The sequence below is a fragment of the Thamnophis elegans genome, chromosome 1 (genome assembly GCF_009769535.1).
Source record: "Thamnophis elegans isolate rThaEle1 chromosome 1, rThaEle1.pri, whole genome shotgun sequence".
Lineage (NCBI taxonomy): Eukaryota > Metazoa > Chordata > Lepidosauria > Squamata > Colubridae > Thamnophis > Thamnophis elegans.
The window spans coordinates 140,304,763-140,376,851 of NC_045541.1; the positions used below are offsets into that span (position 1 = coordinate 140,304,763).

General features: G+C 42.2%; 1 long non-coding RNA gene across 1 annotated transcript; it reads right to left on the reverse strand.

Annotated features, from left to right (window-relative positions):
- Nucleotides 1–4,520: 4,520 nt before the first annotated feature.
- LOC116503179 lies at nucleotides 4,521–21,205 on the reverse strand. Its single transcript, XR_004254667.1, has 3 exons — nucleotides 21,048–21,205; nucleotides 20,539–20,677; nucleotides 4,521–4,577 (listed from the first exon to the last, which is right to left on the reverse strand). It is a non-coding gene; the product is annotated as an uncharacterized LOC116503179 (long non-coding RNA).
- Between the last annotated feature and the right edge of the window lie 50,884 nt (nucleotides 21,206–72,089).

Consider the following 72,089-nt stretch of genomic DNA (forward strand, 5'->3'; position numbering starts at 1 on the left):
GTAATAATAATAAAAAAGAATAATTCAAGTGGGAAACTCACGTGATATACTACATGTTAGGCTAAATGGAGCCCAGTGAAAAATAACTTATTTTGGGGGAAATCCTAAGTTTTGCATTATATCCATAGGTCAAGCAAACTGCAATGCTTCCTTTTTCGCTGAATGACTACACCTCAATTCACGGATAGTTTGGGAATCACTTTGAGAGGAGGAAGCGAGAGGAATAGAACTAAGTATTGCATCGAATCCTTGAACAGGAATGTTGTTTTACTATTAATTTTTATTTCAGATTCCATTTTATATCATGTATCTTTTTCTCTTAGGCATCCTCATACTGTATGGCAATGAACCACTATATTAATCTGTAGAGACATAATTTTAAAAATTTATATTTTGAATCTTTGCCCTTTGTTTCAAATTCCTGGATGTATCAAGCACATATGTAACAGTAGTTGATGGATTTTTGAAGCAATAGCAATAACACTTAGACTTATATACTATTTCACAATGCTTTTTACATCCCCCGCTAAGTGGTTTTGAGGGTCAGCATATTGCCTCCAACAATCTGGATCCTCATTTTACGGACCCTCGGAAGGATGGAAGGCTGAGTCAACCTTGAGCCTGGTGATAATCGAATTCCTGGCAATCAGCAGAATTAGCAGGCAACACTACATTGTAACCACTGCACCCCCATGGCTCTTTTTCTTTCTTTTTTGCTATATATACTTTGTTTTCTTTGAAATTATCTCTGAATAACTTCTTAAAATTTAAAAATGTTCCTGCTTAATTTATTAACTTTGCAGGGAGGGGGAGATATCAGTGTAATATATAGTTTAATTTATATTTTATCAGCCTCATAATTAGGAAATTTCTTCCTACAGTAAAATACAGAATGCATTCATAATTTTGTTTTAAAATTTATTTGTTTTAATCTTGTTGTTCTTAACTTTGTTTAGTTACTTTTTTTTGCAATGTATTAACATAAATGACAATGCTTGCAATAACTGCTAGATTTGGCTTCTTTTAATCAAGAAATAACTGGTACTTAATAAATACAGAGATAGAATAGGTATATATTTAATAACTCTTTTCTATGACATTTTAATTAGGTTATTGTATACAGTTGAATGACCTTTTCTGAACATTAGTCTACACTTTGGCAAAAATAAATGCATACATAACTGGCTTCCTCACTCAAAAACTAGAAAGTTCATGGCAACAGCAGCTAGAATAATGTCATATTTAGAAATAAAAGAATATTCTTTTTGTTATCTAACAAGAAAAAAACTTTAACAAAACCCTTCAATTTTTGTGGGCCAAATTAAACCAAAATAGCCACATACTAGAACATTGTGGCATAATTGACAATTATGATTCGTTGCTTTCATAGGATGCTTCACTGGCAACTGACGTTTTTGATTCTACTTTGTTTCTGGGTTTCTTCCTTTTAAAAAAATTTGTTATCTGGATTTCATACATGTGCAGAAGAAAAGCTATAAAGAGAATGCCTCCTATTGAGACAGCTACAACTGTACTGATGAGAATACTGTCCTGGAAAAGCCAGTGGTGAATCATCAACATAAATCTGCAATAAAAAGATATCTTGGTAAACTGAAAGTTCACACTGCTTTAAAAGTTGTATCTTGAGATAGATAACTTAAGTTTACATTAGTAAATGTACCTTTGAAGGCAAGTCTAGCATTGCAAGTTTAAATACGGATTTGAAAATTTATTACAATAAAGAAGCAGAAAGAGCAGCTAAATGTTTATTTAGGACTATTCAATGTTTTAAAATACAGTACAGATACCGTAATCCTTGGTTTATGACCAATTAGTGACAGTTCGATATTCTGATGGGCCTACCTGGGTAGTGGTGGTACTTATGACCTGAATTAGAAGATCCTGTAGTTGTATCCCCTGTGGTCACCTGACCACACTCTATGGCAATTTGCAATGTTCTGTGGTCACATGAACACATTTTGTAACCTTTTTATAAAAGGTCATGTAACCACTCATTTATACCCAGCAGAAGTTATGATAGTGATGGACAGTTCCATTACAGTTGTAACCTGAGCTTATATGTATATTATAAGAACTGAATAAATGGATTGATGAATATCAATAAATCAGTCAATCAGTGTCAAAGTCTTGTAACATTATATGTGTATTACTTAATGGTATATTTGCTTAACTTGCTTAAATTCTAGAAAGAGACAAGTAGGGGCTCAGACTTGTGGGACATCCATTATAGTTCTCAATGTAACTATTGCAACCTCCAAGGTCCCTTCCAACTCTGTTCTTCTGTAGTCTGTGTATTTCTGTTACAACAATCTTTGAAGCAAGAAAGGTTCCACTTGCTACAAGGAAAGGAATAGAGAGTCTTCCTGTGCTCACGCTCTTTTGCTATGTTGGGGGCTATGAAGACTGGATGCAGTGTTTGCATTCTATCAATATTCATTTGTAGAAATGTTATCACTCAGAAATTGTTGTGGGGAAACTTCAGACAATATCACTTAAATTTGTTGAAGATGGGATTGTTGTTGATTATATCTGTACTAAGTTACTGTATACAAATAATTTTGCCAATGTAATTATTCTATGTATTTGAGATTTGTTTCATATTCTTCTATATTTCAATACTGTGAAAAATATACCTGAAATTCATCAAATAAATTGCAATAGGAGACTCCAGGAATAGTGGATACTCTGAAATGGAAAAGTTCCGATCCCTGTTAAAAAGAAACATTAATTTTTATTAGTGCCTAATAATATTTCTTTTGCTACAAATACATTTCTACATTGCTTAATCTGCTAAAATTAATGTTATTTTGAAGGTCATCATGAAGGGTATGAATTTAAATGTCTATGTGATTTTCAGTCATCCAAGTCATGGTTGTCCCAAAGGTGCTTTTCCAAAAGGCAAATGGACTTTCTTGGTTTTTTTCCTTTGAAAACCCATTCTCCATCATTCTAAGAGAATTGAAGAAGCTTCTTGGATGAGAAGCAAAACATTTTCAAGGAAAAAAAAACCCAAGAAAGTTCAACTGCCTTTGAATGAATGGTTTTCTCTATTACTATTTTAGGTTATTTGCAAAAGTGGAATTTGCTGCCCTAAATAACTTGATTGGTTTAAATAGGTGTCTTTATTTGGACAGATGGATAGGGATTTAAATTAAGCTACGTTTATCATCTATTGTCTGTCCAGCTAGGCAGGAGTGAAATGTTACCCGTTCAGGACGGTTCACAGAACTGGTAGTAAAAAAAAATACTTTAAAAAGTAAAAAAAAAAGAAATTCCAACGATTGCACGTCGCACAGCTGATCTTTGGAACTTTTTTTTTCTTTTTAAGCATTTTTTTTACTACAGGTTCTCCAGAAATGCAGGGGTGGGGGTGGGTGTCTGCGTTTGCTCCCAGCAGGCTTCCTTGAAGCCTGCTAAGCCAAAAATGGCAGGGAGGTGCTGAGAAAGAAGAAAGAAAGAAAGAAAGGGAAAGAAGAAGGGAGGAAGAAAGAAAAAGAAAGAGAGAGAGGGAGGGAGGGAAAAAGGAGCTGAAAGAAGGACTACAAACCTGGCACTAAACGCAGCTTCAGAGGATAATCCAGGCCTGGAAGGGACCACCCTGCTCCGCAGAACATTGTTAAAGTGAGTTTCTGTCTTTTGATCCTCCAGTTACAAGACTACATAACCACGCCCACCCAGTCACACATCCCAACACGCCACAAGCCACACCCACAGAACCGTTAGTAAGAAAAATTAGATTTCACCACCGATCTAGCCAATTTTGGCTTTCTCTGAATATTCATGAATATGAATATCATGGTGCAGTTTTTTCTTTGCATTGGGAAACAGCTAAAATTAGAGAACAATCTGAAAATATTCGTCCTGAATTATTTAATGCAATGTGTATACTAATTAATTGTAGCTTATTCAACAAATCATAGATAACAAAATCATGCAATTTTAACAAATCTGATTATCCAATTTAAGATATACCAGTAGGGTAGTAATTAACATTAGGATGGAAAAATTCTCCCTTTGGTGTGAAAACAAAGATTTCTCTCTAGAGTTAAGATTGCCAATTGTTTGATTGGTCGTTTGACCAAAATCATGACCAAGGAAGAAAGCTTTAACCTATCTGTGTCTTGTGATGCCAATGGCATTCACATTTCTCCCAGACGTGTCAGTATTAAAGGCTCTTTTCAACCTGCTTGACTTGCTGGATTTTCTTTGTGTCAGGCAGATCTTTGAGATCCATGGAGGGAGGGGGGTTTACAAATGTAGTTTCTATTTGGGCTGCAAAAACCTGGATGGTAGCTACTTGACATGTACCACCTCACTGCTCTCTAATGATCATTCAGAATTTTGAAGCCAAGGTATGGTATTCCTAAAACAGGGTAGGATTCAAAATATGGTGTGCCAGATTGTTGCAACACTTTTGGCCTTTCTATTCAAAATACGTATTTTATCAGAAGCTTACAGTTATTGATATAGTTAGTCCATCTGGATTATACAACTTGCTTTGATCTTCTTCTCCAAGTATGTCCTTAGTTTCATCAAACTTAACGTTTCATTGGTACCTGAAAAAATATTTAAAATATTTTTTGAGTTATAGTTCTACACATTGTCTGACTATACATTCCAGTAATAAATTAATCTTACATAATGGGTGATTAGCCAATGCTTTGAATAAAGTTATCCTTTAGTAAAAACTAAAAAGTTAGATTAGAAATCAGAAATGGAGATCTATCAGTAGCAGATTTTTTGTTATGATGATAAGTTATGATGAAAGGGCAAACTTAAAACTTGGTAAAGCAAAGTATCATCAAAACTCTTTATCATGAGTTTTGGGCAGAAACTTCAAGAATAGTGAAAATGAAACGACCATTGGTCTTACCTGAAGGGTCCTTTTCTGCACACTGTGAGAGAGTCCAAGCTGTGGGTTATTTCAGTCTGGTTGCCCTGAAACTGAGGAAAGACTTTTCCTTGGCCACGCCTCCAGGCGTGCCTAATCCCCAGAAATTTGAGACACTTTGGCCATGGAGATGCAGCTGAAGACGACCGTAGAATGGAACCGTGTTGACGCGACGATCCGTAACCCCGGACAGACCAGGGTGGGTTGGACTCTCTCGCAGTGTGCAGAAAAAGGACCCTTCAGGTAAGACCAATGGTCGTTTCATGCACACTGCTTAGAGAGTCCAAGCTGTGGGACATACCCAAGTTAATGTCCATCTGGGCAGGCAGAATCAGAGTCACGGGTTACGACAGAAGTAGTCACTGCCTGCAGCACCCGTCTGCCAAAGGCCGCCTCAGCTGAAGCAAACGTGTCTAACTTATAGTGTCTGATGAACGAGATGGTGTAGACCACGCGGCTGCCCTGCAGATCTCCTCTATCGGCGCCTGCGTAGCCCAAGCTGCAGAAGTCGCCGCACTGCGTGTCGAGTGAGCCGTAATTTGGATAGGAAACCGCTCTTGACTGTAGTTCGTACGCAGATGCAATACAGGCTCTGAGCCATCTGCCAATCGTGGATGAAGAGACTTTCTTCCCTAGCGATCTGGGCTGAAAAGATATAAAGAGAGCCTCGGACTTTCCGGAAATCGGAGGTGCGATGGACGTAGATTTTTAGTGCTCGTCGCACATCAAGCTTGTGCCACTTGCGCTCGCTCGGATGCGAAGGATGCGGGCAAAAGTTCGGCAACACAACCTCCTGCGCCCTGTGGTACCAGGAATTGACCTTGGTGAGAAGGTCGGATCAAGCCGCAAAACGACCCTGTCGGAATGTACAACGAATAAGTCCTGGCGCATAGACAGAGCCGCCAGCTCTGAGATCCAACGGGCAGAGGTGATGGCGATGAGAAAAGAAGTCTTTAGTGAAAGGTGCTTGAGAGAGGCTGTCTGGAGAGGCTCAAACGGTGGACCCATGAGAGCCTGTAGCACCACAGAAAGTTGCCATGGTCGGATAACGGTGGACCGTGGGAGGCCGGATGTTAGAGGCACCCTTGAGAAAGCAGCGCACTCTGGGAACCTTGTTGAGAGGAAGAGAAGGGTCTCCAGACCAAACGGTAGACAAGGCCACCACCTGGCAACGAAGCGTGGCCGGAGCAAGATCCCTCTCAAGGCCCCCTGCAGAAAATCCAGCACCCTTGCCACTGGAGCAGTGACGGGGTCAAGACCTGAGTCTTCACACCAATGGGCGAAGGTAGCCCGAGTGGAGTCGTAAATCTGAGTCATTGACGGACGCCGAGCCGCTTGAATGGTTGGATGACGTCATCTGACAGACCTTCAGCCCTTAGCAGGTCCCCATCAAGTGCCAAACGGCCAGCTGCAGCCATTGGGGCTCCGGATGGACAATGGCCCCTTGGCTGAGGGAGACCTGATCCGGGGGAATCCGCCACGGCGGGGACACCGACAGGCTTACCAGTCGGCGAACCACGACCTCCGGGGCCAGTGGGCGCCACGAGTAGAACTTCCGCCCCATCTTCTATGATCTTGATTAGAAGACGGGGAAGGAGTGGAAGAGGAGGAAACACACAGAGGAGGCCGCAAGGCCATCTGCAGCGAAGAGCATCCTTTCCTTCTGCTCCCGAACACTTGAAACGGGAGAAAAAGCGCGGAAGGTGCGTGTTGGCTTTTGTCGCAAACAGGTCTATCATCGGTAGGCCGAACCGGCGAGAAAGTTGTTGAAACAGAGCAGGATCCAGCCGCCATTCCGCGGAGTCTATGGTGGTCCTGCTCAGCCAGTCCGCCTGGGTGTTGTCCACGCCGGAGATGTGGTCAGAGCAGATCGATTCCAGGTGCCGCTCCGCACATAGTCCCAAGGCCTCCGCCTCTGCCATCAGCCTTTTTGACCTGGTGCCGCCCTGGCGGTTGATGTGCGCCTTCGTGGCGACGTTGTCCGTCATCAATAGGACATGTTGGTGGCGTATGTGACAGTGGAAATGATGGAGGGCCAACCTCGCAGCTCCAGAAGTTTGATGCTGCAACGCGATTCCGCTGGGGACCACCTGCCTTGGACCACGAGATGATCCATGTGCGCTCCCCAACCTGCAAGACTGACATCGGTGGTGATAACCAGCCGGTCAGGCCCCTTGAACAGGTGTCCCTTGGTCAGAGCTGGAGAAGTCCATCACCGGAGGGACCTCTTGACTGACTGAGGTACTGGAATCAGTCTTGGTGAGTTGCTCCTGTTGGCCCTCTGATGAGGAAGAAGCAGCCACTGCAGGGCTCTGAGTGGAGACAAGCCCAAGGGACGATCGACAGACAGGAGATCATCTTCCCCAGTAGTTGTGAAAGGAGGACAATCGGAACCTGCCTTGCTTGCTGTACAGAGAGGGCCTCCAACCTGTCTTGGGAGGGGAACACCCTGCAGGAGATGGTGTCTATCACCGCCCCCAAGTGATTGATCTTGGTGGTTGGGGTAAGGTGACTTTTTTCGAGATTTAGGGAGAACCCGTGATGCCTGAAGGTCCTCATGGTTATCTGGAGATCCTGCAAGGCCTGCCGCCTAGACGACGACTGAATAATGATGTCGTCTAGTTAGCATTGGAGCCTTATGGACCTGCGGCGGAGGTGGGCCGCCACTACCGCCAGAACCTTGGTAAAGGTCCTGGGGGCTGAGGACAGGCCGAATGGAAGGGCCCTATACTGGAAGTGGTGTCCTGCATAAAAGAAGCGCATGAACTTCCAATGTCGGGGGTGAATTGGGATGTGTAGGTAAGCCTCCGCAGATCTATGGAGGTGAGGAGGTCTCCCTGGTGGATCCCGCCAAAATGGCTGGAGGGACTGCATCTTGAACCTCCGATAGGCAACGTGCCTGTTGAGGTTCTTGAGGTCCAAGATGGCCCTCCACCCCCCTGAGTTCTTGGGGACCAAGAAGAGAATAGAGTATAACCCTCTCCCCTCCTGGACGGAGGCACCTGCTCGATGGCATTGATCTCCAGGAGGTGGAGGACCTCCTGGTTCATCTGCTCCCTTTTGGTGGGACATGAGGGAGTGAGGCACCTGATAAAGATCTGGGAGGAGAGGATAGGAATTCTAGGGATAGACCCTCCCTGACCACTTGTAAGACCCAGGCATCGTGAGCCGTCTGGGCCCAGTGGGAGGCGAACAGCTGCAGGTCGACCCCCGATTGGAGATGAGCTTGGGGAGTCACTTGGACTTCCGGAAGGGCCTGTTGGAGGCGCCTCCTCAATTGAACTTACGAAGCCAACTGTTGCCTACCGCGGTCTTGAAAGGAAGACCTGTCCTGAGCCCTCTCCCCTGCTGCCCAGAGTTTCTGTTAGAGGGGTAGAAGGAGGAAGACATGGAGGGCTCTGAGGGCCGAAAGGACTGCCCTCGCATAAGGGGTGGACTTGCGTCCTGTTTCTTGGATGTTGAGGGAAGGATCTTTCTTTCATCCTTTGATTCGATCAGGAAAGAATCCAAGACCTCACCAAATAATTTGGACCCCTGAAGGGGGCAGAAGCCAATTTCCATTTATGCTTCTGGTCCGCCTGCCAATGTCGGAGCCAGAGCAATCTGTGGGAGGTGACATTCGCGGCTAGGGCCCTAGAAGCGATTTAGTGGCATTAAGGGCCACATCCGCGGCGTACTGGGACGCCGCAATGAGCTTGGTCACGTCCTGATGAAGACGGGTATCCCCTGGGGGAATCTTATTTATGATGTCGCGTGACCAGATTACAGACGCTCTACTAAAAAAGGAGGCGGAAGAAGAGGCCCTGATGGCCCAGGTCACCGCCAGGTGAGCCTTGTGACAGACTTTCTCAGCCTTTCTGTCCTCCGCCTTGAGGCCTTCAGACAGGTTCCGCAGGTAGGGAGGCGTTCGAAATAAGGGCCGTAATGGGGGGATCCACTGCTGGGAGAGCCAGGAGGTCTTCCAGGACAGGCTCCATTGTGTACATTTTCTTGTCTACCCTGCTAGGTGAGGACAAGGTGGCTGGCTGACCTCACTGATGCTAGATAAGGTCTAGAAACAACCCGGGAACGGGAACCAACTCTTGTTGGGAAGTTGGAGCGTCGAACATGACCTCATTCGGATTTACTGGGGCCGAATCAAGTCTGAGTGGTAGTGGGCTTTGGTTTGATGCCCACCATAGTGGTGGTCTTCACCTTGTGTAGGACCGACTTAAACAAGGTGGGCTTGAGCAGGCCGGAATAAGAGGTGGTATCCGGGAGATGTCCTCATCCTCAGACAGACCCTGCTCTATGGGATCCGCTGCCTCCAAGGCCAAGGCCTTGCTCACACGGAGGATTCCAGGGATGGATGGCGCACCCGCTTGGCCAGGGGAGGACCGCCCTGAGCCTTGGGAATCGAAGGAGCCACCTGCCTATCCCGTGCCCGCATGGCATCAGCTATGCCCTTGGCTATGGCACGTTCCACTATCGCCTGCATCTTAGGAGACAGCTCGGGATCCTGGTCCGAGTCACCATCAGTGCCCAAAGACTCCTCCCCTGGGAAGGAGAATCCTCTGGGGGAACAGCTTCCTGGGCTGGTTCTTGTTCAGGGAACCAAGAATTGGCAGGTGAGGGAGGTTCAGAAAAGAGCCGGTCAAGGGACAGATTCTGAGAGTCAACCTCTTCTGCCATAATGGCTGTCAAATCCCTTCTGGGATGTGGAGGACAAAGGAATCCCCTGAGGGAGTCTCCTTAGCCGCTCTGCGACGGGCTTTTTCAAATTGCTTGTCAAGCGCCCTTTGGCGCCTGGCAGCGTCCCTAGACTCAGCAGCAGATGGGTTCTGAGGGGAGGGTCTGGGAGGGAGCCCTGTCCTCACTAGCCCCCCCCCCAAGATATAGAAGGAACCTGATCCAGTCACTGGGAGGGTCCCGTCGTCTACTGGACAGAGGTCCCGATTTCTCCATGCCTAGGTTGCACGAGCAAGCAAGCACGGGCCCGAATGAGAGAGAGCTGCAGTAGATGAAGGATAAGAGAGAAAAGTCAGTAAACAGCCATATACAAATATAAAGTATAATGTAAAAAAGAGCGAAGAGCAGAAAGGTGCCTGAGTTGGAGGTTTATTAACATCAGGCGTATAGTCAGTGATAGACAAGCCTGGCAGGGATGAGGGGAGGGTTGGGCCTTGGGAAGGTCAGGATTACTGTAGGCCTCCCAGGCTGGGCGAAGGTCTTTGATTAGGCCAAGGACACCAGCTCCGCTCGCCCAGGAATGGCGAAAAATAAGTAGACAGAGGAGAGGCAAAGGCCAGAGGGCCGAAACCCTTGCTGGCCTACTGCCCCTCAGCAATCCTGCTGTAGTGTGGATGCGCGGCCTGCAGCTGGGCCTAAACGGCAAATTCGCACCTAAAATGGCCGCTGCGCCATGAGGGAATAGTAAGGGCCATGCGGCGATCGCCACATGCGCCTCCGCGGCAGTTCTTATAAGCGAGGGGCTTGAAAAAAATGAAGAACTCGCAAGAAAACAATAAAAAGGGAACCCGAGGGTTAATCAGGCTCCTGGAGCCTTCCTGCCGTCGCTCGTGCCGTTTTAAAAAGCACAGCAAGCCTCCGAGATCGGCCTGAGGAGATCGACAAAGGGGGCCCTTCCCCCAGCCAAACACTTACCTCCTGCCTCCTGGAGGCTTGTATACAGCAATTAGTGAAAGAACGACAAAGATTTGAGTATTTGAGTATTTATTAATACTTATAGGCCGCCCTTTTCCCTGAGGGGACTCAGGGCGGCTTACATAAAATGAGGGGGGGGGGTATACAGACAATAGACACAAACAATACATAGAAGTAAAATAGTAAGCAGCATTCATTCATCATTCAGGTGGGGACAGTTATCTTTGTCCCCAGGCCTGACGGGCTAGCCAGGTCTTAAGGTCTGTGCGAAGGTCGGGACGGTGTGAGGGTACGAATCTCCAACGGGGAGATCGTTCCAAAGGGTCGGAGCTACTACTGAAAAGGCTCTCCTCCGTGTAGTTGCCAGTCGGCACTGACTGGCAGATGGAACTCGGAGGAGGCCTAATCTATGCGATCTAATTGGTCGCAGGGAGGTAATTGGCAGAGGCGGTCTCTCAAGTATGCAGATCCACTACCATGGAGGGCTTTATGAGTGACAAGTAGCACCTTGAAGTGCACCCGGAGATCAACAGGTAGCCAGCGCAGCTCGCGGAGGATAGGTTGTTATGTGGGCGAACCGAGGTGCACCCACAATCACTCGCGCGGCCGCGGTCTGGACGAGCTGAAGTCGCCGGATGCTCTTCAAGGGCAGCCCCATGTAGAGCACATTGCAGTATTCCAGCCTAGAGGTCACAAGGGCCCGAGTGACAGTTGTGAGGGCCTCCCGGTTCAGGTAGGGTCGCAACTGGCGCACCAGGCGAACCTGGGCAAATGCCCCCCTGGTCACAGCCGTCAAATGGTGGTCGAAAGTCAGCTGTGAATCCAGGAGGACTCCCAAGTTGCGAACCCTCTCTGAGGGTATAAAATTTGACCCCCCAGCCTGAGCGATGGAACACTGGTCGAATCATTGGGAGGAAAACACAACAGCCACTCGTTCTTCTCCGGGTTGAGTACAAGCTTGTTAGCCCTCATCCAGTCCATAACGGCCTCAAGACCCCGGCTCATCACGTCCACCGCTTCATTGAGTTGGCACGGGGCGGACAGATACAACTGAGTATCGTCCGCGTATTGATGGTATCTTATCCCGTGCCTCCAAATGATCTCGCCCAGCGGTTTCATGTAGATGTTGAATAGTAGGGGGGATAAGACCGAACCCTGCAGCACCCCATATGTTATGGGCCTAGGGGTCGATCTCTGCCCCCCCACTAACACCGACTGCGACCTGTCCAAGAGGTAGGAGGAGACCACTGTAAAACAGTGCCTCCCACCCCCACCTCCCGCAGTCGTCGCAAAGGATACCATGGTCGATGGTATTGAAAGCCGCCGAGAGGTCAATAGGGAACCAGGATGGAGGGATGGCCTCTGTCTCTGGCTCTCCAGAGATCATCGGTCAATGCGACCAAAGCAGTTTCTGTGCTGTAGCCGGGCCTGAAGCCCGACTGGAAGGGGTCCGAGATAACTTGCTTCCTCCAAGGACCGTTTGAAGCTGGAAGGCCACCACCTTCTCGACAACCTTCCCAACAAAAGGGAGGTTGGAGACGGACGATAGTTGTTAAGGGCAGCTGGATCCAAAGATGGCTTCTTCAGGAGGGGTCTCACCACCGCCGCTTTAAGTGCGGCGGGGAAGTGCCCCTCCCGAAGAGAGGCAGTAACAACCGCTTGGATCCAGCCTCATGTCACCTCACTGCTGTTGGCAACCAGCCATGAGGGACACGGGTCCAGTACACAGGTGGAGGCACTCACAGCTCTCATGGCCTTGTCCACATCCCCAGGGGCAACATCCTGAAACTCAACCCAGAGGTGGTCTACCAATTCATCCTCTTGTGCCTCAGCTGGAACTGCAGGGATGGAGTCCAAATCCGACCGAAACCAAGCAATTTTGTACGCTAAGAATTGGCATAATCCTCAGCTCTACCCTGCAAGGGTTCCCCCGTATCCCTCCTATTTAGGAGGGAGCGGGTTATCCTAAACAGGGCGGCTGGGCGGGACTCAGTGGACGCAACCAAGGTGGCAATATGAGATCTTTTTGCTGCCCTAAGTGCCCTGATGTACTCCTTGGTGCTGGTTGTTAGGATTGCTCGGTTCGATTCGGATTTATCGGACCTCCATAGGTGCTCTAGGCGTCTCCTCCAGCGCTTCATCTCCCGGAGCTCCTCGGTGAACCAAGGAGGCCTCCGGGATCCGCCGCCTCGGAGGGGCCATAGTGGCGCAATCCGGTCAAGGGTCTCCGATGCTGCCGAGTGCCAGGCAGCAACCAGAGTCTCCACCGGACTGTGGGCGAGAGTATCAGGAATAACCCCAAGCTCCGTCTGGAACCTCAGAGGCTCCATAAGTCGCCTGGGGCGGAACCACTTGGTCGGTTCCTCCTCCCTACAGTGGGGGTTTGGTCTCCGAAAGTCGAGCCTCAGTAGGCAGCGGTCTGACCACGACAGGGGTATGATCTCATTACCCCTCAGACCAAGATCACAAATCCACTGCTCCGAGAGAAATACGAGGTCGAGCATGTGACCCGCTGAGTGGGTTGGGCCCCGGATTACCTGGGTCAAGCCCATGGCCATCATGGAAGCCATGAACTCCTGCGCCCCATCAGAGTGTCACCGAGCGAAGGCAAAATTGAAGTCCCCCAAGACCATAAGTCTAGGGAACTCAATTGCTAGCTCGGCTACCGACTCGAGGAGCGAGGGGAGGGCTGCTGCAACGCTGTGGGAGGCTGGTACTTAACAGCAAACCCACTTGACCCTTGAGGTCCAACTTTACCAGCAGAGACTCACACCCGACAAGCTCCGGGAGCAGGGATCCTACGAGGTGCTAACCGACTCCCTGACAACGATAGCCACACCCCCACCCCTTCTCTGGGCTCTCGGCTGGTGCAGCACCTGAAAATCCTTCTGGGCACATCTCTACGAGGGGGACTCCTCCCTCCGGGCCCAGCCAGTTTCAGTAATACATGCCAGGTCTGCCCTCTCGTCTAAAATTAGTCCCGGACAAGGGGAGCCTTGTGAACCACAGACCTGGCATTAGGCGACAGCAGCCTGAGACCAGGGTCCTGATTACTTGCGCCATCTGGCCTCGGAGTGGGACTCATAGGGCCAGAAGGAGGGATCTCTGTAACGTGCGAACCCTCCTTCCCCGGTAATGGCCAGCCTAAAGTCCCCGCCATATCTGCCCCTCCCTGTTACAATGTTAAGATAAAGGCAAGAATGCCTAAGGGGAAGATTACTCAGCTGGAAAAGTCAGAAGTAAAAAGAGAGTCCAAGCAAAGCACTATTTCAGCTGAAGCTCCCAAACAGCTTCCAACGGGCCAAACTGAGGAAAATTTCTGGGGATTAGGCATGCCTGGAGGCGTGGCCAAAGAAAAGTCTTTCCTCAGTTTCAGGGCAACCAGACTGAACGAACCCACAGCTTGGACTCTCTAAGCAGTGTGCAGGAAAATGAAAGTAGATAGATCTGGAAAACAATATTTTTCATTTTAAGTTATTGTAGGTTTGGCATTGAAGAGAGCATTAAATTGTTGGAAGAATGTCCTTGTGGGTTCAGTTCCAAGTGGGGGAAAAGACACTGGAACATGGAGGCTGCTTGGAAAGATGGTTTAATGGTGGACAGGATCACATACATGGCTTGAGCTCCTGAACAGAAAAGGGAGACCACATGCTTCCAGATGTTGGGTGAAGAAGAGGTGGGAAAAGGGCTTTGTTGGGAGTTCCGGGTTTTTAATACTCTGGCCCAGTGGTGGGTTTCAAATTTTTTTAGAACCTCTTCTGTAGGTATAGGAGAGGCTTGGCGGTCATGTGCCAGGTTGGGAGTGGATTGGCAGTCATGTGACTGGGTGGGCGTGGCCAACTTGCAAAATGTGGTGAAACTCACTTAACAATACTCTTGCTGGGTGGCAGAGCCTGGATGCCGTGACGACACGACGTGCAATCTCAAAGGTCTGAGATCGCACTCGATACTTTTATTGCTGGGGGGGTTCCGACGGACCTAAATCATCCTGAAGAGATGGTGAACAGGAAGATTGCATCTTGCTGATCTCAGGGATATCGCAAAATCTCCGAGAAAAGCAGGTCTAAAGTCTTCTGCTGGCAGTAAAAATTCCAGTCTTTCAAGGCTGACAAAGTCAGGACAATGTGGAGGAGAAGTGTTAAGCTGGTAAGAAACTTTTATTTTTTTAAAAAAAACAGACTGCCTAAAAAATCTTAAAACTAACTTAAATCAAAGAATAGAAGAATTTAGCGGTGATTTTGATCTTTCTAATGGTTCTGGACAGTGGTTACCTTACTTTTTAAATGTTATTTACATGGATTGATTCTAAGTAAACCTTTTCAAATGGATGGATTACTCTAACATTTCTTCTGACTCTCAGTAAGCTACAATCGACTGTTTACATCTCAACACTTTTATTGCTTGGCTGTTCTGGCTTAAGATCTGATAAGATTGTACAGCTGTTCCTTTGTAGTTTGCTTTCACTTGCGAGTGTTTCAGTCTTGCTGAGCTGTTAAGAAAAAATACAACTGCGTATAACATGGCATCTCTTCAAGTGTCTCTCCAAGCGATACTTTCAGCTTTGAAGAGGGTGTTTGATACAGAGGAAAAAATTGAGAGAAAATTGGATTATTTGGTGTATTTGGCAACAAATTGTGATGAAAAACTGAGGATGTTCATCAAATACAAAATAAGAAGATAGAAATTCAAAAAATTGAAATGGAAAACGGAGATAAAAAGTTTGAGCTTGTTGATATTCGTGGCAATTGGTTTATTTCTGAGGGAGGAAAGAATGGAATATTTGAAGAGGAATTAAATGGAGAGAAAATTTATTTCAAAGGACAGGACATAGAAGGAGAAGAAAGCATTAAAGAACTTATGGACTATGAAATACTATTTGCAAAATATTTGATAACACTGCTGAGAATTAAAGACAAGCTGATAAAGGAAACAAAGGAGGGTTTCAACATTATATGAGAGATACTGCAAACAAGAAGGTGCAAAGATCACTTCGTACAGACTTGTTTAAAAAAGATGTTTGGAGAATTGGATCCACAAATGGCAGTAGATATAAGATTGTTTTGTTATTGGAGAGATACAGGTTGATAGATGGAAGAGTATAATTCAAAATTAGCTAAACTTAGTTAAATCCAGTGGTAATAGGTATAGTTAAATAAAAATTGATAATGATAGTAATGTATACAATGTTGAGCTGTTATGATAAATAATAATTGGATATGAGAAGGGAAGGTTAGAAATATTTTTGGACTATATATAAAGATTATTAATAACAATAATAATTATAATAAAAAACAAAACTAGATACAGTTAAGTTTTAACTAATAGGGGGGAAATGTTATGATATAGAATATAGTTAAATAAAGAAAGGATAATGATAATAAATTATATACATGGAGGATTAGAAAATGTTGGTATTAAATATTATGGATGTTTAGCTAAAAGACAATATGAGAACTTAATGTTAATGGAGGATTTTACAAATAAGTAAATGAAATGTCAGCATGTGGTTATGTATTGAATCTTGGTATATTTAAGGATGAAGGATGTTTAAATAACTATAGTCAAATAAAAGTGGAAGTATGATGATGTTAATATAGTAAATATTTGAGTTAAGATATTTGAATTAATATGAATTATATTTGATGACGGTGGAAGAGATGCACAAAAGCCTTTTGTAACCAGCTGATACACTTTTTACAATATGTAAAGAAGGAGGAGTTGTATATTTGTTTTGGAAAAAAAAATTAAAACAAAACAGCACTTGTTTAGCAACCAAAATGTTGCCTCGGAAACTCTGGCATTTGAAGCACACAAGTCTTAAAGCTGTCAAGTTACAAGACACTTGCACCCCTAACCCTTTAGAAAAAAAAAGCCCAGGGGTGTTCAAACTTGACAGCTTTAAGACTTGTGAACTTCAACTCCCAGAATTCCTCCTTCAGTCATGTTGGCTCAGGAACTCTAGCATTGAATTTTGCAAGTCTTAAAGCTGTCAAGTTACAAGACACTTGCACCCCTACCCTTTAGAAAAAAAACCGCAGGGGTGTTCAAAACCTGATAGCTTTAAGACTTGTGGATTTCAACTCCCATAATTCCTCAATTAGCATGGCTGGTTGGGGAATTCTGGGAGTTGAAGTCTGCACATCTTAAAGTTGCCAAGGTTGAGAAACACTGCTCTAGAGGTAGCCACTTTAACTGCAAATGTTTGGAGATGGGAGGGATTAGGAGGGATAACTCCTCTGCTATCCCCTCCACCTACTCCAGGGGTGGGTTTCAACCGGTTCGCGGCGGTCCCCGCGAACCAGTTGGTCGGCGAACCCGGAAGTAAGTAACTTCCGGGAACATCGAAGGGCCCACCCGCCCGCCCGCGCTCCTTACCCGGTTTTGACGAGTTCTGTGCTTCCACGCATGCGCAGGACGCATACAGCGCCTGCGCGATCCTCCAGGAGCAGCTGGAGCATCGCACAGACACTAGTATGCATGTGTGCACTACATGCGTGCACGAGGACGCCGCCATCCCCGTTCCAACCGAACCGGTTGGAACGGGGCGAGAAACCCACCCCTGACCTACTCTTACAAAAACCTCCAGGTTAAGATAACCTTTGTTGTCATGTCTTTACGGTGAGCACACTGGCTGGCATCTATTAAAATGAAATGGTCTTGTTTGCTCTCAAGAGAAAGTATACATCTACCAGTGATGTGCAGTCAGCTTAAGCCCAGGTGAGGCACTTTTTAGACTTCTGGACTTCAACTCCCACAATTCCACAGCCAGGCATGCTCAGTTCCGCTTTAAAGCAACAGCATTTTTCCCCCTTGCAAAATAAGTTTTCCCATTCTTTTTCTTCTCCCTCCCCCTCCTTCCTCCCTCTCTCCCTCCCTCCCCCTCTCTCAAACAGACACACACACAGAGAGAACTTCAATCCCTCTCTCATTCACTCACTCTCAAACACAAACACAGAAGTTGGATTGGATATATTTTCCAAAGGCTTGAAAGCAGCTCCTCTGCCATACCCCCACTTCCCCTGCTGCCTTCCGATCAAACTTTTTGAATTCCTCCCCCCTCTCCACACACGGACCTTTTCCAGCTGTTTCAGCGACGATTTCAACTCTGCTTCTCCCTGCCCTGCCCTGCCCTGCCCTCCCCTCATGAAAGGCCAGAGCTCTGAAGTCAGACGGAGCTAGTTGCTCTCAGAGAACTCTAAAAAGCCTCTAAAAATGCCCTTTACAGGAGGCAAGAGAATACGTGCCTCATTTGCATAAGGAATATTTTGCTTGTTAACTCTTGGTTATCTCTTAAAAGGTGAAAAATTCCTTATGCAAAAGAGGCCCCTAGTTCTCTGGCCTCCTCCTATGGTTAACACAGCACTGTTCCAAGTCACTGTGAATCTGGCACCAACTACCTTGGCTTTAATTATTTTAAAATAATTCTTTAAAATCCTTTCCTTTTCCTCATGACTGGTGAGGCCATGCTTCCCTTGCCTCTAGTGACTGCATGTCCCTGACATCTACTTTGAAAGAGCCAAAGCCACGGTCATTTCCACGTTGCTTAAGAGCAGTGGTGGGTTTCAAATTTTTTTAGAACCACTTCTGTAGGTGTGGGCTGCTTTGTGGGAGTGGCTTGCCGGCCATGCGACCAAGTGGGAGTAGCTTGCCGGCCATGTGACCAGATGGGAATGTCTTGCCAGTCATGTGACTGGATGGGTGTGGCCAACTTGTAAAATGTGGTGAAACTCACTTAACAATGCTCTTGTTTAGCAACCAAAATGTTGGCTTAGAAAGTCTGGCATTTGAAGCACACAAATCTTAAAGCTGTCAAAACCCTTGCACCCCTAACCCTTTAGAAAAAAATACCCTAGGGCTGTTCAAACCTGACAGCTTTAAGACTTGTGGACTTCAACTCCCAGAATTCCTCCTCTCGCTCTTCTTCTTGATGATGTGCGGACGAATGGGGAGAGGGAGCTAGAACCGGTTCTAAACAGCACTGTAGATTTGTGGAAGCTCTTCTATAGAAGAGGTTAGAACTGGCAGGAGCCCACCCCTGCTTAAGAGTGAACACACTAATTGTGGAGCCTAACAAAAGAAGCCACGCACGGAGGTAAACAAGAAGGAGCAGAGTTAATGAAGGCAGTGAGAAGGCGCAGCCACCAGAATGGAGAAGGTGGGGAGGGATGTAAACAAAAGAAAAGGCTTCTTAGTTCCCGTTCATCTTTTCTTCTCAGCCCTGAAAGAGCTTCCATCAAGAAACACCAAGGGGGTGCCGTAAAGATAGGCAATAGACTCTTTCGGTTGACTCTCATCATTCACACATCCATGCAGCCCGCGGTCACTTACAGGAGGCTATGCCCAAGCGAGCCAGAAGGAAAAGCCGCACCCACCCCCACTCCGCCTGAGGTTTCACGACTCAGACGAAGCGGCGGCAGGGCCATCTCCTGGCCGGGCTCTTCCCTCTCACTCTTCATCATGATGATGTAGCTGCAGCTGCTGGGCGCAGATGGATGGAGGTAGCCAGAACTGCACCGAGGCAGCCCAGCGGGCGAGCGAGCAAGTGAGGATCAGACTGCCTGATAATCCATCGCCCGCTCGCTCCTTCACCCGCCCAGACCGCCTTGGTGCCGCTCTGGCTACTTCTGTCCATCTCCGCCCGGCAGCTGCGGCGACGTCATCATGATGAAGTGGCTTGGAGGCAAAGGGGCCTTGGTGCCCTTGCCTAAGTGGCGGCAGGGCCCTCTGCCAGCCTGGCTCTTCCCTCTTGCTCTTCATCTTTGATGATGTCACTGCAGCTGCCGGGCGTGGATGGACAGAGGTAGCCAGAGTGGCATCGAGGTGGTCCGGGCGGGTGAAAGAACAAGCGAGCAAGCAAGCGATGGAGGAGGAGCTGAGGAGAGCCCAGAGAAGAGCCCAGAGTCCAGCAGAGGCAGCAAGGTTTTTGGCACTCCAGAAAGCCATGAAAGTGGCAGGGAGAGGAGCACAGCTTGGTTTAGCCTCCCTGGATGTCGCAGCAGCTCCAAGCGCACCGTTCTTGGTGTTTTTTGCATCAGGGCATGCTGCAAGAGGGAAAAGGTCTTCACTCCCCCTTGCAGCACACCCTGATGCGAAAAAATGCCAAGATCGGCACGCTTGTGTCTGCTGTGATGTCCAGGGAGGCTAAACCAAGCTGCACACTTCTCCCAGCCACTTTTGCGACTTCCTAGAGCGCCGAAAACCTTCATGCTCTTCTCTGCGCTGTCTTCGGCTCCTCACGACTGCAATAGATGTCCAGAAGCGGCGGGGACTGTCGGGATGGGAACCAAGCCCCATTAGCCCCAAAAGCAGCTGCGCCAGCAAAGAACTTACTTATCTCCTCAGGAGGCAGCTCTTAGAGGCGTGGTGCAGATGGGCGGGGGGAGCGAGTGGCTAACAGATGGGCTGGGCCCGGGGGTGAGCGAGCGAGGGGTAGGGCCAGTTCCACCAGTGGAACCAGTTCTAAACGACATGCTAGATTTGTGGAACCTCTTCTAGCGAACCAGTTAGAACCGGCAGGAACCTACCCCTGATTCGGCCCCACCTTTCTGTTTCCTGTTTCTTTGTAAGAATGGATTCTGATTGGTTGTCAGACTCTCAGGGGTGGGGGTCTTAGCTAACTTTGTAGATTGTGTGTCTTTTTGAGTCCAAAACTTGGTTGAGTTCCCATATGCCATGTGGTGAGTTTCTGTGGAAAACTAATCCTATCTTTGTTATGTAGAGTAGAATAGCCCAGGCTTTAATAGCTCATTGACAAAAGTGGGGGACGAAGCTGCAGGGAGCTACTTTGTCTTTAAAAACATGTTTCTCCCTTTTTGCATCCAGGGAAATATAATATTCTGCCTTTTCAATATTTCTCAGGATATTTCATTTTCCTAGGGGAGGGGGTGGGTGCTAACTTCCTACAAAAGGACATGGCAACACAAACATTTTGAACAGAATTTCTCAGAAAGATTCCTTCTGAACCCCAGCAGTCTGCGTCTTACCTGAAATTATCCAGTTTGTTCTATTGTTTACTTCGTCTATGGTGACAAAATAAGGAGATGTCAGATTAACAAAATAACCGTCATCCTCCACAACAAAATAGAGAGGAAGCTTTTCTACTGGAAATTTCATCCGCAGCGCCTAAAGACAAATGCACCATCGAGACAGAGATGTTAAAATCATTTTATATATTATATACCAATGTAAGTGCACGGTTTCAAATGAGATAGCATTCAGACAACATAGGGTCTACAAAAACCTATGTAAAGTTGCCTACTTCAAGTCAAGGGTCAGTGGGACTTTTGTTTTGAGAATATATTTTTCATTTGAATGTTAAGAAGTTAGAGAAACTGACTTAAGAAGAGATACTTTGTGTATTATTTTGCATCTTCCTCTCCCATTCACAGATGTCTTACAGGAGAGGAATGGGCAATTAATTTTCCCAGGGGGCCATTTGGGATTGTTGTGGAGGACCAAACCAATAACTCCTGGCTGCACTCTCCCCACTCACCCAGGAAGCCATACTTCAACCCAGGCAACAGTGGGTGGCTGAGCCCAAGCCCCTCACGCGATGACCACTGCCACCAGGACCACTACCTCATTCCTTAGGCCCTTCCAGGTGAGGGGTGAGGGCTGCACAGGTGTTGTGTTCCACTGTTCTGTGACTGCCAGCTGACTACAGTGACTGTGCAAGAGCTGGACTCGACTCACCTCCCCCCCATGTGGCATGGTTATTTACATTTGATTTTTAATTACTGATTAACCTTACATGAGCCGGACAGGGACAGCCAAAGGGCTGGATGTAGCCTGGGGGCTGTAAAATGCCCAGGTCGGCTCTAGACGTCAATAGTCACTCCGTAATCAGATCTTCAGACAGGACTCCCAGTGATTCCCTTTCTATCCCTTCATCTAAATCATTGATGAAGATGTTGAAGAGTACTGGCCTACAACAGAGCCTTGGGGGGTTCCACCACAAAACCACGGTAGACAATTGCGCGCTCGACAAAAGCGCGTACGTGACGTCATCACAGCACGATGAAAACATCGCGCTGTGAGCGGTAAATTTAAAATTAAAGCGAAAACCTTACCCTAACCCCCCCCAAACCTAACCCTAAACCTAACTCTAAACCTAACCCTTAACCTAACCCTAAACCTAACCCTAAACCTAACCCTTAACCTAACGCTAAACCTAACGGTAACCCTTAACCTAACGCTAAACCTAACCCTAATGCTTAACGTAACCCTAAACCTAACCCTAACCCTTAACCTAACCGTAACCGTAACCCTAACCCTAACCCTAACCCTTACCTTTATGTGAATCAGCTTGCTTTAATTTTATTTTAATTTTAATTTTATTTATTTTTTAATTTTTTTTGTCACGCTGCTGATGATGTCAGGTATGCGCTTTTGTCGAGCGCGGTTTTGTCGACCGCGGTTTTGACGGGTCATGCCTTGGGGTACCCCACTGCATACTTACCTCCATGTAGATGCAGTTCAGTTGTGAATCCAACTGATGGTGATGCTGTCTAACCCACATTTTTCTATTTTATCAAGTAGTAGGTTATGGTCTACTTTATCAAACATCTTGCTGAAGTCCAGGTAAACTATATCCTCAGTATTTTGCTGACCCACTAATTTTGTCAGTTTGTGAAAGAATGCAGTAATATTTATCCGGCATAATCTGAGATGATCTGTTATTAACAAATCCATGTTCGCTTCTGGTTAGGATTTTGCTTGCCTCTAGGGGGTGTTTGCAGATTCATTGCTTGATAATCTTTTCCAGAATCGTCTCAGGTATTTTTTAAAAAACATATTTTTATTTCCATTTCATAACATACAATCACATGTATACTCTACATAGCCAATATCATATAGTATTAAATAATGATTACATCATTCCTCTTGTCCTCAACGCCCCAAAAAGATTAACACCCATTATTAGCTCTTCCACTCTCCATACACCTCTTTCTTCTACCTCTGTCTTATTTCCTATCTTCCCTCCCTCTTCCTTTCCTACTCTATTTCCCCTTCCTTTCTCCTTCTCCTCTCTCTACATTCCACTCCTCCTTATCCTCATCCTCCTTATCTCCCCTCCTTCCCCTCTCTCCTATCCCTCCCTTCCCACCTTTCTTCTCCCTTCTGCTTCCCACTCTTCCTTTCGTTGGTGTATTTCCGCTTCCATACTACTCTATTTCCTCTTCCTTTCTCCTTCTACTCTCTCCCCTTACCACTCCTCCTTATACACCACATCTTCCCCCTTCACCCCCTCTCCTATCCCTCTCTTCCTATCGTCTTCTCTCCTCTACTTCCAACTCTTCTATATCCTGACTTCCCTCCATCATTTTCTACTCTACTTCCCCTTCCTTTCTCCTTCTCTTCTCTCCCTTTACCACTCCTCCTTATACACCTCATCTTTCCCCTTCCCCCTCCCTCCTATCCCTCTCTTCCTATCTTTCTTCTCTCCTCTACTTCCCACTCTTCCTCTGATTCACTTGATGTGTTTCGGCATCTGAGCAAAATCCCTTTTGTGTTGATGGTATTTATAATTCCATTTCAATATACATAAAAAAGAAAAAAATAACAGTATACATGTACAATCATCCAACATCCCTCCTCCAACTTAGTAAACTTCACTCCCTCCCACCCTCCCCCCAATCCCCTAATCTTCCCCCACCCTGACTTCCCAGAACCAATACAAGGTATAAATCTTTAACAAAAAACAGTTTAAGATATACTTAAGAGAAAATGTAGAAAGTTAATAACATCTTTGAATTAATGTTAGCTCATCCTTGCTAGGCTAACTATAAATAATTTGTATCGTTTCAGATCTTAGTCATAAACTATCTGAAATTTCCTAGACCCATATTTATTTTGAATATAGTCAATCCATTTTTCCCAGTCTGGTTTATATCTCTCATTTGAGTTATCCTTGAGATATGCAACTATTTTAGCCGCCTCTGCTAAGTTTGTGATCTTCAATATCCATTCCTAAATAGTAAAGAAATCTTATTTCTTCCAATATTGCGCCACCAACAATCTAGCTACAGTTACCAAATGCAAAGTTAAGTTAATCTCTACTGCTGTACAGTCAGTAATTATACATAACAAAGAATAGGTGGGGTTTTTTTTTGAGAGAGAGAGCATTTTACATAATCCATCATATTTGTGTCCAGAATACCTTAACCTTTTTATAAATCTACCATGTAATTAATATTAATGTTTTTTTTCCCAACCCGTAGCAAGGCATTTCCCAGAGCATGACCTTTAACGTTCTCATCCACCTCTTTATTATACAGCAAACAAGCAGCCATATACCAAATCAAACCCTTCAATACTGAGCACTCCATTTCCTGCTAAATTAATCCAATCACTTAACATTCCATATTAGGGATTTAGTTACCATCCTTAGCCTTAGCTAAGAATCTTCCCAGGTATTGATGTATGACTGATAGGTCTGTAATATCCTGGATCCATTTTCCTCCTTCCTTTTTTGAAGATGGGAATTACAACAGCTGTTTTGCACTCATCTAATGGTTCCCTGGTGCTTCAGGATCTTTGAAAGATATGGTTCAGTGGTTTTGCTATCACATCTGCCAGTTCCTTCAGAACCTTGAGATGTAATCCATCTGGTCCTGGTGATGTGAACTTATCTAGACTGGATATGTGTTCCCTTATCATTTTCTTGCTTATTTTGTCTTCCATTCCTAATCTGTGTTAAGCAGTTCTGCTTTCTCTCTGCTGCTTGTCACCTTCTTACTATTTTCTCCTATTAATGGATCAATTCCTAGACTTTTTTTCCATGCTTTGTACATGTTGAGAGAAACTTTTAGTGATTTTTGACATTTGTCGCAAGTCTTAGCTCCTTTTGAGCCTCAGATTTCCTGATTTCATCTTTGCAGGTTTTGGTTATTTGTTGATATTTTGCCTTAATTATGTGCCCTTTCCCCACTTTTTATGCTTGTCCTTTTTGCCATTCAGTTTATCAGAGAGTTCTTTGTGCAGCCACACTGGTTTCTTTTGAGTTCTCTTATTTTTCTTCCTCATTGGTATTCTGCTAGACTGGGCTTTTATAAGCTCACTTTTAAAGTTTCCCAAGCTTCTTGGGTTGTTTATCTCTAAATTTATTCAAATAAGCTTTCTTAAAGTTTAAGACTCTAGTCCTCATCCCCCTCCCATTCCTTGTGCTTGCATAATGTTGAATCCCAATATGGCATTGACACTCCCTCCAAGGTTCCTGTAACTTCAACGCCTTCTATAATTTCATTTCAGTTAGTGAGAATTAAGTCCTGGTTGGAGAGTTGAAGTCCACAAGTCTGAAAGGTGTCAAGTTGGGAAACCCTTGCTCTAGTTCCCATCTCTACCTTTGGGAGACAAAGCTGTCTGCTAGATTTGTCAAGTTTGTCATTTCAAGGAAGGCATGTTTGCATATTAAACTTTCTGGGTATTAAAAGAAGAGAATATATGTAGCTCAGGGTTAAACTGTGGGATTCTTGGCGTACTGATGATGTCACCTATTTTAGTATTGAAACATTTGCAAGAAAACAACCAAGCTCAGAGAGTATTAAGGATGCACACTACCTGTGTAGAGACTTCTTGATCCATATTGGGTGGTAAAAAAATAGTTGAACATTCCATTTTTGGAATTATTTTCTTAGAGAGATGTGCTATGTCATATTTAATTATTGCTAATTAAATATGACATAGATGATTATATTCATTTCTGAATGTTACTGTGTCTTTGTAAACCCAGTCCCTATCTCCCCAAATTATTTCTAGAATGAAGCCCTTTCCAGACACATTAATTTAAGTAGGCGGCAGTTAAAGCTTACCTTCTCTTTACAGTCAGAAAAGGCAACAGAAAATGACAGCTTCATATTATCAGTACACATGCACGCGGCTCGGCTTGATTTGTTAGCACACTGTTTGTACTTTCCAGAGGCCTGTGGAAAAGATATCCATTGATCTAAGACTGAACAGTGATCTGGTTTTTAAGTCAGTGACATTTTTTGACTATCATTGGTTCACGTAGGCTCCTAAACAGTAGAGTAGGGATGGAAAGGGATTTGCAACTGCTTTTCATTCTTATAAGTGACTTGTAATTTATGAATACACTTGTATATTAACATTGCACATGAAAAAAAGCATAGCAGCAAGGTATTTTAAGTTTATTTAAGTCTTAAAAACCATGGCATTCAAAGGACAAAAATGATTAATAACCAAAACTTACTTTTGATCCTTCAAAATAATCTCTCAATCTAGGTTTACTTGGATCTGCATTATAAATATTATCTGTGAGTGGAACAGCAATTCCCATTGCAGATGGTGGTCTATAGTTCACCTATATCAACAATAACAACAAAAACTGTTGAGGAATACGAAGTGTACTTCAGCATCCTTTTTCTAATCCCAAATTCCTACTTATTAGTATTATTGATTCCTATGAAATTACGCTACCCTGTTTCCACTGAAAGTGGTCTTTAAAAATTGTGCTAGAAATTGCAGTCTTCAATATAATTTATGTAATCAAATATGCATGTGTAGGAGATTTCCCCATCCCAAAAAACATTTGCCAGCTAGTTGTTACTAATGTCTGTAACTATGACGAAGTGTTGTAAACTCTTAGAGACACACGTATATAGTAATTTCCTCAAAAGCAAAGTGATGAGGTCAACAAACTTCAGATAAAGAATAGTGAAAGAAAATCTCTACCTACATATAAGGGATATGCTACTACTAAACACACAGGTTTTTTTTTACTTACTAGACTATTGAAAGCAATCTAGTTCATAGAAGGCAAATGGGTTACCTTCAGGAAATACATATACATACAGTTTCTCCTAACTTCTAGCTTCCATATGGAGAGTCAGGAAGACTAGCCACTACTGGAATAGATTGTACACTGAAGATCGTCAAATTCTCTCAACCTTGTTTACCTCATAATTACACTTGATAAGTTGCTAAGCAATGCCATCTCACAAATAAGCAAAGCACACTCAGCTATATCTTACTCAGGACAAATTTGCTATAGTTTCCTTATACTTTAAAAGTAATAATTCATTTCCTAATTAAAGGAATGATTACAATGTAATTCAGTGCCATACTTTCATCCCAGATTAGGTCCATCTCTGAAACAGTGGTGGCCAGAGATCATACTGCTACATCTTTGTTTTCTCCTGTCCAGAGCATTTTGAAAATTCTTCAGTATCCTTACCGGCAGAACCTTCAAATATTTACTAATCCCCGAATAATTGTACCCGAGGGTATTCTCCGAAGACAGCCAGTTGGCTGAAGACAGTTTATAAGGTAGAACATAGTGTGCTGTTTTAAGGTAGGAGCAGGAACTCTTCAAGGTTAATACAATACATAGAACATCACATAAGAGACTGCCATATGGCAAAGTCACAGCTATGGTAGTTTTACCCTAGGGATGACAATTAAAAAGCATAATATTAATTTGCCCAAATATTAAACATATAATTATTATCCCATCATAAGGCATTATATACAAAAGCTCAACCATTAAAATGGTTAAATAGCTAAGCTGTCTTTCATTACAATCGTTCAAGAATTCTAGGTGGGAGAAATATATCTTCAGTGGTGACATTATTTGTACATTGAAATGCAGCAAATATAATGTATGTATTTTAAGAGAATTTTTCAAGTCAGCTAACAAGAGAAACAATAACACAAAAAATTTAAATATATATATATTGTTGCTTTCAGAAATCTTGCAGTGCAGTCCTAGAAATACTAGGAATTTAATTGGGCACAAGATAGTACATGTCACAATTTAATGTACAGTAGTTAGACTGGATCAGATGAATTCCCGCCTTCATACAAACTTCTTCAGGCATTCTTCTAGAAGGCAGTGGCTTATGTATGGAGAGTGATGGGTCTGTACACACTGGTCACTCATCCTTACCTCCCTAACTGTTCTTCTTTCTGCTTGAGCAGAGCAAGAAGAGTTCTGCTGGCAGTTTGCTTGAATGTGAGTCAAACTCTATATTGAATTGCAGATTCTGCTTTATCAACATATGCACTGTAATCTCATAAAAAATTATAACATGTTTAAGTACATGTGAGCAAAGTTTCCATTTAAGCTGCCTGGTTTCCACCTGAGAAAATCTGCAGAAAGGAAAACACCTGTTTGTGAGGTGCTGTCTTATACATCTGGGCATTTCTGGCCTGTTTTGATATTATTGATCATAGCATCTTCTGGACCACCTGCGGGGAGGCTTTTGGGCATTGTTTTGCAGTAGTTCTGCTCATTACTTCTGAATGGTTTCTATCTGTTGCAGTGGAGAAGGAGAGGTTGTCCCATAACTCCTCATTAAGGCATACATCAACCTCTTGCTTTGTAACTTTTATATGAAACTACTGGGAGAGTCATCCAGTGTGCTGATGGACTATGCTAGGCTATGCTAGGCTATGCTAGGCTATGCCATGCCATGCCATGCCATGCCACGCCATGCTAATACTTTACCCTACCCTACCCTACCCTACCCTACCCTACCCTACCCTACCCTACCCTACTCTACTCTACTCTACTCTACTCTACTCTTTTGGTCTATAAGGAAGATCCTGCTGTTCTCATTTGCTGCCTTTTTGGAGGCTGTTAAGGTCTGAACAGGAAAGAAAAGGTTCAGATTGAATCAAAGCAAGAACGAGTTGCAGTTTATACATCGTGGTTCTTCTTTGGTATCAGTGTTATCCCTAAACAGACAGTCATTTTCTGTCCAGGAACACGATCATGGTTTAGGGGTCCTTCTATATTTGCAAATAGAGACTGTGACTAAGAGGGATTAAAACTAAATATGAGTTAATAGTCTCTTTTATGTGCTAATGCTCTAATGTTTGGAATTTACTTTTCCAAAAGGCCCTCATATCTTAGTTATTATGCCTGGGGCGCCCAGGGTGCTACCCTGTTTTTCCTAAAATAAGACCTCCCTGGATAATAAGGCCAATCAGGCTTTTGAGTGCATGTGCTAAAATAATCCCTGTTTTGGGGAGTCAAAAGAAAATTTCAGGGAAACACGGTAGAAATTCCTGACAAGGTTCGATTGTTGAGCTCGCCATTTTTATCCTTTTGTTGCTTGGGGTTTTATATCTTTGGTTTTTCTAATATTAATATGAAATTTTACAATTTATATATGTGTTTTTTACATTGTTATTTTATCTGATTGTTGTGCAGAGTCAGATATGGACCCCCTCTTCCTTCCTTTCTTCCTTCCCTCTTCCTTCCTTCCTTTCCTTCCTTCCAGTGGTAGGTTTCAAAAAATTTTAGAACCTATTCTGTAGGTGTGGCCTATTTTGTGCACGTGGCTTGGCAGTCATGTGACCGGGTGGGAGTGATCAACTTGTAAAATGTGGTGAAACTCATTTAACAACGCTCTTGCTTAGCAAACAAAAATTTGGACTCAGTTGTGATCATAAGTTCTCTTTCTTTTTCTTTCTTTTCTTTCTTCTCTCTCTCTTTCTTTTCTTTCTTCTTTCCTTCCTTTCTTTTTCTTCCTTCCTTATTTTCTTTCTTGTGCCTCTCTATCCCTCTTTCTTTTTCTTCCTTCCTTCCTTCCTTCCTTCCTTCCTTCCTTCCTTCATGGCAATTGATCCTGGGAAGTCTATTTTGGCAGGAAGCACAAAGCTTCCTTCATCTTAGAGTTCACTATCTACCTTTGTGGTGGCAGGAATAAACTTGGGATTTGAAGGGATAACAACCACTGCTTGAGAATGCCTGAAGAAGATCATTTGTTTACAACTCTTTGAACTACTCCACATTTATTCTGTCCTGCATATTAGTCCAGATTGAAATCTCTGTAATACTCCTTTAATATTCATTCCCTATATTATACCTATCCTGAGAAGAGATTTACACTTAAGCAGATCAAAACAAGTTTATTGTGTAATATGTACTGGATAGAAAGGGCTCGCCTAAACATTTGAGATCTACTACATAGTAAAATCCAACAGTTGAATAAAATAGTTTGGGTATTACCTGTTCAAAAAATTTACTGTGAACAATGATTTTAAATATATAACTATGATTATCATCCCAGTAATCTTCTGTAGTCAGCTCCAGTAGATTAGGCCTTCCAACTAGTACTCTCATTAGATACTGATGAAACACTATGAAAGCTGTGGATTGAACAACCATGAAAATTATATGTATCTTTACTATTGGTTTTCTGCAGAATAATTCCACGTAAGAAGAGGAACACCTAGTATTTTACAGACCGGTTATGCAGATAGGTAAGTTTAAATGAATTAATGGGAAAGATAAGATTGTATAAAAGAGATGAATATTGATGAAAGTGGGAAGATTAGAATATACTGAAGTTCTGATTATAAATGAGATGCATAAAATGTAACCCAGTCCGCACTCTGCCCATAAAGTATATATGATGAGGGGTGAGGGGTAAGATTACAATAAAACTTTTAAAAAGGGAATAGAATAGGTGGATCCTCAATAGAAGCAACTATGAGTTATCTAGGACTCCTACTAGACAACCATTAAAATATGAGCCAGCGGTGTGACAGTGTGCCAATGCATTCCTAGGCTATATTAACAGAGGAATAGACTCAAGATCATGCGAAGTGTCAGTACCGTTTTATAACACCTTAGTAAGACCACACTTGGAAAACTGCATCCAGTTGTGGTGCCACAATATAAAAAGGATGTTGAGACTCTGGAAAGAATATACAGGAGAGCAACAAAAATGATTAGAGGCTAAAACATAGAGCTTAGGGCATCTGGATGATTTCTCTCTGGGAATGATTCTTTGCTGGATCTCTTCGCTGATGGGGGAGGCTTTTATTTTGGATCTAGTGGTTTTTTCCAGATACGTGGTGGGGTCTGTGTTTAGGGATTTGTAAGTGGAGTCTTGGAGTCTTGGAGTCTCCCCAAGATATACAAAAAAGGAACTCCACTTAGACCCATAGTCAGCTCCATAGGCTCACTTCTACAAAATCTAGCCAAATTTCTCACCAAACAACTACAGCCCTATGCAGAATCCATCACCTCACATGCAAAAAAACTCATTCCAGTTCATAGAGATCATAAAGAAACAAAACTTACAGCCCAGCGACCTACTTGTGAGCTTCGATGTCATATCCCTCTTCACCCAAGTGCCAATCAAAGAAGCCTTGACAGCTATCCAAAACAAATATAACCCCTCCAAACACATCCTAGATCTGACCAACCACTGCCTATCCAACACATACCTAATTTATAATGGACAAAAATACAAACAGATAGAAGGAGCACCCATGGGATCACCCCTCTCACCTGTCATTGCCAACCTCTACATGGAAAACTTTGAAACCCAAGCTCTAGAAAAATCTGATCACAAACCCAAACTCTGGCTCAGATATGTAGATGACATTTTCATAATCTGGCCACATGGGAAAGAAAAACTGGACAACTTCCTTACACACCTCAACAGCCTATACCCCAAAATACAGTTCACCATGTTCACAGAAGTGAACAACCAACTTCCCTTCCTGGATGTCTTAGTCTACAGAAAATCCAATGGTTCCCTAGGACATACCATCTACCAGAAGAAAACACACACTAACAGCTATCTGCACGCACTCTCACACCATCACCCAGCCCAGATCAACTCTGTAGCCAAGACACTCATCTCCAGAACTAAACGCTTAACTGATGAACAGCACCTAAAAACTGAACTACACACTCTCACTAACGTACTGACATCCAATGGATTCCAAAGAAATAAGATTACCAACCTAATCCAAAAAGAAACCCCCACTAAAATCCAAGACAGAGAACAAGAAAACGGAAAAGCTCTCTTCCCATACATAAAAGGCACCACAGACAGAATCAGCAAAATCTTCCACAAACACAACATCAAGACAGCATTCTGCACAAACCGAAAAATATCCACCATCCTAAGAAACCCCAAAGACAAAATTGAGTTAGAAAATCAAGGAGTATATGAAATCCCATGCACCACCTGCCCCTCCACATACATCGGACAAACCAACAGAAGAATAAGTGCACGCATTGAAGAACATAAGAACGCAGTCAGAAAAGAGGAACCAACTTCTTCCCTGGTCCAACACCTTAAAACCACAGGACATGAAATTGACTTTAAAAAGACCAGAACTATCGCCAAAGCTGAACACTTTAACAACAGAATAATCAGAGAAGCCATTGAGATAGAAAAACGCCCACACAGCATGAACAAACGAGACGATACCTCCCGCCTACCAGCCATTTGGAAACCTGCCCTTACTGACAAATGAGCCCCAAACATGAGGAATGACACCAGACCCACATTCACGAGACCCACACAGGATGTCATCACCACACATCCATGCAGAAAGCAGACTCAAATCCACACTGATGATGAGGCACGACCAAGTACCAGAAGCCAAACCGCAGCAGCATCATTAGCCACTTTGAACCCTTTCATTCCATACATGAAGCAGACTGACACCCACCATGAAGACCTGGCATGGCCACAAACACGAAGCCAAACCACAGCAACGCAGCTCATCAGCACAAATCCCCCAGCAATCCAGACTAAGCCAAGCACAAACCCCCCAACCAATCAGAACCCAAATAACCAAAGACACACACACACACACACACACACACACATATATATATGTGTGTATATATATATATATCTGTGTGTGTGTGTGTGTATATATATATATATATATATATATATATATATATATATATATATATATATATATATATATATATAATAACACATACACATACACACATACATACACACACACACACACATACACAAACACACACACACTGTGGCGACCAAAACTGGATGCAATATTCCAAGTGTGGTTTACAAAGGCATTATAAAATAATATTAACACTTCATGATTCTATCCCTCTGCTAATACAGCCTAGTACTGTGTTGGCTTTTCTGGCAGCTGTAGCACACTGGTGCTTCATATTTAAGTGATTTTCCATTAGGACTCCAAAATATAATTACTACTATTGAGCCAGGTACCACCATCTGTGCATTTGATTTTTCTTGCCTAAATGTAGAATCTTACTTTTTTTTACCATTGGACTTCATTCTCTATCTGAGTCCAATGTTCAATTCTGTCAAGATCCTTCTGTATCTTAAGCCTATCTCTGGGGATGTTGGCTGTTTCTGCCAGCTTGGTGTCATCTGCAAATTTGACGAGTTACCTATCTATCCCCTCATCTAAATAACTGATGATGATGTTGAAGAGTACTAGGATTAAGACAGAGTGAAGTCCAAGTAAAGTATAGTATACCCACAGCATTTTGCTGGTCCATTGATTTTGTCATTTTGTCAAAGTATGCAATAAGATTTGACTGGCATGATCAGATTTTGACAAACTCATGTTGGCTTTTGGTTATGACTTTGTTTGCCTCTAGGTATTTGCAGATTCATTGCTTGATTATCTTTTCCAGAACTTCCCAAGTATTGATGTAAGGCTGATAGGTCTGTAGTTTGCTGGATCCATTTTTTTCTTTTTTTGGAAATGGAGCTACATCAGCTCTATTCCAGTCCTCTGGTAGTTCCCCAGTGCTCCAAGATCTTTGAAAGATATAGTTCAGTGGTTCTGAGATCACATCTGCCAGTTCCTTCAGGACCTTGGTTTGTAATCCATCTGGTCCTGGTGATTTGAACTCATCTAGGATAGACAGGTGTTCTCTTACCATGTGGCCTATTTTAACTTGTATTCCTAATCTGTTTTTTATGGTACTGTTTTTGATAGGTTGGACTATTTTTTCCTTTTGTGTAAAGAAGATGCAAAAAATGAATTAAGCAGTTCTCCCTGTCGCATATCAACATGTTGCATACCTAAGAGTACTTATCTTAAATGATCTAAGCCCCAGAGCTCACTGTAACAACATTGCCAAAAAGGCATTAAGAGTTGTTATCCTAATTTTGTGGAGCCTTTTCCTCCTAAGTGCACCACTGTGCCTACCATCCATGTCCTACTGTCCCCATTTATTTGCACTCTTTATATGTGCTCATGTCCATGTTTATACTTATACACATTATCTCGTACATGTTTGACAAACTAAATAAATAAATAAAATAAAGAAAACAAATTTCTTGCCATTTTCTCCCATTAATGGACCAATTTTTTTCCTTGATTTTTTTCTTGTTTTTTACATATTGAAAGAAGCTTTTTTGTTATTTCTTTCTTTTGTCACAAGCCTTACTTCATCTTTCCTGACTTCATCTTTGCAGGCTCAGGATATTCTGCATTAGTTATGTACCTGTCTTTTAACTTTTTATACTTGTCTTTTTTGTCCTTAGTTTATCAGAGAGCTCTTTGTGCAGGCATGCTGGTTTCTTTTGAGAGCAGTTATTTTTCTTCTTCATTGGAATTGTGTTAGACTGGGCTTTTGTAATCTCATTTTTCAAAATTTCCCAAGCTTCTTTTCCAAAGCACTAGAATACAGGACAAGAAGCAATGCCTGGAAGCTAATCAAGGGAGATCCAATTTACAACTAAGGAGAAATTTCTTGACAATGAGAAGAATTAACCAGTGGAACAGCTTGCCTTTAAAAGTTGTGGGTGCTCAATCATTACAGATTTTTAAGAGATTGGACAGCTATTTGTCCAAAATGGTATAGAGTCTCTTGCTTGAGTAGAGGTTTGGGACCTCTGAGATCCCTTACAACTCTATTATTCTATTACTCTATACATACCATTAAAATAAGATTGCCTGTTCCTATTTCATTAAACTGAAAGGATTGGAAAGATGCATTGTGCTTTACAGAGATCTGACACAGCTAGGTGATGGTTTAATGTTGTCTATGGAAACTACAATGCCAGCCCATCTCTTTCATTATTTTTTTTAAAGTACTAGTCTTCATTTAGCGAGTGCTCATTGTAGCAATTGTTCACAATTACAATGATGAACATTTTACAAGCAATCTCACATGTATGCCCTTCACATTAAATTGATAAGCCCTTGAAAGGCAATTAATGATTAATTAGGCAAGGATAGTATTTTTTCCCAGTATAGAGTCAATCACCATCTAAGAAATTTTGCTTCAGAAGGTTGTAGTGGGGGCCAGGGATGAAATTTTTCAGCCTTTTCTATAGATTGAGAAGCAGATAAATGAATTATGCATTTCAGAGCCTGATGTTTCTATTTTGAAAATTTTAAAGATAAAAAAGGCACAGCTGCCTACCCATGAATAGCAATGAATATTTGCACTGAGATTACTAAACATACATTTTACTTAAATTAATATTTTCCTGCTGTAAAAACCTATTGTACATATATTTATAATACATTGAGAGTTAGAAAAGAGAGAAAGATACATGCATGACTCCAGTGGTTCTTACCAGTATTAACTGGAGTTACTCTGAATGAAAATTTCAATTTTCCCCTAAGATCCAGGTATTTAATGGCATGGAGTGGTAGATCATCAAACTGTTGTACTACATATCTACATTTGTCAACTACAATTTTCCATTTTCTGCCATTTGTGGTGCCAAAGTCATACAGAAACCACTCATCGGGTGGAATAGGGGTTAATAGAAGCATTTTTTCAGGCAAAGTGGCCCTTCCTAAAGCATTATATTCATCCACAACCTCAGTGATAAAGAAACTTCTACTGCCTGGAATCACCACTGTCTTTCCAACATCAGTTGCCTTAAATACATTAGTACCTGAAAAAAAATTACATACAGAGAGCTGTCATTAAAATGATTTGACATTAACATGAATAAGGCTAATTTATTCAAAAATAATTGCCTGGTCTATGCCAGCTTCACTTACTGTAAGGAACCTAAGGTTTTATACCTTAATTAACAATAAAAGATACATTTTCACCATAGTTTGCTAGCCATGTATGACAGCAAACTCAGATTAATTCAGCTTGTCATTCTTCTTTAGAATGAGAAAACAAACACAACTATTGGCATTCTGGGAACTGAGGATGAAAGTGTTCTGTCCTGGGTGATGCAGAAAATGGTAAATATGTGGGAAAGAAAACCAAGATAAAGTCTTCCAAATTGACAATATTCTTTATGCTAAGTGAAGTTCTTAACCACTATGGTGCTTCAGCAGTACTGGTAAAGCAAAGATATACTGCAGAAACTTTAGAGTGCTCACATGATAAGGTGTGTTAGATATGTTAACCACCCTGAGTTATTTCTAAAAATAAAAGTGGTAGGACATAAACAAACCAACATTAGCACTTCCGGGGCGGGACCTTGCTGTTGGCGGTGGCTTAATTGAGCTGCCCCCAGGTTTCTAGTTGCGTTATCTGCCTAAACACCTAGCAGATATCTCATTCTTCAGGCAAGAAGACTGAGAGAGAGATCCAGCTGGTAAGAGCTTTCTTTGAAGTTTGCAGCTTTTTTTTCTGCTGTGAACAGAAGGGGGGGGGGCAACCAAGGCTGAGTCATATCTCCGGCCAGAAACCTTGGCTGTTTTTACAGTGCAAAGCAAGGAACCCCCTCTTAGGACAATTTTTGAGATATTTATCTGAAACTAATACAAGCAGAGTCCGTACCTGAGAACTTTATTTGCTTTTCCTAAAAAAAAATCCTAGCTTCAGTTTTACAAGAGTTTCCTTTGTGCAATTGCTCCCAAGATGGCGATTCTGCAGCTTCCGCAATTGCAATAATGGTACATTCCTAACTCCTCGGCAAAGACAGTGATAACAAAGATCAAAGGAATAGCCTCTCACTAATTAGCTCCACTTCTCTGAAGAGATTACAAGATTTTTTTTCTTATCAACCTTTAAAAGTTTTAAAAGACTCTTTGCTAATATAGAGACATTCCAAACAGAGGTGTAATTGCTGAACTGTTTTGGTATAATGCTAATCTTTTGAAACCTTCTGCAAACTCTCTGCAAAAAGGGAGGAACTTTTCTTTTTTTTTGTAAGCTGCACAGCGGGCCAGCAGAGTTTGATTAATTGCTTGAAGAAAAGACATAATGGCATCAAAATTAAATCCTGGGAAATTACCTCCCAGGGCTACGTCCCCCGTACCTGGCACAAAGTTGCAGCCTCCATCCTCTATGCCCCCTAGTGGAGATTTGCTAACGAAAGAATTCTTTTTGGAAACGTTTAGAGAATTTAGAGAGCAGAATTTAGAAACTTTCAGAGAATTCAGAGAGGAAATAAAGAATGAGATGAAAGTCTTATATGATAAGTTTGATACTAGGATCGCCAAAATGAATGATGATATGATGGGACTTGTAAATGTACTGACAGAATATGTTTCTGGAATGGAAGATAACTTAGAGGTTCTTAATGAAGCCAATACTAACTTGACATCTAAAACTGAAGTGGTGGAACAAAAAGTTGAAAATGCTGAAAAACAAATTATTATGATACAGTACAGACAGATGGAGCTTGCATTAAGAGTCAGGAGGCTGCGTGAAGATAAACAGGAGAACTTGAAGCAGATGTTTTCAGAGGCTTTTGACTGTCTGGTGGGAAGACCGGGGTCCAACTTTGACTAGCAGATCGATAAAATTTATCGCGTTAATTCTTGGGTGGCAAAACAGAAGCAACTCCCCCAAGATGTAGTTATATACTTTGCTACAAGAGAGTTCAGAAACATGATACTACAAGAGTCCTATAACACCAGGCTTCAAATTGGCGGACAGGATTTGATTGTCTTGAAAGAAATACCACCTCAAATGCTAAGAGCCAGGAGAAATTATGCTTTTCTAGTGGAAGAGCTCAGAAATCGTCAGATACAGTATAGATGGGACGTGCCATTTGGTATTATAATTACATTTGACAAGCAAAGATATCGTCTCAACTCTGTATGGAAAGCTCGAGATTTCTATCACAAGATTCTGAAGGTGGGACACCCTGAATCATCTGGATCTGGAGAAATACCACGAGAAGGACAAGATAAACAGCAAACCACACAACAACCAGACAAAACGTACCATCTCCTCCTCCCGGAAGGGCAAGGGGTCAGGGAACAAAGACCTAGCCGTATGACTACCAGACAAATGGAAAAACAAGCAACAATGCAACAATCTCAACAATCACCGGCCATCGACTAGGAGTTACAGCAACAAGCTCAGAAGCTGTGGGAGGAGCCAGGCCAAAGGTTAGACAGGCCATGCAGGAGGCTCTAAAAAAGCTTCAGACAACCAAAAATGACAACTAAGATTTTGACATGGAATGTCAATGGACTGAACTCTCCACAGAAGAGAAAGAAAATATTTCACTATCTTAAACAGTTGAAGAATGATATAATTTGTCTGCAAGAAACTCATATCAAATCAACTGATCAAAAATATTTGTTCAACCCCAAACTTGGTCAACATTTTGTGACCTCTGCTACGGAAAAGAAAAATGGCATAGTTATGTACTTAAGAAAAGACATTAAGGCTGAACTAATTGAAGCAGATCCCTTTGGAAGATATATCGCACTAGACCTAATCTTAGAAGGGAAAAAGACACTACTTTTGGGAATTTATGCTCCTAATCAACAGCAAGACGGATTTTATAGAAATCTTCATGTTAAATTAGTACAGTGGGACTTTAAGTCTTGTATACTATTGGGTGACTGGAACGGTGTGATTGACACTAAAAGAGATAAGAAGACCTCTCGCCCAAGTACTAAAATCTGAGCTAAGTTACCCAAATCCTTTTTTGACATGATGGACGACTTCGAATTGAGAGACGCTTGGAGAGAAAGAAATGCAGAAGAATATGACTTCACTTTTTTTCTGATAGACATCAATCTCTTTCAAGGATTGATTTTATACTAATCACTAATGATTTACTTTCTAGGGTGAAGAAGACAAAGATTGCGGCGAGGGTTCTTTCGGATCATAACCCAGTTTCGATGGAATTGGGAAGGGTAGTGCAGGCAAGAAGGAGGTTGAATGAAAACTTATTTAGATATGAAAAGTATATTAATGATTGTAAAAAATTGTTATCTGAATACTTTGTTCTGAACATGAATAAGGGTACATCTATGGAATTTGTATGGGATGCAAGCAAAGCGTATATGAGAGGAGTACTGATGAATATAAACAAAATACGGAAGGTAAAGTGCCCCCATCATGGAAGACAGCGTTTATATCGTTGATACCCAAAGAAGATCAAGATATTACCCAACCAAAAAATTATAGACCTATTTCACTACTTAATGTAGATTATAAAATTTTTACTAAAATACTAGCAAATAGGTTAATGGTGGTTATTCAACAATTGATACATACTGACCAAACAGGTTTTATACAGGGGAGACAGATGAAGAGTAATGTTAGATTAATCATTAATGCTTTAGAATATTTGGGAAAGAACAATCAAATCCCTGCTGCGTTCATATTTTTGGATGCTGAGAAGGCCTTTGATCGAGTTAATTGGCAATTTCTGTTGAAGATATTGCAAAAAATGCAGATAGGAGATAGCTTTTTACGGTCAATTAAAGCAATATACCAACAGCAAACAGCTCAAATCATAGTCAACGGAAGTTTAACAGACTCCTTTCAAATCCAAAAAGGTACAAGACAGGGCTGTCCTTTGTCCCCACTATTGTTCATTATAACTTTGGAAGTATTATTGAATAAAATACGGGGCTTGGATGGTTTAAAAGGGATCAAGATTAGGCAGCAAGAATATAGAGTCCGCGCTTTTGCGGATGATTTGGTCATAATATTGGAACAACCGCAGGAATCCAGTATGGTCTTAATGAATATGATTAATCAATATGGTCAAGTCTCTGGCTTTAAAATAAATTTAGGAAAAACTAAAATATTAGCTATAAATATGAATACTAAACAAAAGGAAGAATTAGGAGTGATGCTAGGATGTGAGGTAGTTAAAAAAGTCAAATATCTTGGAGTTAACATTTTAACTTCAAATGGGAAATTATATAAGCATAATTATGAACCACTTTGGCATAGTATACAGACGGAGATGGAAAAATGGGAGAAATTGCACTTATCTTTGCTGGGTAGGATAGCGGCAGTGAAAATGAACATTTTACCAAAATTTTTATTTCTTTTCCAAATTTTACCAATACTTAAAAAAGATGCGAATCTTTTAGAATGGCAGAAGGGTATCAACAAATTTGTATGGGCAGGAAAGAAGCCGAGGGTAAAGATGAAAATAATGCAAGATCTGCGTGAGAGAGGAGGATTGAAACTACCTAATTTAAAATTATATTATGATGCAGTGGCATTATCTGCAATTAGTGATTGGACCCATTTAACCAATGATAGAATATTGAATATCGAGGGACATGATTTGGTATATGGTTGGCATGCTTACTTGTTATTCAACAAAAAATTGGATAAGAACTTTAAAAATCATATTTTAAGAAATGCTTTATTGCGGGTCTGGAAAAAATATCAACATAAACTAAATGATAAGTTGCCCATGTGGGCAATTCCTAGACATGCAATTGAAAATATGAATATAGAACAAAAACACGATAGAACCACTTACAGACAACTTCTCACTTCAGAAAGGGGGGTGCTACAATTAAAATCTTTAGAGGTACTAAAAGAGGAGAAGGTAGTCCAAACATGGTTCCAGTATGGCCAATTACAGGCCAGGTGGAAAATAGACCAAAAAATTGGTTTTGTCAAAGTTGAGGATAATCTGTTTAAACAAATAAGAGATCAAAGCTTAATGCATATAAAGAGGATATATAATGTACTAATACAGATGGATTCGGAAACGGAATTGATTAAAGACTGTATGATAAAGTGGGCTCAGAATATTGAAGAACCAATAATGCTGGACACGTGGGAAAGAATATGGGTAAGAAATGTGAAATTTACACAAGCACAAAATTTGAGAGAAAATTTTTATAAGATGTTTTATAGATGGCATTTAGATCCTAAAAAGCTGGCTTCTATGTATCCGAATGTACAGCCTAAATGTTGGAGATGTGGTTCTCTCGATGCTACATATTTTCATATATGGTGGACATGTCGAAAGGTTAAGGCATTTTGGATAAAAATGTGCTGGAACATGCAAAATATCTTCAAAAGAAGGATGAAATTCACTCCTCAGCTATTTTTACTAGGTATATGTACTGACTTTACAGCGGTAGAGACCAATTTGGTTCTGCACTTAATAACGGCAGCAAGACTGTTGGTGGCGCAATACTGGAAGAAGGAAGACGTGCCTACAACTCAAGAATGGACATTGAAAGTTACAAACTTAGCCGAGATGGCTAAAATATCAGCATATCTTAAAGACCACTCAAATGAGAGATATAAACGAGACTGGGGGAAAAATGGATTGACTATACACAAAACAAATATGGGACTAAGAAATTCCAGATAGCCTATGCTTAAGATTAGGAATAAGTTAAACTGCTTAAAGTTTGGGTAACAGCAAGAAGCTGAGTCCAACGTAGAGATCATATTGACTTTCTTTTTTTTTTCTTTAATCGCCTTTGTTTTAATATATTTTAGACTGTGTTTGTTAAAAAGCTATACCGTGTACGGGCTCTGGGAAGTCGGGGGGGAGGGAGGGGGGTCTTAGGGGGGAGGGGGGAGGGGGGAAATATAGTATGTGTTAGATTCTAAAGTAACATGATTGCACTTGTATACTGTGGCTCTTTAATTTTAGTGTAAAAATAGGACAAGCTGAATATATTGATAGACAGTAGAAATACACCGAAGGGAGGAGTAGAGGGAAAGAAGAAAGAGGGGTAGAGAGGGTGGAAGAGAGGATTGGAGGGAGGAGGAGAAGGAAGGGAGGGAATGTATTGGGAGAGAGGAGTGATAGAGTGGGAGGGGAAGTAGGGAAGTAGAGGGGAATGTTGGAAGGAAGAACGAAAGTTGGAGGGGGGCAAAAGAGGGTGTATGGTGGGTCAAGGTGGTATATTGGGTTTGTATTTTGGGGGGTATTGTTGACAAGAGGGAGGGCTGTGTTTATTGTTCAATGTTATATGCCCCGGTTATGCACAGTATACATGTGACTGTACGAAATGAAATGGAAATGAAACATATTTACACATTAAAAAAAAAAACACCAACATTAGCCCAGTTGAATGGATGATTCTCTGCAAAGTAACCAATGAACTATTGAGGATAGCCCACAACCAACTAAAGCACTAAAGCAACTAAAGCAAAGTGACAAAAGCATTCCAAGTGTCAATATTACCTGGATTTTTTAGGGTTCATTATCAGCCTTTAATAAAGATCATAATTAGCCTTATTAGCTTGGCATCTGTGCCTCCTTCTGAAGTGAGGGAAACCATGGTTTCTTTATCTAAAAATGTGTCTGAAAAGGACTATAGCCACTGGAAATAAAGTTTTAATTCAACAAAAATCAATTTTTCAGACTCAGAAATGCAAAGATATCTGAATAAAACAAAGGCTGATGAAGGAGGCAGACAACTGAGGAGCCAGGAGGAGGTAAATGCTATCTGATAACCCCTTGGAAGAGAACACAATGTAAAGAAATGGTACAGGGGAAGGGCACACATCTGAGGAGCCAGTTGGGGTTGGTAGTCCAGTTGTGTAACCTATACATCCATCAGGAGACAATCAGTAGTCAAAGTGTGCACAGGAATGTGGAGAAATATATAAGTGCCTTTCACAGGAGAAGTGATGGTTGGAGTAGAGCTCTTTTTGACTTGAGACTGCTGGAAGCAGTCTGAATGCAAACAGAACAGACCAGTGGTGGGTTCCTGCCAGTAAGCCCCGGTATGGGTGTACCTGTGCCTGCTGGGAGCAGTAGCCACCCTACTGGAACGGTGCTTTGGAGGGCCCACCCACCCACCTGCATGCTTTACCGGTATTTGAACCAACCGGGCCATTTGCACATGCAACCTATGGTCTCTGTGTGATGCTCTGCTGAGCAGCTGGAGCATTGTAGGGTGGTGGGTGCGCATGCGTGCCCAGCGCTTGTGCACATGGTGGATGCCTGGCTCCGTCGCAGCATACCCGTTTCGACGGGATCTGGAACCCACCATTGGAACAGACCCAGTCCTGCTAAATGAACTTTTGGACCCTGTGGGCTGAAATGACTGAACGTCAAGCGGACCAGATTGCAAAGACTATATCCTTCATTCCTTCCCTTGATCTGCCATCCGCATCCTACTTCTGAAGAAATAATGATGATCTGATTCTGGTCTTGTATTCTCAGGAGGGAGCTGTGGGGGCGCAGAGTGCACTGCAAAACTTGCAATCATGCAGTTAGATTTGATACACAAGAGGGGATGTACAGCCATGGGGATAGGGTGGGGAAGCGTCAAAGATTCCCCACTTTCTGAGAAAATCAACTAGACTGCAGACAATGTAATAGCATGAAAAAGAACAAATCAAGACACAGCTCCTACCTAAAGCAGGGGTTGGGCTTTATGGAGAATAGGGAATTGATCAGGAAGATCTGCCATTTACTGCTTGTTGTTTTTTCCTGGGTTCTGGGAAATTTCAGTCTTGCTAGTTCAAAAGTCTCAACATAATAAACACCTGAGAGAATTTGTAGGATTTGGCTCCCTGATTAGGTTGAGGAAACATTGAATGTGCGTTTGAGAAACCATAATTTGGAATTTTACAATGTTTCAAGAGATTTGTTAAATTGGAACTTGACCAATGGTATCCAGCTGAAATGGAAAACCATTCATTTTGTATAACAAAAAATATGGCTGTTAATATTCTAAGCTTAACAAATTTTTCTTGGTCGCATAGGATTTCCAAAGGATTTTAGATTTCAGTAGTACACTTAAGGCATTAACAAGTATAGCTGTTCAGAATTTATAAAATCCTGATATTTAAGAGAAATACTGAAGGGCACAGAAGCAGGACTCACCTAAGCAAATTTGGAACAAAAGTTTTTCATTATCGAACAATTGACATACCTGCAGTAGCAAGTGTAAGCTCATATAATGAAGAAGAAGAATTAGAAGGTCGAATGAATAAAGTATTTGCTGTACAAGGGCTGTCAGTTACAGATTCAACAGGAAAATCCTCCAGAACATCTACCAAGACAGATGTTACAGTTCCTTCAGGATTTGCATGTATGAAGAGTTGGGTAATTATACCTGATCCTCCTGGCCTTAAAAAAAAGTAAATATTATTATCTTGATAGTTTTGTCCAATTGCATTTTATATCTACCACAATTATAGCTTCTTCTCTCAGAAACCTTCTAGGCTTGGTCCTGTTTTCTGCTTTGGGATAGCATGTGTTTCTGCTGCTAACACCTGTCTTCCAAGGCAGTGATGGCTAACCTTTTCTGTTTTCTCAAAGCATGCGCTTAGGCACATGAATGCACATACATATGCCTGAACCCCCAAAATGCAATGTGCAGACACCCCTCACACGCCCCACATGCATGCATGTGTGGGCCACTGCACTTGCTCCATCCCCCATTCTTATGGCCCCCATGTGTGCCCCACCCCTACGGATGCGTGGCAGAGACCCAACAACCAGCTGGCTGCTGGGAGCTGAACTGGGGCAAAGGCTCGCGTGCACACAGAGACGGCGCTGCGTGCCACAGGTTCGCCATCACAGTTCTAAGGGGTTCCCATTCGGGGAAATAACTCATCTTTGACTCTCTATATTATAAGAGGAGGTGATCTTGATCTTTAATATTCAGATTTAAAAACTCTGGAACAATCACCATGATAAATAAACTCATTCTCTGTTCATTGGGGTTTAGTGGAGTTCAGCAGGATGTCAAGTTTAAGAGCACCTCCATACTTTTCATTGCTGCTATATTGTCATAGCAGAGATGGTATTCAGCAGGTTCTGACCATTTCTGGAGAACCGGTAGCGAAAATTTTGAGTAGTTTGGGGAACTGGTGAATACTATCTCTAGCCGGCCCAACCCCCATCTATTCTCTGCCTCCCGAATCCCTGCTGATCGGGAGGGAATGGGGATTTTGCAGTAACCTTCCCCTGTCACCCCCACTAAGCCATGCCCACCGAACCATACCACGCCTACCAAGCCACACTCACAGAACCGGTAGTAAAAAGAAATTGAACCCCACCACTGCCTCATAGGATTTGTGGGCTTGTTTTTCCTCCTAAATTCTACTGTTTGTAAGATAAGGGACAAAGCTTAAGGAAGGGGAAGATAAGTTTGAAATTATTTGTCATTGACATGTCACAAGGTAACATTTTATCAATAAGTTGTAAGAATTAACAGGGGATTGTATGTATCTTATAATTCTGAATCTTGACTATTAGCGGTAGGTAGAACTTTGAAAGGAACTACTGTAGGTCAGCATGAAGCTCTAACATGGTTTGTTTTACAGCTTCTAGCCTCCAAAGAATATCAACTTGTTCTTCCTCAGGAAATTGTCTGAAAGAGTTTTGATTTAAAGTTTCCTCTATAAGCTGTTCAGATGATGATTTTATTAAGGATTTACTAAGAGTCATAACATCTTTCCTTTTCAAAGTCATTGTAGCAGACACATTGTGGCCATCAGTAGTCTCTTCCACTTTATGGTAATTGGCTTGATATTATTCCAGGACATTTTATTAAGCAGCGGGGTTCTAATATGTGGGTCAAACTCCACATTTTGAATAGATTTGAAACCTCTCCATGAATTTGCTTACTTTAACTAACTTTAATAAAATTGAAGTTTTATATTTAATTATAACTCTATAAGTACTGAAACGTCTTACACAACCTATCCATAACTTCTATTAATCTGGAGTTTAGTTTTAATCTTTTTCCAACTCCCACACTAGAAAATTTTCTCACAGAAATAAAAAAAAATATTGTTGGTGCCTTGAACTGTTAACAAAAGAAGAAGGGAACAAACCCTAAAATCACAAATCCAGCAAGGCTAAAACCCAAAAGATATAAGTTGACATCTTTATTAAGCTTTATTATTAAGTATTTCAGTACATACATATTTCTGTTAAACAGTTACCAAGGCCCAACAGTAGTGACAATGTAAAATACTAAAATAACATCTCCAAAACTGGGTTCTGAATTAGATTTATTTTAATATTTTTTTAAAAGCTGCAGATATTTGCACCTATCATTAAGGGATGTGAAATCTATGACTTTTGTTCCACATTATGAGACTCAAAAGCCCCTCAGGATCACACCTCTGAAATCTAATGATACTTTAGCATTTTAAGTGACGCGGGATTTCATTGTCTTCCTTTTAAAATAAGAGACGACAAGTCCCTCCTGGCATCAAGAATAGCTGAAAATGTCAGCCCTGTCCACTCTACACCTTTAGTAGCCTGTAAAAAATTGCTACTCTTATGCCAATCCTCCAGCTACGTATGATTCCCAAACCACAATGGCTGGGTTCATATATAAGGTGACCAGACGTCCCGCTGTTGGCGGGACAGTCCCGCTTTTGAACAATATGTGCCGCGTCCCGCGGCATTTTAAAAAACTCCCGATTTTTTTTTAACATTTTTAATCAAGAACCCCCCCGCTCCCGGTCAATGGTGTCCCTCTTTACCAATGTTAAAATCTGGTCACCTTATTCATATAGCGTGCTGAACCCAAACCAACCAATCATATTATACTTTACCATGGTGTGCAGAATCAGGTCTCTATACTCTAATCAAAAAGAAATGTTAAGGGACTCTTGCATAATCTCAATTCTGCATTACTGGAATAATTTAATTTCAGATGCTGACAAATGTGATTTCATTTTGAAATTATTTGTGCCAGGTCTGTTAAGACTTGCCAGGTATAATACAACTTCTATCCCTTAAATCTGTATTTTAAGGATGAGTGCTATTTATTTTTCTTAAACATTAGACAAAATTTTAAAATTCATAATACCAGAGTAATTTTTAAAAAGCTGAAATAATTTATATACTATTGGTATTTACTTGTAATCTAAGCGCTTTCCAACTTGTAAGTTGGAGAATGTTGGCACAGTATTTGGTGGCCCGTGGTGAAAAAACAGCATTTGCTCTTCAGTAACATAATGTGGAGATAAAGGACCATCAAAACCTAAGTCAGTCTCCTGAAATAAAGTGAAGATGTAATTATTTAAGTCCTTCAAATAGATGTACACATTTTTAACTATTTTAGGAAAAAAATCTAAACGGTACTTGATCAACAATATGGCACAGTATATACACCAAAATGCACGAACATTCATGTCTCCAGGCAGCATACAGACCACTCATTCTTATATTCAGTCCATATTCAATTTTTATTTATTCACAACCAATTAATTCTTGATAATGTCTCTTCTTGTTTTGCCGACACATTATAAAAATATCCAACACTGGAACATGAATCAAAGCAACATGATCTTTACGTAAAAAAATGATTTTGATAATGTATGTCACTCACATCAAAACAGATCAACAACAGATAAAATGTGAAATGGCAATTTGGTTTAACTTTGAAGATAAAATAAGAGACAAAGATTAAATGTTAAAGAGTGCAATGGGGAATTTGAGAAACATATATAATGATGGAGTGATGTTATTGTAAGAGATTAGAAATTAAGGGTAGTTAGTGATATTGTTTATGTACTAAGAAGAAAATACGTTTAAGATAAAAAATATGGAAAGAGAATAATATGGCTGAAATTGGAAACAGAGATATAATGTAAAATGGATTATGCATATGAGAGGATGTAAAAGAAAAGATCCGGAGAACACTGTTCATAAAATATGTACAAATTTGCAATAAAAAATAGAAACCTTGGGGGGGGGGGGAGAACTACATGTACTGGCTAATATGCTGCTCAGTTCCATATCTGAGCAGACAAATGGAATCTTTCCAAGTTGTGACCATTCCAGTGTTTTTCTAAAGTTACGTTTGATGTTTCATATTCAGCCATAAGAAGAATTCTAAGGGAATTTAGATCTTAAAATTATATGTTATGTGTTACAGTTACAACTACAAATCTAATAGTTGCTGACAATACTTAAGAAATGTACATGATTCAATAAAAGCCAACAATTTCTAAAACTCTTATTAGTTTCTAAGAAATCTCTAATTCTTTCAATGTTTTGTCATAGCTTTGCCTTACCAGCTGGTCATACAATAAATTACTGTAGCTATAATATCTTTACAAAGCAAGTAAATATGCATTTCATACAATAAAACCGAATAATCGTTACATTACCGTAACATTTTATAAATCATCTTCAGTAGCACATCAAATAAATGATAAAAGTCAAACCTTCATTAAAGTGCTGATATCCACCGTAGAAACCCACAAACCATCATCAGTTGTGCTATTAAAAGTTATATGATTTAAAGTTCCCAGATGATCAAAGTACATGCCAAAAACACCAGGTGGCATTGTTTTAAGAAAGGTATATGTAACTACTCCTACAGAGAGAAAAAATTACGTGTGCGTATCTTATGTTATTATTATAAACTCTATGACTTCACACAGAAGTATTTTCAAAGAGAACATTTCTTTTAATCAAACTGAGTTTGGTCTGTGTATTATTATTATTATTATTATTATTATTATTATTATTATTTATTTATTTATTTATTTGTCTTGTATGCCGCCCACTCCCGGAGGACTCCGGGCGGCTCACAAAAGACAAGGGAAAGGGGGGGAACGAGACAAAGACAACATATTAAAAACAAAACCAACATTCACAATTTCCGTGGAGGTAGATGCTTCTCAGCTCCCCCCAGCCTGCTGGAACAGCCAGAACTTGGTGGCTTTGCAGAAGGCCGGGAGGGTAGTAAGGGTCCGGATCTCAGCCGGGAGCTCGTTCCAGAGGGCCGGAGCTACAACAGAGAAGGCCCTCCCCTGGGGAGTCGCCAGCCGACATTGGCTGGCAGATGGAATCCGGAGGAGACCCAACCTGTGTGATCTAATTGGTCTGAGAGAGGTAACCGGCAGGAGGCAGTCTCTCAGGTCCGATGCCATGTAGGGCAGGATACAAGATATTTGATTTAGAAAGAAGTGAATGCAAATGTTTAAAGCAATAGTTTCTAAAACCAATCTACATGTACAAAGTGCTTCACCAGCAAAAAAGGAGATTGGCAGTATTGATGGCTTCATTTTGGAGTGGTTCGATATTTGTAAGTATTATAAGTACATATAAAATATATGTATTTTATAAAGTGCAATTTTGACAAGTTTTTGTCTTTGGATAGAAACTGCATAAAAAAATTAATGAATGAAAAACATTCAAGAGCCAATGGAAGATTGCACTGAATTTCTTCTATTCTAGCCAATAAGGACAGTGTGGAAAATCAACAACTGAGATGAATGTAAAGACACCGTAATTTCCAGGAAAAAAAATGGATGACAGAGAAAATGTTATTAAATCACAGCTTTTAATATATATTATCTCAATGCTTTGTTTGTTTGTTGTACATATCCTATTTTTAAATCACATCAGTCATAAAACTCTAAGCATAGCAAATATATATAGTACAATCACTTAAATAATAATGCCAGAATGATATGATACTACCAAATAACCAAATTGGAGGAATCTAGACTTGGGTTGTTTTGTATTTAATAATTTTGAGGAATTAAATTTATATGCTGCCTATCCTACTGCAGTGATTTTGGGTGTTATATAATAATATGATATAGTATAAGGTGACCAGACGTCCCGCTTTTGGTGGGACACACCCGCTTTCCAATGCATTTTCCCGCGTCCCGCCCGCCTTTTTAAAAGGCACGCTTTTTTTGGCGCTCGCAGCTCCCGCCCATCAGCTGCTAGCTTGCTGGGCTGGCTCATCGTTCTGTTCTCTATCCTACCAGATGAGCCAGCCCAGCAAGCTAGCAGCTGATGGGCGGGAGCTGCGAGCGCCAAAAAGAGCGTGCTTTTAGCCTTTTACCTACTACCTACAAATTTAAGCCAGCCCAGCCTGCCGCTCACTGATTGGATTGGCCTGGACTCCAGCCAATCAGTGAGCTGGCTGGGATGGGAAATTTTCAGCACACCTGCGCGAGTCTCCATTTCCTTTCGACAAAAGACGAAAGAGGTTGCAGCTGCGCTGACTGGTGAGTAATCTAATTCTAATCGAATTTTCCGCTCGCCGCGGCAGGAGAAGAGGGGGGGGCAGCTGCAGCCGCCCACGGCAGAGAAGTTCCACGCGGTTCAGGGGCTCCCGCCGCCCGGCAGAAGCCCCTGAACCACGTGGAAGTTGTCTGCGGGCGGCTGCCCCCTCCTCCTCCCTGTCCTCCTGCGGCCGCGAGGAGTAGTCCGTTCGTGCAGAAATTGCCCGCCCCGGCTGAGTGAATTGGGATCGCCTGTGGCTGTGAGAAGTCCTTGCGGCCGCAGGCGATCCCAATTGAATTCACTCAGCCAGGGCGGGCAATTTCTACACGAATGGACTATTCCTCGTGGCTGCAGGCGATCCCAATTCACTCAGCCGGGACGGGCAATTCGTGCAGAAATCGCCCGCCCCGGCTGAGTGAATTGGGATCGCCTGCGGCCGCGAGGAGTACTCCATTTGTGCAGGAGTCCTCGCGGCCGCAGGCGATCCCAATTGAATTCACTCTGTGCGGGCGGCTCGGCTGCCCCCTCCTCCTCCCTCTCCTGCGGCCGCGAGGAGTAATCCGTTTGTGCAGGAGTCCTCACGGCCGCAGGCGATCCCAATTGAATTCACTCTGTGCGGGCGGCTCGGCTGCCCCCTCCTCCTCCCTCTCCTCCTGCGGCCGCGAGGAGTAGTCTGTTCGTGCAGAAATTGCCTGCCCCGGCTGAGTGAATTGGGATCGCCTGCGGCCGCGAGGAGTCCATTTGTGCAGGAGTCCTCGCGGCCACAGGCGATCCCAATTGAATTCACTCTGTGCGGGCGGCAGCCGCTGCGCCCACAAGGAGCTGCCTCTTCGTGAATGGGATCGCCGCCTCCGAGAGCATGGGCGCAGCGGCTGCCGCCCGCACAGAACGTCCTCTGAACCGCGTGGAAGTTATCTGCGGGCGGCGTCCGTTCGTGATTGGGATCGATCGCCGCCTCCGAGAGGGTATACAGAACACTATTTACCTAAATGTGCATATATACAGTTTAGTATTTTAGCATTTATTTTTGAAAAAAATCAAACTCCTAAATCATGGTGTATAGCTTATTGCTCCTATCTTGGACATATTTTTTCTGATCAAACATTTGTGTTTACTGGGGTGGTGCATAAAGCTGAAAAGAGTTATTGTTTGTAATTTTTCTACATTATTTTGCTGTTAAAGAAGAGTTTTCTTCTTGGGGATAGATATTGATGGAGATTTCTTGTGCCATTAGGAATTGTTGCAAAGAAAAGATAAAGAATCTTATGGTGTGATATTGGTGAATTTTTTAAAAAAATAGTCTGTGTTGTCTTTCTGTCCCAAATAGTTAAATATAATTTCATTATGAACATCTGCAGGGTTTATGGGATTCCCATAATATGGGAGAGTCATGCCTTTCTAGATCATATTTGCCCATTTGTGGTTTTCTGTCTCATCTGTGAAATTCACAACCTTTTATTTGTTATGTTCTGAATTTTTCTCTTTTTAGAAAGTGATAAGAAATCTACCTGCAATTTAATCTTGACCAGGCATCCTTACTTTTAAGAAGTCACTGACATGCCAGTTTTAAAATTGTTTTTTTTTCTTGATAGTTAAGGTCAAAAATTTAAACTTGCTGTCACAACTTTGAGCAGGGTGTGAGATTGTTGATGTCCATTTTACTGTCTTTCAATAACTGTATAATGTTCCAATCAAGCCTCAAATTAAGATGTTACCAACTAGTATGTGAACTACTGGAAAGATTGTGTGCCTATAGAGTTAAGAGTAAGAGTTTCATTTCATGCATCAGAAGGCTGTATAGTGTAGAGAGAAAAATATGTTCAAAACATTACAGTTGTATGTGTTAGCCGCCTGAATCTATATTACTGTCTTTGTTTTAAAAAATTTCTCTCAGGATCCCAAAATGGTATTTGTTTGTATGGGTTATATTTATCAATATGTATTGCATTAAATATTGAAATCTAAGTATTCACTGCTACTGTGGATTCTCACAATTGTTTGATGGGATTTCAACATAGGCTGGCAAATTTGAATTTTGAGTACCCTTGATTGGGTCTGACCCTCTGGACTCCAAGGAGAGATTTTAAGAAACACTGATTTCTTTTGCCAGGTAATATGTAATAGGTTGCCACTGCAAGTGTATTTGAAAAAGATAGCTTACTCTATGGTGTTGTTTTTTTTATTTTTATACTGGAATTCTTCATGAAAAAATCCAAAAGGATTTACAAAAGAATAATAAAATATCTCTTCAAGAAAACAATAAAACTAACAGTGTCAGTGAAGATAATATAGAAAAAGCAAGGCATAATTCATTTTTAAAAAGCAGTCTAAGAGGGAGGTTGTCCTGAAGCACATGTTACTCTAGAATTGCCTTGGGTGAACAGGCTTGATTTCAGCTGTTCAAACAAACCAATGTGTAGAAAACAGCTACACATTTCCTAATTTATTATTAAATAATTTGTATTCTATCAGGGGCTTTCAGCAGTTTACAGCAACAAAAATGCCAAATAAAATTATATTATTATAAAATCATTGTAACAATTCCACAAAAACAATAAAAAGAAAATCCAGTGATAAAACCATATTAAATCCCAATGGCTCTAGATTCTAGAAGACAGAATAATTTGTACAGCCTTCCTGAATGGACAGCAGGTTAGGGCTCCCTGCTCTGGAGGAGGTTTCCAAAGGATGGGCACCAGCTGAGACCTTCCTCCTGAGAAAGCCCTACCTTTGTCATGAATGGGATTACTAGCAGGGCCTCCCCAGAAGATATTTAAAGCTCTGGTAAGATAGCTTTGAGGGGAGTGGTCTTTAAATATTTGGACTTTAAGCTGATTTTGGAAAATCTGTAAATTTTAAAGCACAAAACTGCTATTGGCTTGTTTCCAGATGAGTCATTTACTCTAAGGAGTATAGGCTCAATGTATTTTAAAATAATATTTTATTTATTGTGCATATGATTTTTTAAAATAGTGGTATTCTGTGTTGATTCTTTTTTTAAATTGTCTTAGACTATTTAAAAAGAGATTCTATCCAAAATAAATTGAAACAAGCCATTTTAAAAATTTCTATGCACAATACTTTGAAATGGACTCAGGAGTCATGATTGATACTGAGTGAATTTGCACTTTTAATAATCAGGAAGATACAATGGCATTGAAAAAAGTGACTGATGACCATTTTTCACACTTAGCGACCATTTTCACACTTAGCGACCGTTGTGGCATCCTCATGGTTACGCGATCAAAATGTTGATGTTTGGCAACAGATTCGTATTTCTGATGGTCGCTAAGTGAGGAGTCTCGAGGAGGGGGAAAACATTTAGTGACCAAAGTTACAATGGCATTGAAAAAAGTGACTGATGACCATTTTTCACACTTAGCGACCGTTGCGACCATTTTTCACACTTAGCGACCGTTGCAGCATCCTCATGGTCACGTGATCAAAATTTTGTTTGGCAACAGATTCGTATTTATGCTGGTTTCAGTGTCCTGGGGTGACCTTTTGACAAAAAAAATTTTTTTTAATCAAGCCCCCCCCCCCCCGGTCAAGGGCGTCCCTCTTTTCCAATCTGAAAATCTGGTCACTTTAATATAGTAGTATCTCTTATTTCCTTTGCTGCTCAGAATTTCAGTGGATAAATGTGAACAATCTTATAAACTTAATTAATATTGTAAAATAAAATAAAGACCAAATTAACAGGAAGAACTAAGCATAGGAAAGGGAACAAAAGAGATCTACACCTTCTCTACTTTGATCCTAATGAAAATCAATAATTCTGACTCTAACTCTGATCCCCTTCCCTGAAAGTTGGTATAATATTTAGAGAAACCAACCAAATACCAGAAACCAACAGAATGGTTGTTTCTGTTGCCAGGGCTTTCTCAAAACCTGTAACTCATTTTGCAAACAGCTGCCCAGGCACAGCAACTACCATGGTCTTTGTTAACTTGGGCAATGTCCAATCCCGTATGAGATTCTTCTTCTGTTGACTCTTCATGGCCAATGGGTTGCGAGTACTCTTAGTGTGGCCCCTCAGTTGAGACCTATCTGCTTGGGTGACTCTTCTGCTTTACTTTCTGATGATATACTTCCAGCATAGCTCTCAACCTTAGCAGAATACAGAAGCCCTTCCCCCATGACAAAGGGGTATCCATGTGGAGGGGATACATTCATACAGGAAGATTTTTATTGGCTAGGTGTCCAGTTTGATGACAGCATAGAGCCAACCTATACTGATCTTCAATTTTAAATTGGCTATAATTTAAAAAAAAACCTCTATCAGGCCTGCAGTCGTATTCCTTTTAGAATCTCTGGCCTGCCACATTCTCTCTCTCTCTCTCTCTCTTTCTTTAATATGCTGTTTCATTAGTGGAGAATTGGGAGGGGGTATAGTAAGGAGTACAATGTGTGTTGTCAAAATAAAACATTTCTTTCTAGAAGCCCAAGGTCATTCTTTGTCTCCGCACCTCTGCACCTGACCGGAAACAGATGGGTGAAAATGCCAGCGTGGCAATGGAAGATTGGACCATGTGATTGACTTGGGGGTGTGGGGACAAGATCATGAACTTTCAATTGGGTGTTTTATTATTCTATATGTTAATGGGGAAAGACAACAGTTTGCATCAGATCAGATTTTAAAAGCTTCACAATCCAAGAGTAATTTTAATTTTAAAAGAATTTCTTACCTGCTTTAGTGTAATAAATATTTGCCTTGTCCGAAACATAGACAATTCCCTGAGTGTAAACACATGAATCTGCCCTTATAATAGTCTCATTAGTCAGCCTAATCAATGGTACAAATGAGTTGCCTCCATCAAAAGAAGCCCATACCTGAAAAAAGTCAAAATTGGATATACTTTAAAATCACAATGACTTAAACTTTTTAATTACTTTGTTGGGACTCAGCAGGAATTTGTGGTTGGAGGAACTTAGAAATTAAGACCTTTTCTAAGAAAGCAACAAAGAAAAAATGTCCCAGAAGATGGCAGTGTAAAACTGTCTTAAAGAAAATGGAAAGATGCCGTCCAATTTAGTCAGCAGGAGTTCCCCTGATTCTAAAGCACTTTTAGATTTATTTCTTTCATATATTATCAAAAAGGATAAATGTAAGTTTACCGGTCCCTTCTTCAAAAAGACTAGTTTCACGATAAAGCTCTAGGACCATGAATGCAAAAAACTCGTTCAAAGTAGAATTATTGAGCAATTTAGAAGGAGATCTAAAAATAAATGTATGCTTGTAAAGGGTCCTCTATTGCCTGAGGAGAGTAACCAAGCAAATATATTTAGCAAGATAATAAAGACAAAACATAAAAACAATACCATAGAGAAAGAAAAACGAGAGACTGCAGACAAGACCAGCATGGTTGCACAAATAGTCTCTGACAAGCTGAGGGATAAAAAGGACAAATGAAAAAAAAATGGAAAGAGGGGCCTATATCTAGAGAAGGAAACTAGCAAATAGCCTGAATCAGGAAAGCTAAGCTCAGAATGAACTAAGGCTTGCAACAAATGCCAAAAATAACAAAAAGTTTGTTTCAAATATGTAAGGAATAAGAAAAAACAACCTCAGGAAAATGGTTGGGCCACTAATGGAAGAAGATGGCAAGAAAGTGACAGGAGGGAGGAAGAGAACTCATTCATTCTTTCTTTGCATCTGTCTTTAGACAAAGAAAAATAGAGCCAACCTATCAAAAACAGCATTGTGTGGAAAACAGAACAGGAACACCTATCTACTTTGGATGAGTTCAAATATCTGGAACTAGGTAGTTTACATCCCAGATTGCTGAAGGACCTGGCAGATATGATCTTGGAACCCCTGAGTGAAATCTTTCAGAGATCCTGGAGCCAGAAGACTGGAAAATGCTGGTATGGTTCCAATCTTCAAAAAGGGGTGGGGGGAAATGGATCCAGGAAACTACAGACCATTCAGCTTAAAATGAAGACCTAAGAAAATCCTGGAAAAGATAATCAAGCAGCGGATTTGTGAGCCTCTAGAAAGGAACAAGGAGAACTGGAAGTCAGAATGGGTTTTGACTGAAGTATTGATTTAAGGAAGTTTTGAAATGTTTCAGTGAAGACACTTTTGGCCTGGATGATTAAGTCTTCATTGGCATACTTCAAGCCACTCTGTGGAGAAACACCTAAAATTGGTTTGCAAGAATTGGTGCATTCCAATAACTCTCTGCCTAACTAATTTGATCTGACTGATAAAGTTGCTTGGATGAGCAATGAAAAATCTCAGATTAACAAAGTTTGGTTCAGTTGCCTTGATTCAACCTTTGGACATGAAGTTTTGAAATGCATTATGGGTTCAGAGGGACTCAGATTAATTCTTTTGAAGTTAATTGAATTATTTCCCCTGGAAAAGAATGTTGGTCTTACCTGAACGTGTCTTTTAGGTGATGTGGAGGGAGGGGTCACGGCAGGGTTTTATCACAGCCTGATTGGTCCGTTAGACTGAGAGAAAACTTCTTAGCCTTCAGCTATCCCATTGGCTCCCAGTTTCCTCGATGGCGAACAGTGTCCTTATCTGTGAACAAAACACACAGAGACCCAGGAGAGACCTCCTGGCCCTCCCCTGGACCCTAACTCAACTAGCTAGGGTGGGAACGTGATCCCTATTTTAGTGGTCTTGCGTGCCTTGTGAAGCAAGGTCTTGAACGCTGTGGGTGGAAGAAGGTTAGAAGATGGGGAATCCGGAGCAGAGTCCTCATCCTCGGAGAACCCCATATCATTTCGGTTTCCATCACCCCACGTGGAACCCTCGCTAACTAGGGAAGGAGAGACATCCCTGGACCGAGACCTTGACGAGTAATGAGACTTGGCATGGTAAGAAGGTTTATCTCTCTGCACAATGCCACGAGATATGGCAGTTGAGATCAACCTCTTGATACTCTCTGGGAGGCGATCTACATCCTCCATGTCCTGATAGGGATCTGGATCACGTTGATGAGACCCAGGGCGGACGCCTCTAGAGGAACCCTCCAAGGGATCTTCAGGTGCATGTACCTGAGGTAGGGGGGACCCTGGCAGGGAGTAAGGGGACCCCTCCCTCCTAAAACTGATGTAGGATCTGGAGGGGGAAGCTGATGGGGAGGAAGGACTGAAGCGACCCCAAGGAGAAGGTGAGTGTCGTGGATCGGGCCCTACTGGGGACCAAGACCTGGATCGGGGCCTGCTGGATTGGGCCTGTTTCTCTGCCCAAGCAATTGTCTTCTCCAAGGCCTTTTCCCTACTAAGCTCATTCTTTTCAGCCACTCTGGATGGTCTTGTGCTAGCCAGTGGCTTAGGAGCAGTAGACCGGGACCTGGGTTGGTCTGGCGCAGTAGACCGGGACCTGGGTTGGTCTGGGAGGCTCTCCATGCTCACGAAGGTTAGGCTGGCCTCCACTGGCAGAAAGTCAGCCCTGGCAGCCATTTTGTGGCACTCACTCGTCAGTAGACCGGGGCCTCTCTGCAAGGCTTGCTGATGTGTTCAGGCAGACGCATAGGTGCAGTAGACCGGGACCTAAGTCGGTTTGGTACAATAGACTAGGACCTGCGAGGTGCGTTTGGGCTAGGCCACGTGTCAATTTCAAAATGGCCACCGGAGCTCCATCGGATTTTTTTTAAATGCTCCGCTTCGCTGCCACGTGAAAGGGCTAGCCGCTGGTGGCTCACTAAAGCCTCCACGAGCTTCTGAGGACTCGGAGGGAGCCTGCAACGAAGGAGTGGCTGGAAATTCTCTGTTAGGCTCGGCTGGGTTGCTGGCAAGCTTGAGGACATCGCGTCAGCGGGCACGATGCGCTCGGCGCCCCCTTGCCTCTTTCGTGCCAAAAAGCCTCCAAATCGAGCCACCTGTGTTGTGGGCTCTTCCACCCCTGGCACCCTCGACAATGGCCCTGGGGATCAGCACAGGGAGCCTGGCCCATGGAGGGAAAGAGGAGCTGTCCTACGGGCCTCCCCCACCGTTTTAGGGCAGTCCTATCTGGGCGCAGCCAAGTTGCTCAATTTAAGCAATTTAGACAATTTAGAATAGCCAATAACACAAATTAAAGCAAGGAATTGTAGAAATCTCACTAGTAAAAACATTTCCTGCCTAGAGAGCCAAATCAACAGTCCTAGGATCAGAAAGACTGAGAGGAAACTGGGAGCCAATGGGATAGGCTGTGATAAAATCCTGCCGTGACCCCTCCCTTTACATCACCGGAAAACTGTCTATGTTTACATTTGGGAACAAACATAATTAATAAGATGGGTTTGAAGGTTGTCCACAAAAGGACAGATGGATTCCACCAGATGGAAACAAATAGTAGATTTGATGAGAATTACTGGATTATTATTGGATTCAGAAAATTATTTAAGAAAAACATACATAAAGTCAGAGGTGGGTTGCTCCTGTTTCAGCCTGGTATTTTTGCCTGGGTCGCAGAACTGGCAGTGACCCAGACATGCCACGCCCCTTAATCGGTTTCCTCACCATGTTTTGTTGCATGCACACTTTACTGCAAATTGTTCTGTGCAAGCACATAACACGTGTGAAGTGAACTAGTAGTAAAACCGGCAGCAACCCACCCCTGCATAAAGTATATTACAATCATTTTAATATAAGAGTTCAATCCATAGTATTCACATTATCACATGTCCACTAAAAATTATTAAATCAGATATCTGCATCACTTAGAATCATAAGAATACCAACACAATGTTTCTTCCCTTGTTTTGAAGAAACACGTATCCTACACCAGTAGTTCTACACACAGTTGAAAAGTGTCCTGCTGCACCATCTTGAAAATACATTTTGCAACTTTTTTTAAAACTTTTTTAAAAATTGTATTTGTCTCAGCTGCAGAAGAATAACTGGGTTTATAAATGGCCCAAGGTTCCAAATGGCATCAGGATGTAATCGCTCTTTGTTTTCTGACACTCTTTGTTCTGTTCATGTATCCCTATATTTCTTTCCCCCAAAAGCAACAATTAAAAGAATTAATAGTCAAAATTGTCAGTTTCACGTGTCTCCCATTTTACACACCTGGTTTCCATAAGCATATGTAATATGGCTTCCTTGATGAAAAAATAATCCAGTTGGTACAAAAGTCTTTGATGGAAATATGAAAGGAGGAAACTTGGTTTTTTTATTCAATGCACCACCATCTGTTAATTTATGCACAGATACAAGTTTTTGGTCCTGGGAAGAAAAGGAAAAAAATACTAAATTTTGTACCTTATCAAAGGCACAGAATGAACTAACAATAACGACATGTAACTTAGTAAGTAAATTTGCCAGTGGAATGGCATTCTTCTGAGCTTATGAGGCCATTATAAGAAACTGGAATTTTTGTTAGTACTCAGAAAGCTAGAATTGGAGTGTGGGCATGGAGAGAGAGGAACACAGAGAATAAAAAGTAAAGTAAAGTTCTAGATTGCTTCAGAATCCGTATGTTATCCCATTGTTGTTCCATGTATTAAAACACAATTGAAAAATCTTGATCAAATCATTTTAATACTAAGCACACTTTTTAAAACTGCATGATGAAGAGAAGGGAAGATAAGAATAGCAACAAAGTATACATATATAGAACTAGTAATTGAAAAAGAACCATTTCTAATATTCTTACCTTTTGCGATAATAGCGCTATACCAGTATTCTGCTCATAATCAACAACAAAAGAAACTACCCGTCTAGAAATATGCTTTTCAGCTTGGGATTTATATGGTAAGCAACTGTGCCATTTTGTAAACGAATCATTGCTATAGAAGCAGGTGGATTCCTGTAAAAGCATGAGAAAGATAAATATAAAAGTGCAAGATATTAAACTGTTAATATATCTAGAAATATATTATATTCTTGACTTAAATGGGCTGCCAAATAATTTGTTCAGCATATTAAAACAAACCAGAAAGAAAGGGATCGAGGCCAAGAGTCCAAGCTTCCAATCAGAATGAGCTTCTGAAATGCACTGGGACCCTGTATCGATTTTCTGGTTAAAACTATTCCTCTCGCCATTCATCCCCCAACTGCTGCTTGTTCCCATACAGCCTTGGGTACAAAAACCAGATGATGGCATTTCTAATTGGAAAATACCTGTACATATAAAAACCTTTAAAAAAAAAAGTATGGTTGTCTCTAAAAAGCAGATGAAGAAAACAGAAACAAAACTGAATTCACAAAAGGCCAAGTATCCCTCTCTGGGAATACACATATTATATTCAGCTATATTGGAGGTTTTCTAATTGTGTGAACAACTTGTGATTGGCAAATAATGTTTATAGATTAGAATTGCATATGGAGGCAGTCAATGAGGGCTAATAATATTGGGAATACAATTGATATGTTAATGCAAGTATAAACTTTTGAGCATGTCTGCTTTCCTCACTTCACCCCTATTTGGTGCACTGCTTAATATGTTCGACTTGTTTGAGATTTGATAGAACTTTCATGTTCCCATCTCTTCTGTCTGAGTATTCTTGCTAACATCTCATAACGTAATTTATAGTTTAGTAAATAGGGTAGATTTTAGTAAATAGTTGTAAGTCCTCAACTTACAACAGTTCATTTAATGACCGTTCAAAGTTACAATGGCAGTGAAAACTGTGACATGACTGTTTTTCACAATTACGGCTTTTGCAGCATCTCCATGACTATGTCATCAAAATTCACATGCTTGGCAACTGGTTGATATTTATAACTGCTGCTGTGTCCCAAGGTCACATGATCTCCTTTTGCAACTTTCTCACAAGCAAAGTCAATGGGGAAGCCAGATTCCCTTAACAAACATGTTACTAACTTATCAACTGAAGTGATTTACTTAACAACTGAGGTAAGAAAGGTCGTTAAATAGGGCAAAATTCACTTAACACATTTTACTTAGTAACATAAATTTAATGTTCAATTGTGGTCGTAAGTTGAGGACTACCTGTAATTTAGTGTGTGTGTGTGTGTGTGTGTGTGCGTGCGTGCTGTGGCCAATGTTCCCTCTAATTTTTTTTCAGTGTGTGCGGAAAAGTATAGTATTTGAGCAGCACATTTTCATGCTTGAGCACCTGAATTTTTTTCACAGATGTTTCACAGAGCAATTTATTTATAGAATCCGAATTGGAATGGAGAAAAATGGTTTTATGTGTGTGTGTGTGTGTGTGTTTGAGTGAGCAACGGATCCGGTAAGGGAACTGCGCCTATTTAGGAAAGAAGGTAAATTATTGCAAACATGACCAATCGAAGGTAAGTATGGGGACAGGTTGGGCAGTAGAGAGAAAGTGATAAAAGAGTGGGAGAGAGGAAGAAAAAAAGAGGGAAGAGAGACAGAAAGAGACAGAGAAGGAGAAAGTGACAGAAGAATGGAAAAGAAGGAGAAAGAGAAGAGAAAGAAAGAGAAAGAGGATGAGAGAGACAGAGAGAGACGAGTGGAAGAGGAAAGAGTAAGAGAGAACATCTCATTTCAACCCTGAGGTGCAAATATTCTCTTTGGTTGGTAATTTTATTTGTCCATTTACTATCCAATACTCTCATTTCTCCTTAAGTTCATCAAGAATTCCCTTCTTTTTATTGAATTTATCACAATACCATGAGAACAACTTTTTCAGCATAGCTTTACAGCTATTTAAAATGCATAGTAATTTAGGTCAGGTTTTCAGAACATTAGTCTATTTATAAGTCACTAAGTGCAAAGAAACAGAATTCAGAAAGTTGGCTTCCCTTTTTGTAATTGCCTATTGTCTGCTTAATTTTCTACCTACATTTTTGATAACTGATATTCACTCTTGACCCAAGAAGCCCATCATAGAAAGAAACCCTCCCTATGACCTTTGTTGGGTTTCCATGGAATGAAGTTTGATCTTTTTCTCAACCATACAGTAGCATATTCTTTCTAAGGAGGATATAATCAAGATAGTCCATAATTGCCTATCAATCTAACAGGCGATTGACAGTCTCTTTATATTTCAACTCTAACTCTTTCAGTCTTAGAGGTTTGGTGAGGAGAAATCCAAAAATTCTTTTAAAGAGGAAAAAAATGCTTGCACAATTGCATCCATGGAGACATGTATATATAAACAATGCAGAGAGAAACAAACTTAACAAAGTGCTAAGCCTGCCGAGAGAGAGAGAGAGAGAGAGAGAGAGAGAGAGAGAGAGAGAGAGAGAGAGAGAATCCCTCCTTCCTTCAGCCCAACACTCTTGCTGGCATCCCGGCCAGATGAGAGGGACTGCAGAGGATCTCCTCGAGTCTAGGGCAGCGAGTCATTCAATGGGAAACTTGCCTCTTGGAAGGACTGACCTGGCTTGGCTCCCGCTTTCGATCTGCCGCCCAACGACCGAACAGAGAATCGAGGCAGGAGAGACGAAGCGGGAGCCAAGTGGGTCATTCCTTCCAAGAGGCAATTTTCCCATCAAATGACTTGCTGCCCTAGACTCGAGGAGACTCTCTGCAGTCCCTCTCGCCTGGCCAGAATGCCAGCGAGAGTGCTGGGCTGAAGGAAGGAGGGATACACACACTCGCGTTCTCCCCCTCCCGCCCTCCCTCTCTCTCTCTCTCTCAAATGGCAAATCCGAGCAGCCGCTGCTGGGAGCCCGTCCCATGCCTTCTCCCAACCCCCACACCCCTTCTCTCAGCTACTTTCTGCCTTGTGGACCTAGAACAGATTTCTGTCTCCAGGCTGGCTCTCCTCTCCTATTATCGTGGAAGGCATCTCACAAAAACCACTGGATGGCCATTGGAAACTGCTGCGCGGTGTTTTGTTGCCACATGCGCGGCCGCGCACCAGCGCAGCTTAGAGGAAACATTGGTTGTGGCCCAGCAGGAGCCGTTGGAGTTGCCACCAGACTCCGACAGCGAGGGGCCCTATGAGTCGGCTCTGGAGGATGTGGAGGACCCTGGACAGGGTTCCAACTCTGAGTAGGGCGCAGAGAGGCTGGTTGGCCACCAGAAGGCGCCTGAGCCTTGGACCAGTGGGAGGAGACAAGGGAGCATGAGCCTGGGTCCAGCAGTGAGTTATTCCTGGATGCCCAGCACCGAAGAGCTAATAGGCATCAGGAACAGTTGCGCAGTTACAGGAGATAATTGCACTCAGCTGGTGGTCATTAGGCTCCTCTCCAGACTATAAAAAGACTACTTGTGCACACGCCCCTCTTTGCAGAAGTCAACGCATTGACTAAAAGTTTTGTAACTACCTTGGCAGGCTGGATTGCTGCCAAGGTTTGTCTGAGTTGCTGCCAGGGTCCTTATCTATTTCTTATGCTTGGTTTCAGCCACCGAGGTTTTGGTTTCTTGCTATTAAAGTACATTCCACTTAAGCTTGTCTCGGCAGGGGGGGGTCAGAACACACACACACACACACACTCACACACACATTCCTTGTTCTGTCCCTCCCCTCCCCCCCTCTCTCTCCCCCCTCTCCTTTTTCTTTCTTTCCTTCCTTCCCACATAGCATCAAACCTTCTCTCCAGCAGTGGCAGAAATGACTCTGCATGGTTATCAATTACTAAAATTGGATTTTTATGGACATTGTGCTCAATCCTCTGTATGATGTTCCTGGGTCAGCTTCTATATTGAACAAAATAGAGGAAGCTATGATAAAAATGGTCATTATTTGTCTTACCTGACTCAATGACTTATCTTTGTTGAATGTGAGGCTGACATAATCCACTAGAAGAAAAATGAAGTGCATTCAATTGCTTACATTGCTAAAGTACAAAGATGTACATATCTAGTTACATGTGAACAATTGTACAAAAAGGTAGTTTCTTTCTTTTAAAAAGCAATGTAGCACAAATTGACATGACTTTCTGTTTTTAGAAATCTTTTGATGAGTAATTCACTTTTGATTAGTCACCCAGAGTCACGTTATAGGGAAGATGGATAGCATAAACATTTAATAAATAAAATTATCAGTAGCGTTGTAGCATTTTCATACTCCATACTTTTAGCATCAAATATAAATTATTAATGTATAATGTATAATGAACTAAAATATTTGGCAGAAAAGCTTTCCTAGACTGTACTAAACATTTAAATTAGGTTAATGGGATCGTATCTGTGGCTATTATATATTTTGTTGCGTAAAACTTTCTGAAAAAGTTTGAAGTGTGTTATATACTAGTCTCTCTTTCAAATAAGAGATGAAAGCATCATAAACTTCCATGACTGGAAGTGACCTTGAATTTGGATCTGTCCAACACTTTAATATTATAACTAAATATTGTGTATGAAATATTCTATAGAAAGAAAGGTTTACATCCATTATAAGTATCATTATTAAATAAAGTAAAGCATTTTGTTGCTCTTTTGGTTTAGGAAACCAAACTTGTGAATAAGAAATTTTCTTTTTTTTTTCTATGTGGGGTCAAAATATTTTACATTGTGGTACTCTATTCCAAGTATTGCAACTTTACTGGGCTTATATTAATACTGAGGTTATACTGGGATATAAAATGTGAGGCCAGAGGATTATCAGCATCTTCATGGTAGTACTTAGGGCCCCTTCCATTTTTTTTTTCAATTATAGGGGGAATTAAGGAGCATAATATTTGCTTCAACTCAGTGGTGGGTTGCCAATTTTTTTTTACTACCGGTTCGCTCGTGGACGAATGTGACACTTCTGCGCATGCGCAGAAGCGTCCAGGCCGGTGGACGGAGCATCCCATTGCCGCTACTACTGATTCACCCAATCTGGGCCTAACCGGGAGGAACCCACCTCTTCTTCAACCCTGCTCAAGTTTTAACACCTCAACATTGCCCTCTTGCAAAATAAATTCTATCCACTTTTGGAACTTTGGGGATTACTCTAATCCCAGTTTTTTTCTTCTTAATGACAACATGCTAACAAGTCACATTGGCCTAGTAGATAAAAATAATAAGTTTTTGTAGTAGACAAAAATACTAAGATAAAAAATGCTAAATTTATATAATTACAGTTCATAGCTGTGGGGTCCTGCTTTGCGCTAAGATAATTTGAAGTTCTGTCCTTAAACTCAACTATGTGTGAGTTTACTGTTCATTCTTTAATGGACTTAACAAAAGATTGGGTATTTGATTGACTTTGGCCAACTGTTGTGGACCTGAATGTTCCAATATGGTTTAAAGTCGAACTATCATTGATCTTAAAACACACACCTGTTAACTCTTAATGTGAATTTAAACTTTTTATACTGCTACCTTAATTAACTTACAATTTTAGCATTTTATTTTGAGATAATATGAATACTCACTATTAGTTTTGTAAAGATTAAATAGAACTCTTGAGGGGATCAGATCTAAGAACTTTTACACAAATGATATGATATGGCCTTGATAACCTCATGAAATACTTATTAGTAGGTTCAGCTATAGTGTCTTTATTAGTAAACCTTACAAAGTTGTAGACATATATCATGACAATCACTTAAAAAGCACCGATAATTTATAAAATAATTCTCATTTACTATTTTGGACATACCTTTGTGCATCACACATTTTACTGCTGGAAAATCTGGTTTTCTTACCTTCATGGGCTTCTCTGTTAGCTAAACACTGAAGATTATACCAGATTTTTGCTTCATAATAATCAGCCTGTGGAAATCAAAATGTGAAATGAATACTTAACATATAAATTGGAACATGATGTATGTAAGTATTATATATGATTGGACCCACTTCATCTGAATTTCATTTTCCTTCTGCCACAAGTGAAACGGAGGAAGATAGATGTTAGGATTATCAAATGCCAGCAAGGTTAGATGACACCCCAGGATCTCTAGTTGCAGTTCTGGTGACAACGGCAATTAACAACAGAGACCATCACTATAACCTTATTATGGAAGAGTAAATCCAGTAATTCAAGAATAAAATGGAATTAAGCAATCATGGTTAATAAAAAGAAGCATGTGGGCCATATAATAAGAAATACATTCACAGAATCTTCTTGATGCTACTTAGATATTTGACTCTTACTAGGGATTAAAAAATGTTTACTCTTAAATGATGGGAATTGGGAACATTACTTGTACATACATATGTCACAAACTACAATATAAAACAGGGCTATCAAGTTTAAAAAATCTTGTCCAACACCCAGAAATCTCTAAATTCTTTGCTTTTGTTCAAGGGTTACTACTATATCCTCATTTTATGTCAGTAACGGACAGCTCCACAGATGGCAGCAACACTTGTAACCAACATAATCTTGACACCAAATGCCTACAAATTGCTAGCTCATTATCCCTCCCAAATCATTCATGCAACCACTGTAATCTTTAAATAGGAGAGTGACTATAGCAGATACAATGGCCTTGTGACCAGTAGGCCTTGAGGTGCTACTGGATTTTGACTCTCAGCAATAATATGTTCTGCAACATAAACCTGCTGAAGGGTGGGATAAAGCAGGCAAGACTGGAAATATATCAAGAAAAGGGGAGACATTAACTGGCATCTTAAATTTTATTAGAACATTGCCTGTTCATTTCTTGTTTGAATCATGATCAATTCTGTATTAAGAATATCAAACTTGCCCAGCAACAATATGGCTTCACAAAAGTTATTTAATAGAATCATAAAATCATAGAGTTGGAAAGAACCTTGGAGGTCTTCTAGACCAACTCCTTGCCCAAGGCAGGAGTCTTCATACCATCTCAGACAAATGGTTGTCCAATCATTTCTTGAAAACCTCCCACAATGGAGCACCCACAACTCTGAGAGGCAAGCTGTGCTATTGATTGATCATTCTCACTGTCAGAAACTTTCTCCTTGGAAGACTGATATCAGGTCTCCAGTCTTATCTTTGTGAAGCTAAATGTAAATACAGTAATTGCTTTAGCCATTCTTCATAGGATTTAGTTTCCAGACTCCTTGCCATCTTTGTTGTTCTCTGTACTCTTCCTAGGGCTTTTTTTTGTATTGCAGTGATCAGAACTGGAGTCACTATTCCAAATGTTGTTCACAAGTGCCAATAGAACAGTACAGCAGTGTTAAGCAAAGTACTGAATCCTGTATCTTTGCAATTCCTCCCACTTTTGTGTTAACTGCAAATTTGACAAGTGCCCCTTCAATCCTCTCATCTAGGTCATTTATTAAGAAGTTGGTCTCAAGAAACAACCCTGGGGAACCCCTCTGCATAATTCCCGCCAAGTATATGTAGTTGTATTAAGGACCACATGCTGAGTGTGGTTGGTCAGCCAACTACAAATCCATCAGGTAATGATACTGTCTATCCCATATTGTTCTGTCTTACCAAGAAGTAGGCTGAAAACTACTGAAAACTAAGTATACTGCATTTCATAATTTGGTTGTATATTCTAATGTATCATTTTGAAGACCCTTCCTTCCTCTCTTTTCTTTTTCTTTTAAAAGAAAGATGTTGAAAGCAAGTACTTAGAGAAGTCAGAAGCTGCCTGGCCTGAAGAATATAAAATATAGGATTGATTTGATTGTTAATTTTAATTTAATTTTTAAAATTTTATAGTAAATATCAATTGGGTTGTTTGGATACTTTATTTAATGTCCCTTTTAATTTTTGTAATATGTGTTTTCTTTTATGTTGTACGCAGCCCTGAGTCCTTGGGAGAAGGGCGGCATATAAATCCAATAAACCTCTAAACCTCTTTCAAGTGTTTGTGATTATGTTGTGAAATAGCATGTCAAATAATTGAATGTTATGAATATGACCGTAGCAAAAATATTAGCAATTTCTCACCATTTCAAAGCCGCATAAAGATGGTTTGTTGAACTGGAAGAAAGAAAAGGTAAAATGAAAAAGCAGAAATGTATGGAGAAATTAAAACTTCTAAAGCTTGCAAAGCAAGTGCAGAAATATATTATATATTATATTACATATTCACCTAAGAGCCGAAATGGCGCAGTGGTTAGAGTGCAGTACTGCAGGCTATTTCTGCTGACTGACTGCAATTTGGCAGTTGAAATCTCACCAGGCTCAAGGTTGACTCTGCCTTCCATCCTTACAAAGTCGGTAAAATGAGCACCCAAATTTTGGGGGCAAAATGCTGACTCTGTAAACCACTTAGAGAGGGCTGTAAAGCACTGTAAAGCAGTATATAAGTCTAAGTGCTATTGCTAATACATAGACCACCTCGATACAGTGCTGTGTCCTAATATTATACATTTCTCCTGAGTTTGTATTAGCATTTAATTGCCAAATATTTCAGGCATGGGGACTTGGTTTAATTGAGGAGTTTGGCTGCTGGAATTGCAAAGGAGGGCAGTTACATCATCATTCTTAGATTTCTACTCTCAAATGTTTATACAGAACCCATTGTTGTAGATTCTTTGTGGGTTTTTTCCACCACCACAACTGCTTATCTATCCAGTTAACCTTGTTAATTTTTTTCAGTTAAATCTTTTCTACTTTCTTAGAATGACTGCCACAGATAGCAGTCCAACATAGGAATTCTTACTTCTCCTGTGTGCTGCTTGGGGAATCCAAGCATGGGTTAACTTTGTTCATTAGCCTAGAGACTGAGTTATGCAAATTGGTGACCACGCCTCCTCTGACTGGTAAGGTCAGTTTTTTTACTCAGTCCAGCCAGACGAGATGTATACCAATTTTCTCTCCAGTCTTCTGAGATAAAGGTGCCTTTATTTGGATTTTCAAGTGATGTGTGTGAGTGTTTTCTTATTACATGTAAGGAGAGGTGGCAGTTCGCTGTCTGCCGGTTTTCCTGACTGCCTGGATTCATGGCAGGCATTGCTGGCTCTTACAGCCGCTGCATTTGGGCTTGGAACTAGCCTGGATCATTGGATGGGAGGCTTGGCGCTGGGCTTAGCACCCGTTCTACCCTATGTGCTTGCCATTTGGGCTTCGCGATAAGGTTTGTAGCCGATGGCTTGTTGCTGTGCCTGCAGCCTTTGCCAGCCGAATCGGAGGACCGGGAATGCCCGCCGTTCGTGGAGCGGTTGCTCCAGGAGGAACCAGCCACATTTGCCCGCTGTTTGCGGTGCGGTTTGCCTGGCTACATCATCGCTGGGAGTGACAGGATCGTCCAGTGCTGCCGCCGGCTTCTCTTCCTGCGGGGGAGTCTCGGACCGGCTTGCCATCTAACGGCCGGTTTGAATTTTGGTGCTTGAATTGCGCCCGCCATTTTGGAGCCGTTTCCGACGCATGCGCCCTAGGCCTTTGGGATGGGGCGTTGGTCTCTTTGCGCCGGGAAGGCTGCTGAGTCATCGCCCCTCCCACTTCCCTCACTTCGAGCTTGATCGCCTGGTGAGAGGATCGTGCTGCCGCTGCCTTTGTTGACCACGAGGCTGCAGTTCTTGCACAGTAAACCGGGGCCTTTTTGTATTATTTGAGTCTTTTCACTTCTTAAAGTTACAATGGCCGATCACTCCACCTCAGAGGGTACTGTAGAGTCATCTACTGAGGCCCAGAAGTCTGCCCAAACGGGGATTAGTTCGAGCCCTGGCAGGGCTGCATCTAGAGCCACTAGCCAGAGGCCCAGGGAGGCATCTGGGGCTCCGGATAAAGGCCATAAAAAGAAAGATAAATCAAAGAACGTTTCTAAGGCTTCTGGGGAAGGTAGAGTTTCTCCTTCCACGCTAGTTTCTCAGCGTATTTCTCCAGCTCCTATTCCATTACCTGCAGGACACCAGGCCTGGTCTCCTGATTGCCCACTGCCCGTTATTCCGGAGGCTGGGGTGGGGGGGTTGGGGATCCAACTTCCCCCAGTTGTTGCTGAAGCCCAGGCTACCTCAGCTTACTTGATGCCCCGTGCTGGGCCCTCCGCCACCTTTACTCCCACTGCTGCAGGTCTCAGGCCTATAGAAGCCTATGATCAGGGTTTTTCCCCGGATCTTTACCAGATGATTTCTGCAGCTACGGAATTGATCCGTAGAAACCAACCCCCTGTGACTACCAGTGCCCCTAGTGGGCCTAGTCTTCAGGTCCCACAGATGGATTCCCGATATTACAGCTGGGTCTTCTTTGCCTCTTCCTTCTACTTACAGCGAGGATTCAGCATTAGTGGAGGAAGGGGAATTGATTGATAGGGAATTCTCTGATGATGAGAGTTTGATCTTCGATCAGCCTAATTCCTCGAGCTTATTTCGACCCACGTTATTCAAGTCATTGTTGTATAAAGCTAAGGCCGCTACCCATATGGGAGACATGGCTTCTAAGGATGGTTCTGCAATAGGCCTTGATTCCACTGAGCGACTCTTCGCTGAGCCGGTCTCACTGCAGGAGGTGATTCCTTCTCCAAAACTCTTTATGGATCTTATTCAAAAACAGTGGGATCAACTGACTGTGGTTACCCCTCCAAGCAATGGGGACAGGAAACTGTACACCTCCACTCCTGATTTGGAGAGTATTTTGCAGTTCCCGACTGTGGATCCACCAGTAGCGGCTCTGGCCTCCCTGGCCCTCATTCCCTCTGAGATTTCTGAGGGTCTGAAAGCGGAGGATCGCAAGGTCGAAACTGTCATTCGTAAGACTCACCAGGCTGCAGCATGGGCCTTGCACGCTGTGACAGCAGCATCGTTCTTTAATAGAACCTCAGTTCTTTGGCTCAAGCAATTACAGGAAAGGCTAGCCCCTGATGAGGTGCGTCTTCACCAAGATATCACCAAAATTATGGCTGCCCTGGAATTCTCGGCGGATGCCACTCTTAATGCGGCCAAGTTCGCTTCCCGAGCTGTAGTTTCCAATGTAGCGTCCAGGCGACTGCTGTGGCTTCGCCATTGGCAGGCAGATGTTAAGTCTAAATGGCCCTTAGCTTCCACACCCTTCAAGGGCGGGGCATTGTTTGGGGCCGTTCTTGATCCCATACTCATTAAATGTTCTCCCCTCCACTGGGGGATGCATCAACAGGAGGCAGCAGCCATATGGTAGACGCCAGTCCTTTCGAGGTGGCTACTCGGGATATTCAGCGGCTCCCTTTGTTCCCCACTACAATAGGCCGTTCCACCAGACTCAGGATCACGGCCAGGACCGTGCGGGGTCCAGGAATAGGGGACGCCAACAGCATCAGGCGCAATCCCATAATAGGTGGTCCTTTCATGGATCTGGTAACCGGTCCTTTTGAAGGTATCGGTGACTCCCAAGGCGAGGTGCCAGTGGGCGGCCGCCTGCTGGACTTCGCTCATCAGTGGGAGGAGACCACGTCCGACGCCTGGGCCCTTCAGGTGGTGAGACTGGGCCTCACCCTGGAATTTCTCTCCATCCCCCCGAGACAATTCATCAGGTGTCCAGTCCCCAGATGCTCTGTGAAACGGCGCCTCATGGAAGCCGAAATACATCATCTCTTATCCATCAATGCCATAGAACAGGTTCCCAGAGGGCAGGAAGGCCTGGGGTTTTACTCAATATTGTTTCTGGTACCCAAGAACTCAGGGGGATGGCGGGCCATTTTAGATCTGAAAAGACTCAATTGGTACATCAAGTACCAAAGGTTCAAAATGCAGTCCTTAAAGAGCATCCTGGCAGCCATCCGCCAGGGTGACTTGATGACATCAGTCGACATCAAGGAAGCGTACCTCCATGTGCCCATTCACCCGGCACATTGCAAGTTTCTGTGCTTCCAGTTTGCAGACCGACATTTCCAGTACAAAGCCTTGCCATTCGATCTCTCCTCGGCCCCGCATACCTTTACCAAGCTCCTGGCAGTGGTGGCGGCTTCCCTTCGCTCGCTTCCTGTGAGAGTGAATTGTTACTTAGATGACATCTTGGTCCTGTCACCGTCCCGAGAACAGGCCCTTTGGGATCTTCAAGTAATGATGGACTCCCTGTGGAGGCACGGTTTTGTCCTGAACCTTCCCAAGAGTCATCTGCAGCCTACTACATCGCTGCTTCACTTAGGGACCGTTATCAATTCTGCCACATGCGAGGTTTTCCTGTCTTTGGAGAGATGTCAGAGCATCCAACGACTGGTGGCCCAGATGTCAGCTCAGCGCCTTGTGCCCCTGGCCCTGCTCTTCCAGCTGTTAGGCAAGATGATTTCATGCATCGACATCGTTCCATGGGCCAGATTTCACGCACGACCTCTGCAATGGTTCCTGCTCCCTTATCAAAGGTCTCACAGCAGTCATTCACAGCTCAAAGTTCGACTACCGTCCAAGCCACTCAGATCCCTTCGGTGGTGGACATCCTCCAAGCTTTTCAAAGGCTGCCTATTCAAGGAGCCGGATCGTATCCAGGTTACGACAGATGCCAGCCTCTTCGAGTGGGGCGGCCATGCCTTGAACCGGGTGGCACCGGTTGGTTGAGTCGGGAGCTGACCAACAGCATCAATTGGCTAGAGCTCCGGGCCATCCGTCTGTCCCTACGGGAGTTCCAGGACATTGTGAGCCACAACCACATACTGATCCTAACGGACAATGTGGCTGCCAAAGCGCATGTCAACCGCCAAGGGGGCACGCACTCCAGGGCCCTCATGTTGGAGGCGGAGATGTTGCATCACTGGGAGGAGTCCAGGCTGTTGTCGCTCCAGGTGGAGCATATCTCGGGCGACTCCAACGTCCAGGCAGATTGGTTGAGCAGAGCCACGGTGGATCATGTGGAGTGCCAACTCCATCCCGAGCTCTTCCAACAGCTCTCTCGCTGGTTCGGCAGCCCAGTAGTGGACTTGTTCGCACAACTTCACAACGCTCAACTGCCTCGCTTTTATTCCAGATATGTGACTCCCGGGGCAGATAGGGTGGATGCCCTGAGCAGCCCGTGGCCAGCCGGCCTTCTCTACGCCTTCCCGCTGCTGCCAGTGATCCCGGCGGTCATACAAAAGATACT